The sequence below is a fragment of the Canis lupus genome, chromosome 22, assembly GCF_003254725.2.
Source record: "Canis lupus dingo isolate Sandy chromosome 22, ASM325472v2, whole genome shotgun sequence".
NCBI classification, from domain to species: domain Eukaryota; kingdom Metazoa; phylum Chordata; class Mammalia; order Carnivora; family Canidae; genus Canis; species Canis lupus.
The window spans coordinates 39,495,080-39,567,168 of NC_064264.1; the positions used below are offsets into that span (position 1 = coordinate 39,495,080).

The 72,089-nt window shown below is 35.8% G+C and overlaps 1 protein-coding gene and 1 long non-coding RNA gene across 5 annotated transcripts; both read left to right on the plus strand.

The window, feature by feature from the left end:
* The first annotated feature begins 2,764 nt into the window (after positions 1–2,764).
* Positions 2,765–10,503, plus strand: SLITRK5 (SLIT and NTRK like family member 5). Of its 3 annotated transcripts, none has more exons than XM_025441087.3 (2): positions 2,765–3,084; positions 6,264–10,503. In XM_025441087.3, the coding sequence occupies exon 2, from the start codon at positions 6,272–6,274 to the stop codon at positions 9,146–9,148; it is 2,877 nt and encodes a 958-aa protein (XP_025296872.3). In that variant the 5' UTR covers positions 2,765–3,084; positions 6,264–6,271; the 3' UTR covers positions 9,149–10,503. The 3 variants fall into 3 exon arrangements, with proteins under 3 accessions (XP_025296872.3, XP_025296874.3, XP_025296875.3); XM_025441089.3 differs by lacking the exon at positions 2,765–3,084 and adding an exon at positions 3,473–3,690; XM_025441090.3 differs by lacking the exon at positions 2,765–3,084 and adding an exon at positions 3,843–4,441.
* A 5,245-nt stretch (positions 10,504–15,748) lies between these two features.
* LOC112655883 (uncharacterized) lies at positions 15,749–57,074 on the plus strand. Of its 2 annotated transcripts, XR_007404874.1 has the most exons (4): positions 15,749–17,747; positions 45,004–45,172; positions 53,087–53,228; positions 56,400–57,074. It is a non-coding gene; the product is annotated as an uncharacterized LOC112655883 (long non-coding RNA). The 2 variants fall into 2 exon arrangements; XR_003133935.3 differs by lacking the exon at positions 15,749–17,747 and having other exon boundaries at positions 42,558–45,172.
* The last annotated feature ends 15,015 nt before the right edge of the window (positions 57,075–72,089 follow it).

Sequence of the window (72,089 nt, forward strand, 5' to 3'; positions counted from 1 at the left end):
TTATGTAATCCTGTGCATTCATTTGAGTATTGTATAAAAGCAAGTATACATATCATATGACTGTATTTTTTAGTATGGACTGAAACATAGATATGCTTGTTCTTGTAGCTAAAAGTCTTGCCTTAGATTTGACCACTGTTACATGATTCATTTATTCTTTTCTAGGATATAGTCAATATTTAAAGCAAATAGGAGGCCAAAGACTGACAAACAAGGATTTTCCTTATTTCTATGATGTTTTTCCTCCTGAGTTCTTCTGTTTGGTCTTTGCATGTCACAGGGTTTTCTCAAAATTCACTTTCCTGCCGAGCAGCTTATAGAGACACCTAGCGGTAAGCCGTAATGGTGGCTTCTCAGGCAATCCTTAAGATTGAGTCAACGATAGAAAGTTGTCATCAGGTATTCATTTGAGCCACAAGAAATAAATTAGACTATTTTTGTGTCTGTGTTTCTCACAAGACTGGCACCTAAAATAATTGCAAATATATTTAATACTTTTAGCATGACAAAATTTATTTTAATTAGGATAATAAATCTTTAAAATGAAAATAATACAAAATCAAAAATTAAACCAAATGCTGATAATTAAGTACAATTGTGATGATTTAAGAAAGTAATGAAGTAATGAACTAAAAATAGCTATTATATAGCTATTTTGAAAAGTCCAATAATTGATTAAACCACTTTATACCTTTTCAGAACTTCTATGGAATTTGTCCACATCGAAAATTATTTCTGTGATAGAATGCCAAAAGTTTCCAACTGTAAATAATATGTAATTTTAAGTTATCACATCTTAACACATTCATTTAAAATATAAAAGCAATATTATATTTTAAAAATAAATTTTCTAAAATATTTGTATCATGGTAGAAGACTATGGACTAAATAAAACAGACACTAACAAGACTTGAAGTTTAAGTTGCCTGTTTATTATATAAGGTACCTGCAGCAAGTGGCTGTCATTCCCCAGCCAAATGTTTCTAAATTTACAGGAAGTTCTTTTTTTTATAGGATCTTACTGTCATTATTCAATATTACAGATTACTTCTTTTCTCCCTCTCTTGTACATGCCCTGAATCGAAACAAAATAAAACTGTTTTCAAACAAAGTATGTATAGGTTACCTGATTTTAGTATATGTGCTGCCGAAGCAAGCACATGTATGGATTATCTGAAAAAAATATTTGCCAAACAGACTGAGAAGAAATTTCAAGAAACGTTGCAAACTTCAAAAGACTGGAATATTTACCACCTCTAGAGAACTTTTAATTTCAATACAGAGAGAGGATGTGGGAAGATATGTTTGTATAGTTTGTGTATATATATAAATATATATATATATATCAGAATCTTTATAAACCTATAATTAATCAAAACATTATAACCATAATAGTATCCTAGGTATTACCAAGGAGACAATATCAATTATGTTTAGAATGATTCCAAAACATAAATCATAATTAAATCATAAAATAAAGTAGATAAATATACTTAAGTGGCAAAACTACCCAGTTATCATAGAACAGGCACAGGTGCACTCAGCCTCCTTTGGGCCACTTACTATGACTAACTTTTTTCCTATACCTGGGAAGGACTGCAGGGCTAATACCACAAACACTGGAAATGAATGAATGTAAAGACCCCCCCTCTGGGGAGGGAGGTGCCTGGTTTCATGGAAAGAGACAGGAATACTTACTGCAAAGATGACGCTAGTGGAGTTTAGCAGGTGACTCTTCAAGAAACTCCCTTCCTATGGATACTGCGTTTACTTAGGGGCTTCCAGCTTTTTAGTACATACCAAATGTATTCACATTCTCTCTGAAAAGTCGTTCGCATGCCCTTGCATCGCTCAGACATACCTATAAAACGCAATTCTTAAAAAAAAAAAAAAAGAAAAATTAGCGCCCCTGTTTGCAGCTAGGATGAACCACTCCCTCTTCCAGGGTCCTTTAGAGTGAGTACAGGAGACAGAAGCAGGGGCTGGAGGAAGGCAGGCGACCAGCCCAGGGCTGTTATCGTCTGTCCCCGACCACCAAGAAGCCTGGCACTGTCGGGGTTATTTCCACTCCTCCCTTTTTCCATCCAAGGATTGCACAGTCCCACGCTTGTGTTACGCACATGGTCCAAGACTCCTCTGCCTCCCACGAATGTGACATCCAAGGAGGGCTCCGATCGCGCCGCCCGAATCCAGGGACGCCTTCGCCCTCGGCTGCCATCTATCGGCCACCGAGCGGCCGCTTCGCCCCGGGCCCATCATGTCTGCTGCAGCTTGGCTCGCACCCGCGGCGCGACAATAAACAAGTGCACTGGACGGGGCCCTGTGCCCGAGCTGGAGCAGATGTCTCAGAGCCCCCGGTGATGCTTACCGTGTTGCCACATCTTCAGCGCCCGGGAGGGAAGACGCGATTCTCTCTGAGTGTTTTGGAGCCGCCAGGCTGCCGGGACACGCCACGGGCGTAGAACAACGCTGCTCCTGCCCCCCCCCCCCGCCTCCCCCCCGCCCCAGGCCCCCTAAAGGATGTCGGAGATAGAGAGTTCCAAATAATGACGATCGTGCGCCGCATCTGGGGAAGGGATGAGAAAAACCCCTGCAAACACTGGGAGCGATGAAACCGCCAAGAGGATGCGGGAACCGTACAAATACTAATTAGGGGCCGCGGCGGCGGCGGCGGCGGCGGCGGCGGACTCGGCGCGGGGACAGCGGCGGCGGGATCCCAGCGCGGTGGTCGCCGCTGCGCGGGGGGTGGAGGACGGCGCAGGAGCCGCAGCCGCCGCGGGGGTGGCCGAGGGGCCGGTGCCGCCTTCGCTCGCCCCCTCACTACCATGTACAGCGTGCGCTGCAAGAAGAAGGCGGGCGATGCATGCACACCCCCGCGCCCCGCTCCCTCTGGCTAGTCCCCGGGCGTGCGCCACTGACCAGGGGGGAATGTGGTGAAGACCGCGAGGAGGAAAGCCGAGGGGGGAGGGGAGGGGCGGCCAGCGCGAACCCAGGCCGAAGGGTGCGTGGAGCTGGAGGCTGCTGGAGGGGGCGGCGGCTGCTGCTGGCTTGGAGAGAAAGTTGCCCCTTATGCAGATGGCAACTGTAAGTACCCGCCTGGGGAGTGCGGCGGAGGGTGCCCGGGACCCTGCGATCGCGCGCTGGCGCGGGTGGGAACGAGTGTGCGAGCGAGCGTGAGTGTGAGCGGGTGCGATCGCTCGGCGGGGCTGACCGTCACGTTGGAGGGGCCGGCGGTGCCAGGCAGCCTTCACGTCCCCTCCTCGGCTCCGCGCCTCCCCCCTCCTCGGCTCCCTCCCCGCCCCGCCCGGCTCCGGCTCCGGCTCCGGCTCCGGCTCCCGGCCCCTGCCGCGAGGCGCCCTGACCGCCGGTCCTCCGCCGCCCCCTCCTCCTCCCTTCCCTACCGGCCGCTCGCGATCGCCCCCTCCCACCCCGCCCCCACCCCGCTGCCCGCTCCGACTACCGCCGAGAGCGCCGGGGAGAGCCGTTTGGGGAGCCCCAGGACCCGCGGTGCCCACCGCGGCGGCGGCCCCGGGCTGGCGGCGTCCGGGCGCCTCTGTCCTCCGGCCGCTCGGACCGCACCGCTCGCCGCCTTCCTGCCCTGCCTGGGCTCGGGAAACCCAGTGCACACCCCAAAGAGGTATTTTTTATAGGGGCGGCTAGGATGAGTGGGCCCTGGAGATGTGAGACGGGGTAAGTCGACCGTTTACTTTGCAAAAGAGGCTCGCGTGTGTGTGTGTGTGTGTGTGTGTGTGTGTGTGTGTGCGGCAGCAGGGTGGCTTTCTTTCCCTCTCCTCCCTCCCCTCCTTCCTTCCCTTTCTCTTCCTTGGCTTTGGGGCGGAGTGGGGGAGGGGAGCCTCGCGTCCTGGAACTCCGGGTGCTTCAGCCTGGGCCGCTGTGGGAGCAGCTGCGCCCGGAGCAGCGGGTCCGGCCTGGGTGCTGGGCTCCAGCCCGCGCAGCCCCACTCTGCCTAATGCGGGATGGGCAGGGCGATGGTCTAGGGTCCAAATTCTTTGGGGCAAACAAATACAGTTCCTCCGCCCCCGCCCTCCAAAAAATAATAATAATCATAATCTGAGATGTGATCATCTGACAATGTGCAACGCACCCACGAATTTACATCGGAGGTGCGTTTCCCAGTCCGAATGTCAGCCTTCCCCGGCTCATTCAACTTTATTTTCTCAAATTTTCGGGCTCCTTTGATGGCAAGGGGGAGGAGAAAGAGAATGGGGTTGAGAGGAAGCTCTTCGACCCCGGCTAACCAGAACTGAATTAAAGTTGTAAACCCTCCAGTTTAATACCGGCTGGACACAATTTGCAATGGGCTGTCAGAAAGGGTGGGAGGTGAATGGGGGCGGGGAAGCAGAGGGAAGGAGGGGGAGGGGACCCAGCCCCCGCCGAATGGATGTGCAGATTTGATCCAGTGGAGAACTGAAATTTCAAGGTAAACGTTTTGCTTTCCATAGGGGGTGTTTTTGCCGCTTTTAAGCCGGGAGGCGTTTGCGGTTGCGTCGGGAGGTCGGCGGTACTTGTGAGGTTTATACACTGTGATTCCGATTCGCCTCGACACGTCTGGGTGGCCACACGTGAAGGTTTCGCAGGCACACTTGCACATGTGCGTGCGGATGCAGGGGCTCTTAATAACGCGGGCCGGATTCAGCTAGGGGAGCAAGATCGAGGTCTCCAGGCTTGAACCCGTGACTCAGAAATGTCTTGGCTTTAGTTTTGGTTGCAATTCGACATCAGACTTCGGTGGTGGTGAGGCAAAGGCAAGGCTGACTGGAGAAAAGGCATGGGTTCCCAGAGCCCGGCGTCTCTATCAAATCCACCACCCCCCCCACCAGCCCCGCCGCAACCAACCCAACACGCACTCACACACTCACACGCTCTCCATTTATGTCCTTTCCCTTTTGAGTACCGCTGTCGACCCGAAGTGGGAAGTGGAAGGAAGCCTTTAAGAGGACAAAAAAAGAAATCGAGAAAGAAAAGGGGGAGGGGGTCCGGTTGATTCCTCGAGGAGATGAAATTAGGATATTAAAGCACAGACCACTGTCACTTGTCTCCCTCCCTTCACCCTTTCTATTTTGCCTACTAATCAGTCCGGGTGCCCCCTCTCATAAAAGGAGGAGGAAGGGGGAGTGAAACATTGACTATTAAATGTAATAAACAACTCCAGAGATGATGGGGATGCTGGCGAGGTGGTAGTTCAGTCCAAATCTTGCTAATTCAGTAGGGTTAGTTTTGCATACCGTGGCACACAGACGCCGAGCGGGAGGTAAGGGAAGCGTTGGCGCTGGTCCTTGGTTTACTTTTAGCTGATTCCGGGTGAGCGGTAGGAACGTCCTCTTTAAACTCCAGGTATCGGGAGGTGTTCCGGGATTGCGGATGCCTTCGCCGAGTTCTTTGTAATCCACCGTGCAGAACTATTTCTGTGGCTTAAAGATGCGGTTGGGTAGCGTCGCTGACATGATCAATGAGGAGAAGTGGACGCAGGGCGCGCTCAGAGAAGCGCTGCTAAGTGGCTCCGTGCATGCAATTAGGACGCTGATGTGCTTTAAAGCGCGGTAGTGAAGTCCACCATCAAAGCGAACGCGCTCTCCTTGTTCTCCACACTCAAAGCTCCTGAAGACAATTGGTGATTTAAAAGCTTCTTCTGGGTCCTTTTGATGCATTATCTTACATCTTTTCTGCCTCTGGAAAGTGTTCTTTAGGTTCCCACCCTGGCATTTCCAGCATTGGTTTAAAATAGCCCAAGTATTGTGACTCCTTGCTTTTCTGTGAAAACGGGAGACCTTCACGGTGAACTGTTAACTGAGGAGGTTCTAAAAGGAAGGCAGAGGAGTTTGGTATAGGTGAGGTGGGGAACCTTGTAAAATGGTGCTTCTTTTCTCTTAAGTTAGAACCATGAAACTGAACTGACAGCCATTTTATGTATATTTATGGATTGGTTTTGAAAAGGGGGGGGTAAGCAAGGAAAAACACTAAAATGGGATTTTTATCTAACCTGCCCTTATCTTGTAAAGGGCAGCATGTTCCTGTTGTATTCATTAGGAAATGAAATCAACCTTTAAATCAAAATGAATATGAGACATTAATAAAGTCTGAAGAATGTCGGTGTTCCACTGGAGTGGGGGGCTGTCATTCATATTCCCTCCTTCTGGATTTCAGAGAAATAGTATTAGGGAACAGAGAGACTTTCTTACCGATCCCTTAAATTTTTGTCATACTCTGTTGTTTCCTTTTTTTTTTCCCTCTCTCCCTTGCAGGAGGTAAAATGCACACTTGCTGCCCCCCAGTAACTTTGGAACAGGACCTTCACAGAAAAATGCATAGCTGGATGCTGCAGACTCTAGCGTTTGCTCTAACATCTCTCGTCCTTTCGTGTGCAGAAACCATCGATTATTATGGGGAAATCTGTGACAATGCATGTCCTTGTGAGGAAAAGGATGGCATTTTAACTGTGAGCTGTGAAAACCGGGGGATCATCAGCCTCTCTGAAATTAGCCCTCCCCGGTTCCCAATCTACCACCTCTTGTTGTCTGGAAACCTTTTGAACCGCCTTTATCCCAATGAATTTGTCAATTACACTGGGGCTTCGATTTTGCATCTGGGTAGCAACGTTATCCAGGACATTGAGACTGGGGCTTTCCACGGGCTGCGGGGTTTAAGGAGATTGCATCTGAACAATAATAAGCTGGAACTTCTGCGCGATGATACCTTCCTTGGCCTGGAGAGCCTGGAGTACCTACAGGTCGATTACAATTACATCAGTGTCATTGAACCCAATGCTTTTGGGAAACTGCATTTATTGCAGGTGCTTATCCTCAATGACAATCTCTTGTCTAGTTTACCCAACAACCTTTTCCGTTTTGTGCCCTTAACGCACTTGGACCTGCGGGGGAACCGGCTGAAGCTTCTGCCCTATGTAGGGCTGTTGCAGCACATGGATAAAGTTGTGGAGTTACAGCTGGAAGAAAACCCCTGGAATTGCTCCTGTGAGCTGATCTCTCTCAAGGATTGGCTGGACAGCATCTCCTACTCGGCCCTGGTGGGGGATGTGGTTTGTGAGACCCCCTTCCGCTTACACGGCCGAGATTTGGACGAGGTGTCCAAGCAGGAACTTTGCCCAAGGAAACTTATTTCAGATTATGAGATGAGGCCACAGACGCCTTTGAGCACCACGGGGTATTTACACACTACCCCAGCCTCGGTGAATTCCGTGGCCACTTCTTCCTCTGCTGTTTACAAACCCCCCTTAAAGCCCCCTAAGGGGACCCGCCAACCCAACAAGCCCCGAGTGCGCCCCACCTCTCGGCAGCCCTCCAAGGATTTGGGCTACAGCAACTACGGCCCCAGCATCGCCTACCAGACCAAATCTCCGGTGCCTTTGGAGTGTCCCACCGCGTGCACTTGCAATCTACAAATCTCCGATCTGGGCCTCAACGTCAACTGCCAGGAGCGCAAAATCGAGAGCATCGCAGAGCTGCAGCCCAAGCCCTACAACCCCAAGAAAATGTATCTGACGGAGAATTACATTGCTGTTGTGCGCAGAAGCGACTTCCTGGAGGCCACGGGGCTGGACCTCCTACACCTGGGCAACAACCGCATCTCAATGATCCAGGACCGCGCCTTCGGGGATCTCACCAACCTGAGGCGCCTCTACCTGAATGGCAACAGGATTGAGAGGCTGAGCCCGGAGTTGTTCTACGGCCTGCAAAGCCTGCAGTATCTCTTCCTCCAGTACAATCTCATACGTGAGATTCAGTCTGGGACTTTCGATCCGGTCCCCAACCTCCAGCTGCTATTCCTGAATAACAACCTCCTGCAGACCATGCCCTCAGGCGTCTTCTCGGGCCTGACCCTTCTCAGGCTGAACCTAAGGAGTAACCACTTCACCTCCTTGCCCGTGAGTGGAGTTCTGGACCAGCTGAAATCCCTCATCCAAATCGACCTGCATGACAACCCCTGGGATTGTACCTGCGACGTGGTGGGCATGAAGCTGTGGGTCGAGCAGCTCAAAGTGGGTGTCTTGGTGGACGAGGTCATCTGCAAGGCGCCCAAGAAGTTTGCGGAGACGGACATGCGCTCCATTAAGTCGGAGCTGCTGTGTCCAGACTACTCCGACGTGGTGGTTTCCACGCCCACGCCCTCCTCCATCCAGGTCCCGGCGAGGACCAGCGCGGTGACCCCGGCCGTCCGGATGAACAGCACCGGGGCCCCCGCGGGCTTGGGCGCGGGCGGAGGTGCGTCGTCGGTGCCCTTGTCGGTGTTAATCCTCAGCCTGCTGCTGGTTTTCATCATGTCCGTCTTCGTGGCCGCCGGGCTCTTCGTGCTGGTGATGAAGCGCAGGAAGAAGAACCAGAGCGACCACACCAGCACCAACAATTCCGACGTGAGCTCCTTCAACATGCAGTACAGCGTGTACAGCGGCGGCGGCGGCGCGGGAGGGCACCCGCACGCGCACGTGCACCACCGCGGGCCCGCGCTGCCCAAGGTGAAGACGCCCGCGGGCCACGTGTACGAGTACATCCCCCATCCCCTGGGCCACATGTGCAAAAACCCCATCTACCGCTCCCGAGAGGGCAACTCCGTGGAGGATTACAAAGACCTGCACGAGCTCAAGGTCACCTACAGCAGCAACCACCACCTGCAGCAGCAGCCGCCGCCGCCGCCGCCGCCGCCGCAGCCACAGCCGCCGCCCCCGCCGCAGTTGCAGCTGCAGCCGGGGGAGGAGGAGAGGCGGGAAAGCCACCACTTGCGGAGTCCCGCCTACAGCGTCAGCACCATCGAGCCCCGGGAGGACCTACTGTCGCCGGTGCAGGACGCCGACCGCTTTTACAGGGGCATTTTAGAACCAGACAAACACTGCTCCACCACCCCCGCCGGCAACAGCCTCCCGGAATATCCCAAATTCCCGTGCAGCCCAGCTGCTTACACTTTCTCCCCCAACTATGACCTGAGACGCCCCCATCAGTATTTGCACCCGGGGGCAGGGGACAGCAGGCTGCGGGAACCGGTGCTCTACAGCCCCCCCAGTGCTGTCTTTGTAGAACCCAACCGGAACGAGTATCTGGAGTTAAAAGCAAAACTAAACGTTGAGCCGGACTACCTCGAAGTGCTGGAAAAACAGACCACATTTAGCCAGTTCTAAAAGCAGAGAAACTCCCTTGGAGCTTTTGCGTTTCAAACAAACAAGCAAGCAGACACACACGGTGAACACATTCGATTAATTGTGTTGTTGCAACGTTTAGGGTGAAGTGCCTTGGCACGAGATTCTCAGCTTCGGCAGAAGATACTGAAAGGGTGTGCAGTTTCCTTTAGATTTTTACACACGGGGCAAACATTTGTGTAAACTGGGCACATCGCTTTCTCTTCCTGCGTGTGGGGGAGGAGAGGAGAAGGGTTTACGGAGGGCAGTTTGCTGCGCAGGTGACTTGTTAAAAAAAGGTCGCAGTTATTTTTGTAGTGGTCGGAAGTGCTCTGAATGGTGGAAGATGGCAGCGCATAGATTCTACTCTTCTTCTTTTGTTCCCTTTCCCTCCCCTCCTCCCCCCCCCCCCCTTTAAGCCATGGGTGGGTCTAGATGGCTTTGGTGGAGAGATTAGCACACCCCAACTTTACTAGAAAGTTTGTTCTCTCTCTTTCCCTCCCCGCCCAGCCTTCTCTCTTTCTCTGCCTCCCTTCTTCCTCTCATTACTTTTCCTTTCTTTTTAAAGGATGTGTTTGTATGCATTCTGGACATTTGAATTAAACACAAAAATATTGTGATCTGGAAAAGGATCACCATAGATGTGGACAAGTCATTAAAATAACAGAGCTATATGATCCATAATTGATTAGTCAAAATAACTTATTGATGAAATATACAAATATTTTATTGTAGCACCTATTTTTATATACACATTTAGCATTTCTCTTTCCTTCACTATTTAGCCTATGATTTTCACAGAGGTGTCTCACTGTATTAGGAGCTGCATTTCCAAAACCGAAGTGGTATCAGGAAAGCATTTTAAATCGTTAAAAATATGGAGAACTTAATGGGAAAATCATAAAGCCAATGCAACCCACCCAATTGGATCTGTAATTAATTTTTAAAAACCTGATTGTATCCCAGTGTATAAAAGACAAAAATTAGGGCAATTAATTGGGTCATTTGAGTAAGAATCGTGTGCAAGTTTCTGGTTTATTAGAGAAGATTTAAAAGTATTTTTATTAGTCAACCAAAATGATGTATTGATTTGACTACTATTGTAGCCGATTTTTGATTGTTTAACCAAACCCAGTTGCATTTGTACAGATCCACATGTACTGGCACCTCAGAAGACCAAATGATGGACTGTACAAATCTCTATACAATGTCTTTATCCCTCTGGGCAGCAAGCAATGATGATAACCACAAACAGGATCTCTGTAAGATGGGGCTACTGTTGTTACAGTCTCATATGTATCCCAGCACATGTAATTTTTTAAATAGTTTCTGAATAAACACTTGATAACTATGTCAAATATGAGGGACTGAAGTAATGATTGCTTAAGGTACAGAAAAAAATAGCTATGTGTGATTGACTGAATCCTCATTATTAACAATTAGGACATAGTAGCTAACTCTTACTCTTGTTATAAAAAAAAATTCCCCTAATTATCAAATTTGAATATATATGTATATATATATATGTAAAATTTGCCTTTGCAAATTCAGGGAATTATGTTTTTCTAAATGTGGCATTTAATGTTTATTAATGAAATTTCAATTGTATACTTTCTTTCCTTACTCAAGTATCCCTCTAATATATGGACCGTGGTAAGTAATAGATTGCCTGTTCATTTTTCTCCCAATGTTATGTATTTTGTTATGTCAGTATTATTTATTCAGTCTACAATTCCCATGGTTTCCTAATCTTCCCATATTCCCATGGTTTTCCTGATTTTATTTTGTGTAAGACTACCTTCAATAATTATGATGGATACTTTACCTGAAGTTGATCTATATCCTAAATGTTCAAAAGTTAGTGGGTATAAGCTGTTCACCTCTGAGTAAGGTTTGCCAGTGAAATTAGGTTAGTTTTTAAGGGTAGGAAATGTTTGAATTAATCTGAAACTTAAAGAGCCATGTGCTTCATTGCTATTGGTGGATCTTCCCAAAATCTCACCTGAAATGTGTACAATATCAAGGGCTGTTCATGAGCTTTATGTTTAAAGAACACTTTCCATGGCATTCTGCCACAAAGAGGCAGCATTCACCCATGAGTAAATTGACAGTAACTGCTTGAATTCAGATTGAACAGGTGGTAACAGTTTCCCTGAGGAATTAAAAAAAAAAAAATTAGTAATCATACATCGGTCAAGTGAAATAGACTAACCCCATTCTGTGCAACATTTTCCCTTCAAAAATTTTCTTTCAAAGTGCAAAGTAACAAGCTTAATAATGCCATGATATTATCATGAAAAGAAAAAAAAAAGTATCTCTTACTCTTCATCTACCTCCTCCATATTAGATCCAGGATTAGAAAAGAAAAATAAGTAATAGCATTTGACTTCACAGTTGGGGTTGTTATTAATTTTTCTTCACAATGGGAGTCATTTTTTCAATGTCAAAATCACTTCCTCAATATTATATGTAGATACGACAGTATTGTATAAATTATAAAAATATTAATACAAAGTGGAATCTTCCATGTAACTAGGTTTCAGTTCTTAATCGATGCATAAAAAGTAAGAGATAAGAATTACATGAAACTAAAGATGTAGTTCTGAACAAAATACATAGCTTCCAAAGAAAGTCTGTTGATGGTTTTTTCAAAGATTAACAAAATAATGTTATTATTTCAAACCAGCACTATTGCACATAATTTTGTCACATACGCTTTCTTCGGGTAAGCTCATTTGTACTTCTCCTCTTCCTAAGGTGTCCAACTCTCTTTTTTAAATCTCAAAAATAACAATTGTCTGATTTATGAAGAGATGACTTATAATTTTTAAATTATATTTTTCCCAATTGTATTAAGAGGATAAAAGTAAACTTGTTCCTGCTCTAATAAACTTGAAAATTTTTAACATGTAGAGTTATAAAACTGTGTAGAATTAAAAAAAAAATGAATTCTCTTTCTCCTTATACATGGTTTCCAGCCAATCCATTAACATATACAATAGAACATGAATTATGTGGTTTTGAATATTTGATTTTTGGGTTTTCAGGTTGTTCACTGAGGAAACAATTAAATCGGTTATATCAGTGGTATATGATTGGATTAAGGAACCCTGCAAATTCTCTCCGTAGAATTTTGGAGAACAATATGTAATGTTTCAGGCATCAATTAAAATTTGGATGCAGACTAAGCTTACTCTTTGTGCTTGTTCCATTTGCTATGTTGCATAATCTCATACAAATATATTTCCAGGTAGACATTATAAAATCTTATTTTTCTCTATATATGAATAGAGTGTAAATATTTAAATTATCTCAGAGAAAGTAAATATATTCTATGTAAATGTGATTATTGGTATGCTACTATTCAAAATTACCTACACCAAAACAATTGATTAAAGTTGTTACATTTTAATCAACTTTAGCATAAATATACTCGGAACACATATCTTTCATTTAGGCAAAATTATCACCTTTCCACGTGTGAAATAAACTTTGGGTAAATGTTCTTTATACCCATGTCTGTCCCCCACCACTGTTATCCCACCTGCAAGAAGAAAGTCAAACTATGTACAATGAAAACATCCACACATCATGCGGAAAAGGTTAGGACTTAAGAACCTAAATCAAGATACCAGTTTCTTGCCCTATAGCATTAAATCCATTCTTATTACTAAGTTATGGTGTTAGCAAATTATTCAAATTAAATATGTATCATTTCTTTCCCTATTCTATTTTTCCTTTCTTCCTTTTTTCTTCTATCTCCCTCTTGCCTCTCCCCTTGTCTTATTCTTTCTCTTCATTATTTTTCAGTTGGGCAAGAGAGAGAGGGAGAATAGTCCAATCCCTGTTTGAAATGCCAAAAAACTAGCTATTTAAGATCAAAACTAGCTACTCAATGATTGTTCCCAGCCACACAACTCAACTAATGAAAATAGAACAGACCACAAATATGCTTCTGATTCATTCAGGAATATGCTCTTGTTGAACTTTTCAGGTAGCTCCAAATTAAGGTATTTGCAGAGATGGCAAAATACTTAGTTAAGCAGTTTTAAGACCAAATTTTACACTGAGAAAGAAGAACCTAAAAACAATGAAAGAACCGATTTAAATGCTAAAAGATGGAAGCATTGAATTCATTGATTTTCAAAGGGAATAAAATGTTAAAAGGTAAAATTATACTGTTACCAAATTAACTATTTTACTTATGAATAATGTTTCTGAAAGTCCTCCAATGTTTTCTACCTTTTTGCTACTACAAATATATGTATTTTTGCAGGTACAAAATTAAAGAAAATGGGTGGACGTTAGTCATGTACATAGAATAATTATCTAACATCTATATCCAACAGCTTATGTCATTTTATACTGCATTTAACAGCTGTACATTTTATCATTAATTTTATTTTAATTCAATTTAGTGCCTTTCTATAATTATCCATATATATTTCCATGAGTTTGTGTAGCATGTATATGGCATGCAAAAATACATATTATCAAAGAGAGCACTGAATACTAAATTTTCATCTGGAGTCCTTTATATTTCAAATTGTTAAAATTATAAATTCTACTTTCTTCATGGTCTATGCTGTAGGCATATTAGACTGAGGGAAAGAAAATAATGTCATGCAGTATTATGTTTGCGTGTGACAGTATTATAATACTCTTTTCTTCCTCTGTTTATAGCAGATTTCTTGGCTTACAAGACACAGGTCAAATATTTCTCATGGTAATTGTACCAATATTATAAATGAATAACTTTTATACTCATTTTTTAAAAAGACAACATTTACCCTTACTTAAGTTTAAGAGTGACTTAGATTACTTCTTATAAAAAAAATCTGAAGATCAAAACAAATATTTCATAAAGAATTGATGTAATGCAAGTATGAAATAAGTTTACTTTCTCACTTTCTATTTACTGTCGAAATGAAAATGTAATGGTGCATTGTGTAATGCTAAGTATATCGGATGCATTTTTACTAGAGATTAGAAAATTCCTTTTATAGAAGAGTATTGTTCATAGTGATATGTTGAATGGAAGTCTTCCAGAGAGTCCTTTTCCTTAATTAAGTACCTTCTTCAGAACATGAAAGAATATTGTATATTTCTACTACAAAATGAACACATACATGTTTAAATATTACATGTATTTCTAAAAGTGGAAATTGTGAAACATTGTGTCAAGGACACATTGTTTTCTTTTTTAGATTTCACCTATGCAGAAATGGAACTGTGGCTTTATTGAATCGAAGGCTCATTAATATCATGATCCATTTTAACAAACTCATTACAGATCATTAGGTTTTAAGAAATACTTTCAATATATCATGATAGAAATTCAATTTAACTTTGATTGTTCAATATCAAATCTTATATATGCAAGTAGGAAAATTCGGTGACTTTTCAGTCTTCTGGAATATGCATTTTAGATTTTGTTACAAATTTATTTCTACCACCAATAATAATTTCTAGTGGTGCCAGTGAATACCTGTTTGAAGGATTTTATTCTATGCTTCCTTAAAAACAAGACTTAATATTGAAACCAAATTTGCTATGGATTTTCAATTTGTAATTAGATATGTGCCTATTTAAATAAAATATAAAGAATAGCAGTAAACCCATGTTAAGCGATTAGCAAAATTCTTTGTCAGATACCTCAATAAGTTTTTTGACCAGCAAGTTTTATCCATGGAGAGGTGCATCCGGCTCATATAAACAAAAAATTAAATATTAAATATAAAATTAATATGTAAAATGAATAGCTGATCAATAAAACATTTTACTTGTAATGATTTATCTAAATTATCTGTACAAAGTGATGTTTTTTAACATTACAACAATAGAATATTTTTACTATATTTAAGTCCAAAGTCAAAAGGATATTTGACTTCTGAAAATACCATTAATAATGGGGAACATATACATATCAAATTTATTTAAACTCTGAGTTTTAACACCAACTTTAAACCTCCACTCCCATGTATAAAGTTCATATTACGTGTTTTTCATTATATTACTGAAGTCCACTCTTAATAAAGTTTCCTTAAACTATACAAACTCCCATAGTATTTTGCCTTTGTGCTTTTATTTTTGTTTCACTTTTAGGTAACAGATATTAAGCTGTTATGAATTAGCACCATTAAATTGTAAATTAAATTTCATTTCACTCAAATAGTATCCTTCAATTTTATAATTATCTTCAAATTTTTAACTAGTGAATAGTATATTTACATAGATACTTACAAATGTGGCCATTCAGATCCAGAAACTACTCATATATGTCAGAGAATATCTGAAATCTTTTCCTATACTGCCATCTAAATTAACTCAATCAGTACAAGGATATTTTTGTTACCTTGTTATGATTAAAGATCCCCCCAAGTCTTAGATGAAAATTAAGTATCTCTTAAGAAATTTTAACAAGAAAAAAAGGTAAAAGATACATATTGAGTATTTGGATTCCAATCTTAAAACATCTTCTGCAAAGCTAACAAAATTGTATATACAGAAAACCATTTAGAAAGGATCTTTGTAAAAAAAAAAAAAAAAAAGAAAAAAAAAGAAAAGATCTTTGTATACAATTGCTAACCCCATATGGTTTACATGACTTTTAAATTAACAATGGACTCTGTCTTCATTTAAGAATTTTTATCTGAGAGAAGATATCTTTTTCATAGGATACACTTGAGTCATCTTGTTGTCACATTATGGTTTTGATCTATTCTTTCTTTTTAAAGTTTGGTTTGAAACATATTGAAAATGGTCTCTATTATTATGTTTAATTGTTGCAACTCAAATCATTTACCTCTCAACATTTTTTAAAAGGAAAAAGTTGTTATATTTCTTCAATTTGCTTACATAAATTTTAAAGGTATCTTCATATTAAAGACATCTCCTCAAAATGCTAAATTAAGAATATGATTACCTCACATTTTTCCTAGTATAACAATCAAGAGCTCTGTAAACATGACTTAATGTGAGTGGGAAGATGTGAAAATAAATTATCACTATGGACTTGTCAGTCATCAATAATCATCTTTGATACAAAACATCTAAATATGAGGTCAAATTTTTCTTTGAATGCTAACGCACTTAAAGTTACACACATTAACTGGGTAGCACATAGAGTTTACAAAATGCTATTTTTGTGTGCTTATAAATACTAAAGCAGTGTTTTCCAAGTGGTAATCCACAGGCTAAATCCTGAAATATCTGCCCTTTATTTGATTAGACACTTTTATTTCCATTTAAGAAGTAAATTTGAATTTAAATGTCTTTATGCTGGATAAGCACCCTCCATAATGTCTTAACCCAGCAGTTTCATATAATATCATATATCTTCTGGACCATGAGGGCATTTGAGTTTTTAGCAATGTTTAAAATGTTAAATTTGTTCCCACAAAATTACAATTTATGTATCACAATCATGGATTTTCAGGCAATGTTCCCTAGGAGCTCGCTCTGTGTGTGTGTGTGTGTGTGTGTGTATGTGTGTGTATATATATATACACACACACACAAACTATATATATATATGTATATATATATACACACACACAAACATATGTGAAGTAGCAAATGTTGTGTAGGTTTATACTATAATTAAAATTATACTTAATATACTTAACAGAATGAAATTTTTACAATCAGAGGAAACAGGTTTACTATATATGAATGTTCTATTAGAAATGTAAATGTGATTTACAGTGACTTGGAGTCTCCAGAGCCAATTTTGCAAACTGCCCTGACTCTGACAAGACCTTGGGACATCCTAAAGGTAGCTTCAATAGTAACTTAAGAAGTATGTTATTACAGAGGGAAAATTATAATCACAGTTCACAACAAAGGTTTTTCCCCAAATGTCTAACTGCTGATGTACTTGAAAACAGTGCAAAAGGTCGATTCAATGAAAATATGTCAAACATCAAATATTAGGAGAATCGCTTCAAGGATGGAAGACACAACTTGGAAAATCTGATCCAATAGATTTAGGAGCAAAATTTTTTTAAAAGAGGGAGACAGAATTGCCAATGCTATTTTTTTATTGTAAGAATGAAATAATGATTAGAAGAAAGGTACTCTTCAGTATTGATGAGTATGCTAGTGATAACTTGTTTGTAATTTGATGTTTATCTAATGGAAGCAAATTGATGTATACTTGCAGGCCATAAGAGATAATATAACGAGATTCCCAAACCTTCCAAATCTGTTTTTCGTTAAGACTTTTTATTTTTTAAGACTAAAGACTGACATACTTAGTAAAGAAATTTCAGATTTCATCTTCTCTGATGTTTTTCTAACACAACATGAATTAGCTTTTATATATTAACATATCGTCAGTTGGATTTTTATTTTTACTGTTGGTTTAATAATCATGTAATCTTAACTTTTTCCTTTATTGAAAATTTGATAAGCTGTGCCTGAAATAACAAAATAATAATTGCTTGTTGTTCTTTTATACCAAATGGTAGCCAATGGCGACAAGGCAGAAAGATGATTCTAAATTCCGAAATATGTTCCTTTTTCCATTACAGATGGTTTGTCCTTTGGCAACTTTCTTCGTGTCTCTGACTTATTTTCAACTTGTGAAAATTAATATAATGTGCGTGGTTTATGAAGAGCTTAAAAATTCAGATTTCCATTGTCTTTACTAGATATATGTCAACTGTGATTCTTTCTAAAAACTAACAACATGGTAATTAAGTATCACTGCTATTTATGCTATATATCTATGAATAGTATGATTAGAACTTTCAGATAAAATCATCTTTTTTCTCTTTCTAATATCTTTTGTTTGAAATATATATATATATTTTTATTTCTCCATTAGCTGTGTTTATAGTTTTGTTTAAATAACGTTAGTGGTCATTTGTGGATACTTTACAGTAAATTTAAAGGTATGACTTCTTTGAAAAGGAAAGAACTTGGTAGTTTTATTGACTTCATGACAATATTCTTACACTTTGAAATTGTAACATTGAACTTACAGTATATTTCAAAAAGATATTATTTATTTATTTCTCAAAAAATTGAGTCCTGTTTCTAAATTAGGTGGTAATATTTTCTTACATAGGCTTGTTTGAATTTAACACATTTTGAAATTATATGTGAGATAATTTATGTTATTTTTATTTCAATTCAAACAACCTTGGGCATACTTATTTTTTATTAGGTAACATTCTATAATAAATATCATAGAAAGATAAATCAATAATATGAGCCATGTGTAACATTTAAGGATCTTTGGCTTTTTTTGCAGTTAATTATAAAAGGTGGAATAAATATGTGATACGGCATTCATCATTTTAATATTCTAAATTTAACAACTGCTCTTCTACATAATGATTAATAATATAGATAGTACTAATTTTCTTTGATTTATTGAGGTATAAATTTGGCTTTTAACCCAATTATGAAATTGTTTCCATTCTCACTCTCAATATTTTAATATACTATTACAGTGGATATTTACTAGTCTCAGTAGCATTCTGAGTTCTTCCTCAAATACTTCAAGTTTTTATTCACTATTATAAACTGAGAGCTCTAATGTTTAGAATTAAGATGGTAGTAATGACATATCTAGTATAAACAAATCCACTAAAAACATAATCATTATCTTCTATATTAAGAGAACAGAAGTTCAAGTACATTAAAATAATGTCTTGAAAGATATTGGAAATGTGGCAAGCTGACGTGGATACCCAATAAAAAGGCCATATTAATATCATCTTATGACATTTATATTGTTCTTTTTTTTTTATATTGTTCTTTACAAATATTATGCTTCTCTTCAATGCAACAGAGAATTAATCCAGAATTATTTTGATCACAACTTGTCTCTCTAATTTGCTTGCAAAATTCAACTAAACAAAGATATAGTAGAAAAATGGATACTTGTCATAACATCTGTATCTATCACCAGATCATAGAACTATAGGTTGCACTCAGTGGGCATTCCATTAATGAATAAATGAATATGTATTTATAGATGTCTACAGACTAATGTGAATTCAGTAAACACTATAAACTTCCTAAATTGTTTATCATAACACCATTTACCTTGGTATAAACTTCACAGATGGCTAAAATATTTTTAAAAATTTATTAGGGGACTGCTTAGTCCCTTGGTATGCAAATATTTATTAGTAAACCACTGGAGAATGCTAGTGAATTTAAATATATTTATAATAATAAGCATTGGAAATATTTTCCAATAGCTCCACTTTTACTCTCCTTTTCTAGTAAAGATATCATAGTTAAGGAAAAATGGAAATATATCTTGAGCACTTAGACATAAAACTTATCCCAATTTTAATTTTTAATTTTGTTTTGTTGGTATAATTAGCTAAGTTTTTCAAATAATTAGGAGAAGAAATTATTGCTGTTCTACGTGAAAATTACTGTTCAGAGTGTGCTTTAATGGAGGAACTGGTGAAATTTACAGGGATTTCACAGATATGCTCCTGGTGTTTTAAGCTGGTGAAGAGTTTATCTATTTAGAAAGCTTTTCTGGGCACTATGTGTTTTCCCTGGGTGTGAGAAAATCAGTTCATCCTTTTAATGAGAATGTTACCTCCAGGGAATAAGTAATCCAGAAGGAATAATACATTCCTCAGGGCAGTTGCCTACACAGGGCTACTTTTTTCTCTGGGGCTGCCTGCATATATATTTTAGTTGGAAAGTTTTAATATTTTAAAATATCATTGCATTTAGTCATAAGGCACCACAACTATAGGATAAAGTATTTTTTACATAGTTTCCTGAGCTGTTTTAGACATCAATTATAATTTCGGGTATTTTATTCATTGCTAAAATGTTAGCTGTCTTCGTATTTGAGGTACAATAAAGTAGATAATTATTAATATGTACTTCACATATTTTGTTAAACTTAAACACAGAGAGCAAGAGGCTTAAATGAAATGGTTTTAGAATTTCACTTACAAACCCCAAACAGCACAATTTTAGAAGTCTTCAAGCTGTTTTGATGCCAAAGTATAAATTCTTTCTCACCATCCATACTTACTTTATTTTAACTATGATGAACTCTTGTATGATAAACTATATACTTCTTGTGGTTACTTCAGTCTTGGAGAATTTATGACTTAAGAATGTGAAGCTATTTGACTCTGTAGCCACATGTTTTAATTACTCAACATGATATTGAGAATTCATACATTTCAAAATTATTTTCAGTTCCTATTTTTGTCCATTAAAGACTATTGGAATAGAACTACATAATGTTTTGGATTTTAAACACTTAGCTATTTTTTTTTTTTTTACAAATTCTTACAATTTTCTTTCCAAATAAGAATCAATAAGATATAAAAGCATATAATATTAAAACATTAAGATATGTTGATATCTTGCTTTTGTTTGTAAACACTTTCATAACCACCAACTACAGCAAATTACTCTACTCTATAAGACATAACAATATTATCCAAATATTCAATGGAAATCCAATGTTAAATATGAAGATTAATTTCATTTTAAGAGTATTAGCCTCATGGGAAAATGAGGAATAAAAAGTTGAATCTTGGTATTTAAGAACTTTCTTTTTCTCTGAGAGTATCTCTCATTTCATGATACCAAATCAGTTTCCTGTTACTAATGTTCATTAAAAATTGCTTAATTTATAAAAGTGCTATTTGCTATATAAAAATAAAATCACTATTTGTTGTTCAAGATAAAAATAGTAGGTAAATTTATTCAAATAAATAAGTTTGATGTAACTATTTCTTTGTGCATTCAAATAGCATTTAAAATTAAGGTCAGTTATTTTTGAATGAATTTCATTAATTAGAAATGTAAAATCTATTATATATGTTATATATTAAAGTTGTTTTATCATATGCTTGAATAGTAAATACTTTTAAAAAGAAAAAAATCATTTTTTAATAATTTGAATATTAACATTTGAACGTACTTCTTTAAACAATACTGATATGCAGATTTCTGTGTACTGGTCTTCTTTAAATAGGAATGTAGTTATTCATATGCATGATTTAAATACTATCTTAATAGCTTAAATTACATTTTTGTTCATTGAATTGGAAAAAATAGCATAACATCTAAACAACTAACACAAAATTTAAGATCATAATACTGGGAAAATATTATATCATCTCATATTATGCACATTTTTGTAAGGTAACTTGAAAAATACAATCACATACGTATTGGTCAAAATTGAATATTTATATTAAAGTTAAACCATGTGTAAATATTTTATTCAATTTTTATGGTGAAATTTCTATTTGTGAATATTTATAAAATAAAACTACATTAAAAGTCTATTATATGTGGTACAAATGATACTAAAGGCATTACTTGCATTGCCAGAGAATGAAGATGGTATAAAGAAAACAAGTAATTGTTATTTTAAAATAATTAGAAAAAATACAGTATGTGGCAAATTTTAACTGACATCTGATTTCTAGGTGTCTTGCATGGTGGTTCAGTGTGTATTTTCACATACTCTTTGTATTCATTTATTTAAAATAATGCAAATATTGATATACATGCCAAAGATAATCCTTTAAAATGTTATTTCAAAATAGCAAAAAAATAAATAAGGCAATTATTTATGTCAAATCTGTACCACAGCTATGACAAATTTGTAAATACTGCAATGGAAAGAGTGATGCTTGGTTTAGTCTTGCTCCCAATTTATTTATTTATTTATTTATTTTTTGCACATAAAGGGTTTATTTTAAATGTTTTAAGGATAGGCTCCCAATTTATTATTATATTTACTGCTCTAGATATTCTCTTCATTTGAAAATCTTTCTACAAAACAGGAAATTTCCTACACAGATAAAGTGGGGTGACAATGAAAGAAAGGAAAATAAGAATTTGGTTATGATAAAACTAAGATGATTTCCAAAATAATTAAGCTTAAATTAGTTTTAAGAAGTTCTGAATTAATGGTCTATCAGGTAACAAATAAATAAGTACATAAATTCAATAATCACATAAGAATTTTTGATAAATAATTTTAAACTATCTCTTAATCCCACTACATCATAATTGTTGCAACTTTGCTATTAGATTCATATTAGACAAAATTCCATTTGATGTGATTTTATTCTAATGAATTGTGTTGTTATTACTGCTGCTTTCTCTTCAGAATCATTTTACAATTGAAACCCTATGTGGGTCTTATCATCTGGAACTATTGCACTGAATCTACAGGTGCTGTGAAGAAAATCTCCATAAAATAAATATAAATGTCTATACCAAATATTTATTCAGTCATTAACTCTGAATATCAATGTATTTTGTTATGTATATATTCTGTAAATATATATATATATATATATAAAGCATATATATCTTCTCATATTTGGATAATACCATTGTTTTATAGCGGGAATGATACCATGTATTAACTAGGATTTGGGATTTGGGGGGTCTTACCTTTTTCCCCTTTAATTTTTTATTTCTCCAATTGATATAGAATTTTGATGTAAAATTTTCTATATAATGAATTATTCACATGAACCAGATTCATGCTTGTACATTATTGTTAGACTTCATTTCATGATACATTATTATGGTTATGCTGTTTAATTGAATGTAATTCATGGATCTTTTAAAAATTTACCTCGTTGTCAAGATTACCATATTCCTTTTATGGACTGTATATAAAATAGCATTGTCGGATAATTTTTTTGTAATGTAATGAGCCAGATAGCGTTGCTAACCTAATCAAATAATGTAAGAGTATGGCATTTGTCTATACAGAAATCAAAACTATTATAAAGTGATTACTGATCTTTTTACATGTTAAAAATATTCAATTCAGTGAAAACACTGCACACTGTGATCACTCCTTAAATGGTTAACTTAAATGACTTTGAGTTTTGAAAAATATTTATTTTGTTTGTTTGTTTGAAAAATATTTAAATTTACATTATTCTAGTTGTTCTTAACTTCAAGAATTTACTCAATTTGGTTGGATTAAACCTAAGAAAACTGTGAAGTAGATAAATGACATCTCTCTTTCAGCCTTGTACTCTATTTTGGCTTGCCTTTTAACCTGCAGTTCACAAAGCACGTTACAATCATTTCACTTTCAACTTATTTTTTTTTCTGAAATGTTAATTCGTTTCTGACCTGTGCTTCATGAGAGTGATATTATGATGAGGGTAACTCAGAGATCGAAAGGACTTACAAGGCTGTTACTCATACTTTTACCTAGAAACCCAAGTTTGTTGATAGTAATAAGAGAGTATGGTGGGACAGAAAATCAAACTTGGCACCAAAAACAGAAACTATGCAGATTAGCCCACTCAGCTTACAGGGGTGGCAAGCCTGCCAATTATATAGAAAATGTAGCCATTTAAGTGTATAACTCACCACACTTTTTGTGGTTTATATTTTCCATCTTAGGTTTGAAAAAATTGGAGGAGGGTATAGATAGGACTTAAACCAAGAAAATACTTTTTTTTTTTTTTTTAAGATTTTATTTATTCATGAAAGACACACAGAGAGAGCGCTGAGCCATCCAGGCTACCCAAAGAAAAGACATTTTAATCAACAAATCTATTATATAACAATGCCTTTTAAAAAAAACCCTTTGTTTTAAGCTGTTTTTTGATCACATTGGGATAGTAATGGGAAAATAGAATGCATCTAAAACAGTTATTAACAATTTTTCCAAAAAAAAATTAAAAAAAAACAATTTTTTCCATATATGCAACCAAATTTATTCTGACAACCTGCAGTTTCAAAAATTGTCAGAGGAAATATGCATAGTTGTTTTTTTCATTAATTGGCTGATATAACAATTATGTATATTTACTTAATAAATTACAAACAGTTGAAATATATTTGAGTATTATCCTATTTAGTTATTATTTACTGGTATGATTAAATATATTATTTATATCTCCACACATATAATGCAATGTTTCAATGAGCAAGGGCTTTTTTCCTTTAAAATTTCCCTTTTAATTCTAATTTAAATAGTTTCTTCAGTAAAAACATAGCTCAATAGTAATACAATCCTGTGATTCTTTCCTGAATAAAAGAGATTTTGTGCATATCCGTTTTAAGTATGATCTAAACCACGGAAGTGCTTTTAGTCTTCAGTTGGGATTTTTCAAAAGAAAACCTACGCTCAGGGTATTAAATATTTTTCCTATAAAATTATTTAACAAGTATGATAAAATAATTAAGTACTGCTCATATTTTTTTTATTTTAACAGTTCAAGACCTTTAGTATTTTTATCCTATGTTAAAATACTCCAGTGAAAAACTGCTAAAGAAGAATTTCCATGGTCAGCAATTTTAAACTGGTGCAATAACATCTTTTGTGTTTATAAAAATAAGAGAACTAAAGCAGCAAGCAATGTATCCCTTCAGCATGTTTCTTTAGATTATGATATGTGTATGTGTGTTTGTGTTATGTAGGTTCTACAGGAAGGGTCGCTGGTTTCATCAGCTTTTTTTTTTTTCTTTTATATTTTCTAAGCCATTGTGATTGTTTTCATCATAAGCTATACACACAAGAGCATGCTGACGATTTGAAGGAAGGAGTAGCATTATCTTTTAGCAATCCTTTTATCCCATTAATCACCAGCAGAAAATAATGCCAAGAAGACCTGCGAGCTATAATCTTCATTGGTCAAGTCCTCAAGACGGAGTGGGGCTTGCAAATGTTGTGGTGGTAGGTTATGCCATATTGACTGCATATATGTTTGTTATCATCTGATTTGGGGGTTGATAAGCAGGATGATAGCAATATCCACTCATCTTGAACTTTCACTGTCAAATAGATCACTATTTCAAATGACAGTTTTGGTCCAGAAAAAATCTTAGTAAGATTTTGAGTGAGTAAACATAGTCACATCTGCCTTAGAGATTGTTTTTTTTTTTCTTTTTAATCTCTCCATTTCTATGCTTTTTTGCAAATAATGTAAAATATAATGGAGATAAGATAAAAGGTCAAGGCCATTGACCTATTGATTTCTTACTGTGAATTAGTCTCCCTAATCTGTTTTCTTGCCTTTTTTGATACAATACATTTCTAGTGTGTCACCTGAGGATTATTTTGGGCACTCTTTCTTAAATAGTTATTTATTTCACATTTTGTCTATCTAAAAAAACTTTAATGTATAAATTATTGAGGTATAGAAAAATACTCCTTATTATATAATTCCAGATCATTATCATTATTCATTTTACTCTATACAAACTATGCAAAAGTGGGTAATGATTCAGTGTATAAAATATAGGTCTCCTTTCTTTCTTCCTGTTTTGCATTTTGGTGCCCTACTTGCTATGTACTATTTTAGTTTTCCTTTTCCTTGATATTTTGCTTAATGTAGGGTTCATTTTTATTATAAGATTTACATGAAGATCTGAAATTCCTTAGTAAGCTAAAGAAGTACAAAAATATTACTTTGGAACCATGTATTTTTTTAACATCTTACTTTATTTGTTCCTTGATTGTATATGTGTGTGTGTGTGTGTGTTTGTGTAAAACTGAAATTTTAAAAATTGGGAAATTTTATTCTTCATCTAATTTTATTTATTTGACTCTTCTTGAAGCCTGAAATAATACTTAGGGAAATAATATAAAAGATGTCATGTGCCAGTAAAAGTGCATTATATATTATGCAAGGAAACTTCATTTGTGTATCCCCCTCCCCCGGTGTTTTTCTGTTATTTTATTCCACTCACCTCCTAAAATTAGTTAAATTTGAATTATTTATGATTATTCATTTGGAAGACTGATTTTTAAAACTACACTAAACTATGAACTACCTAAGATTGTATACCCTGACAATTTGAATAATTTGAGTCAAAGATCTTGCTCTGGAATAGTTACCTAAGAAGTGTCACCATAGTTAGGTGTTTCTTGAACCCAAGCATTTTCTGCTGCTGCACTTGAAATTGCCTGCTCCTCTCACTCCATCCTCAAGAATGCTGCCCAGGATTTTTCCTTCACCTTCTAAGCAAGCACTCACAGATTCCTTAGCCTGGTGCAAGGTGGAGCCGCTGGTAGCATAGTAGCAAAATGTAGTTAACAGGAACGAGAGAGCAAGAGCGAGAAGGAAGGAAGGAAGGAAGGAAGGAAGGAAGGAAGGAAGGAAGGAAGGAAGGAAGGAAGGAAGGAAGGAGGGAGGGAGGGAAGGAGAAAGGGAAGGAAAGGAATTGAGAATGGGAACTCTTTCCACCACTAGTTTCGGCAGCCAGGAGCCTGAGCTAGTCTGCTACCCAATGCTTGCTCCATTTCTTCACTTAGAAGTGCCAAAGTGCCCTGAGCGTGGTGAATGCAAAGCTCTGGGCCTAGTTTCTGTGATACTTTCTTGATATTTCCTTCTGATATGTAGATGGTTTTTGTCTTTCTGTTTGTTTTTAGTTCATTCATTAGGAACTTTGTGTGAATGGATATGTTTGTTTTCACTACTCTCTCTATACAAAGAGAGACTGGCAAATGAAGAAGAAAGCTGAAATTTAGCTCTCTATTTTCCAAACACTACCAGTGATGGTATATAGGTAGGTAGATAAATTGATTTACTGTGGATTTGTTTTAGGGAGGCGAGACACTGTGTAGTTGTAGCTATATTCTATTACAGATCTTCCTGGACTTGCAAGGGGGCTATGTCTCAATAAGCTCATTATAAATTGAAAGTATAAGATGAAAATGCATTTAATACACCTAACCTAGTGATCATTTTTGCTTAGCTTCACCTATTTAAATGTGCTCAGAACACTTACATTAGCCTACAATTGTGAAAAGTCATCCAACACAAAGCTTATATTACAATAAAGTGTTGAATATCTCGTGTCATGTATTGAGTACAGTACTGAAAGTGGAAAACAGAATGACTGTAGTGGTACAGAAATGGTTGTCAGTGTATTGGTTGTTTACCTTCGTGATCATGTAGCTGCTGCTGTCTAGCATCGCCAGAGAATATCCACCAAAAGAGAGGTAGCCTAGAAATAGAGCAAAAGGTGAAATTCTAAGTATGGTTTCCACCAAATGCATTATGATGTTGGCACTATCATAGAGTCAAAAAAATATAAGTCACACCATCATACATCAGGATGGTTTCTGTTTGGTGAGCTATGGCAGAAAAAAACTCTCAGCAGAAATACAGAACAGTGGCATTAGTAAATGGAAAGAAATTGAACAAATATTAGCTAACCTAGGATATGTTGTCTTTTTGAGTTTCATTTTATTCTCTACTCCCTTGGGCTGCTGATCTGATCCTAGTCATTGAGCTGAATATCCATCTCCAGGATTTTCATGTCTACTCCTCCAATTTCACCCACTCCTACCTACCATGAATTCCTTCTGCAGACCTTGAAAGGCATAACTACTTTGTTTGGATTGGAGAAGCCTCCAGTGCCTTTACCTTTAGAAGGCAGAACTTAACAAGCTGCAATCTGACTAGAAAAATGTTCCTGGTAACTTAGATCTTTCAATGATTTTGAACATTGTCACATACAGTTCATTGTAAAATTCACACGGTGTAATAAGTATGTAAGGGGCGTTATAGATTAGATTGATTACCTGTTAATAGTATAAAGGCGCATTTTATAGTTTGATTTATAGCAGAAAAAATATCAACTTCAAAAACAGACCAAAGGCCATAATGTTTAAAATATCCCATTTGTAAATTCATTTTTGTGTATTTCTTGATCAATTCACAACTTTGCATTCAATCCAGTGTATGAGCCACAAAAGTAATAAGAATATATGTATGTAGAATTTAAATTGATAATGCTTTTAATTTCTTATTGAAATGCTGAGGATTTTGTTCTGTTGTGTTTTGTTTTGTTTTTGTAATCATTGGTGGCCTGGTAAAGCCAATAATACGTTTAAAAATGAACAACCTTGAGGACACTCTATCATTGTAAAAAGACATGGCTACATTTTATGCAGCTATATGTAGATTCCAATAGAGGGATTTGGACACTTGCATTGGGTTTGTCTTTTTAAAACACACTAAGAACAACCTGTGTGAATTTCTGTTCAGACTAACACATAAAAATCTAAAGAATACTGAATCTCTGAGAATGGCTTTTAAAATATTAATTTGATTCTAAAAATGAAGGTGATGTTATTAAGCATTCATTAAAACAAGCATATACCTCATTAATCCTTGAGAAACTATCATGGCCTTGGACATTTCTAGCTAGGAGACAGTAACTTCATTTGGACATCCTTACTATCGAATGACTTAACTGGATTGTGAATGTGTTTCTTACTAATTACCTAATAATACTGTGAGGTTATGTTGTTTCTATAATGTGAATAAGGCAGATAAAGTTTATGTGAACATTTTTCAGCTGATTTGAAGCAGAATATTTATGCCTATGAAATGACAGAAGCAGACAGATTTTGCTGACAAGAAAGAATAGTTGCATTTGTTAAAAATCACTGTATTAAGACCACAGGGCAAAGAAGAAAAATTGCAGATAGTGAAATGCTTTCTGAAATTGAGAAGACAGTCACCAAACATCAGCCATCCATGTAAGGCAATAAAACATATACGTGACAAGTCAGATGACTGTCATTCTGACCACTTTCAAAAAAAGCAACAAAATAAGGCAACTAGAAGGTATGTGATATTCAATATTTGCCCATTACTCTGACTGTTCAAAATATGCAGGCCTTCATAATTGGGAAGTGAGGTCTCTGTGGGGTAAAGTAACCAGGAACATGACATTTGTCACTTCTTGACAAGTGACAGTAGTCCTTAGAAATTGGCCAATAGTGAGCAGATTTTTAACACAGTGAGCAGATTTCATATTCTTTTATATTGAATAAGCACATGAATGAACAGGTCCTGACTTACTAGGTTAATACTCATTCACTGAACATCAAAGAAGCACCCTACAGCCATGCATATTAAAATCACAATAACATAGAACCAGTCATTACTTTCAACACACTAGCTAACTGGACAGACAAATCTATCAAAAAAAATAGATAATTTCAATATACCAGGATATAAATTTATAATTTCTTTTAATCACTTCAAGTTGGAAATCTAGTCAGAAGATTTACCTCTAAAACAGTAACCAAATATTGATTTAAATATTGATCATTTTGGATAATTCTTATTTTAAGGATTTAGTTTATTAGTACCTAATCACTGAAACCATGCTATATTTATTTACCAGTTTTCTGCTCATTCTCTGAATTCATCTTTACTAAAAATTTAGTAAAAATTCATCTTTACTCAAATTTATAGAAAACCCTGTTTTTATTTATTTAACTAATTTATCTATCTTAAGAATCACAGTTTCTATGCACATTTTAATTTTCTTTCATTTATTCATAATTAAGTATATTTGGACTGTGGTGGTCACAGAAAAGTGATTACCAGACATGACAATGATCGCAGAAATTGTGGCCTGGACCTCATGTTAAGTAACTAATATCTGGGAGGCAAATAATCATCTAGGCAGAGACAGGATAAAGGTGTTCTGACAGAGACAAGAAAGGGTTTATTCTTTTTCTTCCCTTCCTTCTTCTTCACCTGAGTCACTGCAAATAGTTAATTGATTATTAAAAGAACAGTTTGCAATCAGTTAAGACTTCATCAATTGGTGTACCAGGCTTAAAAATGATTAGGTGGGACTTTGTTTTTGTTTTTGTTTTTGTTTTTTATAGCTAAACTATTCAGACTAAAGATATTCTAGATTCTTTGGAATGTTTCATTTGTAATTTCAGATCTCTCTCTGGCTTGAGCTGCATGAGTATAGCAGATACATTTTTTTTTAAATAAAATTTACCAGAAGTGTTTGGTTGGGCAAATATTTATGATTATACTATTCAATTCAATGAACATTCAGATATTAAGAAATTGTTAATTCCCTCCAAACTTGAGAAAAACTTCAAATTTCAGTTCTATTAATTCATATGGATTTGGCCTGAATCTATATCAAAATTCATGATGATTAAAATCCAGAAATATTGAAAATTTTATTTAATAATAGAAGATGAACTGTTGAAAATATATCAACACAATTGTCAGAATCTTAGAATTGTCCTTTAAATGTCTTTGATATTCTAGAGAGATGAACTTCATGTATAAAATATTCAATATTACATTTTTTGACTAAACTCTTTTAAGTTAAAATAAACCCTTTTTTTTAAAGAATCATGAGTTACCAGGAATTTAACTATTTTTTAATAGTTTGTATCCAGTCACATGTGTTTATAACAAGTGTAGACTACCATATATTTGCAGATATAATTAGAACACTTTACTATGTTTTGCCAAAAAAAAAAAAATGTTCATTTTCTTAATTCCCCCTGAAGATACTATATATTAATGCACTGGCTGGCAGTGAAAATCAGTAAAGTAACATAATGTGGTATTGCACTAAGTTGCATTTTTATATTTATTAACATTCATCTATCCTCAAAGTCTTATTTCCTTTGGATTTGGACAATTTATTTTTATGAGATAAAAGAAAATGTGTCATAAAGTTAATTTCCACATCTAAAGTGCAGGATTGTTGGTCCCTGAAAAATAAGATTCTTTTAATAGGAAATTTACCTATAGTAATAAAGCCTTAAGGCTTTCTTTGCAACTAATTTTTAGAAAGTCAGCAATAAGGAAAATGATTATGGTACAGCAAAAATAAAATATACTGTATAGTTTTAGTCAATATATGATGCAATATAATATAGCTTACTTATTTTTTATGGATTAATATAATACCTCCCTTCCTAGGAAAGAGAAACCAGAGGAAGAAATAGAGAAAAAAATAATCAAAACAAAAATCTGTTCATAAACATCTGGATTCCAAATTGTATATAGTTTTGTGCTTGGAATCTTCAGGTTTTATTTTAATACTGAACATTTAGTCGTCATGATGTATCCTGGAAGTAAACTTTGGTATATTTCAATATATTTTATAAAGATGTATGTATTACATTCTTAACATGAGTCAGGCATGGTGAATACAGTCAAGAAAAATCCTGGATTTGTCGCTATCATCTAGTGTTTTCAACCCTTATTTCTCAAAGTGTACTCTCCATGTGAACCCTAATGCCTTGTAGATTTCCACAAACATGATCTCTCTTCATTTTACGAGTAATCTATTCTCATTTAGTGGTGGCAGAATGAGTGATAGAGAAGTTATATTTTTCAAGGTCACCTAGCAAGTGATGAAGTCAGGATTAAGAGTTGATCCCTTCTGCCTCTTAATTCTTTCATTTTTTTAAATTCCATGAATGCTAAAATCTGAAATATGTAGAAAAGTAAGTAGGTAAAAAGATAACTGTAAGATCTCCTACAGAAATGAAAAAGTAGTTTGTGAGAATACCAGGGGGGAAGGTAATCTACATGGGGATTGGAAGAGATATTCTAGAAGAGGGGGTATCCTCAAATACTTCAAAAAATAAGTTAAGATTCTGACAGGAGAGAGTGGGAGATTCTGATGTACAGTAACAGCCGAAGCACGGAAAATCCCAGGGGCAGACCTGAGACAGGCTTTTCAACGTTACTATTAGTATTAGTATTAGTGTAGTGGTATGATTTGCAGAAAATCCAGGATTCCAAATTATTTTTTTTTTAAATGAAGAGCCTTGAAGCAATGTTGGGGAATTTCCAGACAATGAGGAACATTTAAAAGATTTTAATCACGGTTCTGACATAATTCAGATTTTTATTTAGGAAAATGAATTTTGTAGAAAAGGGCAATCTGGCTGAGAACGGAGAAGCATTGGAGAAAAGAACACTGCTTGGGTAGGCATTTCAGTAACCCAAGTGTGAAACAAAGAGAGAGAGAGTGAGAGAGAGAGAGAGAGGAAATGGGAAGGCAATTCACAAAGATAGTATATGGAAAAGATTGGACAATGAGCACACTTACCAGAACTTAAACTCCACAAACAGAAAGCAGTTGTTGGTCTCTCCTATATCCCCAGCCCTCAGATAAAAACCTGGCACAAAGAACAAGATAATCAGGAATTTTTGTGTGTGTGTGTGTGTGTGTGTGTGTGCTTTGTTTTGTTTTATGATTTTATTTATTTGAGAGAGAGATGGACAGAGCATGAGCAAAGGGAGAGGCAGAAGGAGAAGAGGGACAAGCAGAGACCAATGTGTGGGGCTCAATCTCAGGACCCTGAGATCATGACCTGAGCTGAAGGCAGACACTTAACCCATTGAACCTCCCAGGTGCCCCAGGAAATACTTTTAAGTTAATAAATGTAGTGGGCGTAGGAAAGAGACTAGTAAAATATAAATGACTTTGGATGGCAATTTTTGACACAAAGGGGTAAGATGTTTTTGCACTATATATTTAGGATTCCAAATTTTGACCTTAGTAATACTCTTCTGAACACTCCTATTTGCTGATCAGTTTTTAAAACTGCCTTTGAATCTTGTGGGGCTTGTATAATTCTACCAAAAATAGAGAATAAAGAATGGTGAATATTTTATGTGTTATTTTCGTAGTTTTTAAGTAGTTAACTATTAACTAAAAAAAAAAAATCCATCATTGTGAATTGCAGATCAGGACATGGGTTGTAAAAATACCCATCGGATATCTGATGCCGTCTTAGCGGCTGGGAAACAATAGCTAATTTTTGCATGTATTTTCCTTATAACGGAGAAAAGCAGTTTAAAAGATAAGCATTTTCCAATGAGTAGAAAATATACTAAACATGTTCAATAGCCCCTCTATTGCCACTTTGATAAACCACTCTGTTGCTTTGGGGTGTGTGTGCATGGGTGTCCTTAAAGAAAATGTATATTCTATTTTTCTCCTCAGAGTAATTATCTTAATTACCTGAACCGATCGACCAGTACTCCAGTTATATTAGCCTGAACAGGATTCCCATGTTTCATATGGGAGAAATTATTTCTAAATTTCTCTAAGGTTATCAAAAAAGTCAACATACAACCTTGAGACAGCAGGATTCCTTCAGTGTTCTTTTGGGACTAAACAGATTTAATGTTTTCACTCCACAGAACAGTTCATGTAACATAATCCGTGTGTTTCTAGCTATATGAGACTATCTGTATCAAATTTTCAAAAACGAATTTCCTAGAACATAGTTTAGAATCCTAGTTGGATCGGTCTTTAGTTTAACTGCTTATATTCCTGAAGAGGATGGACAGACCCAGTGGCAGAATTTGTCTCGAGAGCTAGAGATGAGCTTCTCCTTGCAAGGCATTTGCCCTTTCACATTTCTATTACCCCTGAAGCATTGCTTAATCTCTTGTTCAATGTGTTAGTGTTAGTGTCACAAACAAAATGACAGGAGAACCCAGGATTCAGCACCTGAAAATGAAGCTATCCCTACAAAGACCTTGTGATTTCTTGTGGAAATACAGATCACTGTGCTCCGGCTAGCTGCCCCATTTTAACTCCCCAATTGGAACACAGCCACATATGCAACATTTCCTTTCTTAGTGCGTGTATAGATGTGCCCCTAGGCACACATCCTGAGAGAGGAAGCAAAATTAAAAATGGAATATAAATTTTCCCAGGTTTGTATTTGAGCTTCAAACTGAGGCAGCAAAGACAGCAAACTCTGGAACGATTAGCGACGTTTAGATTTTGAATTTCTGGAACACCTACCTAAAATTTGAAGCACACCTTATGTGTTGTTATAGTTTCTTGGGAAAGGAAATGATTATGAGCTGAAATGGTTTCATTTCAGCCTGAAGAAATTCATGATCTGGTGCTCACACTGTCCAGGAATTGGAAATCCAGGAGAGGCATTTGTTTAACCTCCAGGTCAAGTTTCAGGGTGCTGTGTTCCTTGGCCGTAACACTAATGTTTCCTCTTCTCCTTTCTCTTCTATGTATCTTTTCACTCTTTCTATTGAATTTCTACTTTCAGTCTCTAAACATGCTCACATCCTATTTATATGAATTTTTAAAGCTTTATTTTATCTAAGTATTCCTCTAGATATTGTCTTTTTTCTTCTTCAGACTAAACCTTATTGTTAAACCATGATCTGCCTTTTACTACTTAATTCTTGTCAGTTGATTTGGTCTTTCCCTCAAACCAGGTCATTTGGATTTATGATTCTATAGCTATTTTGACAATGCACTTGCTAATGTGACTAGTAATAGCCTATTTTTTTAAAACCCATTATACATAATTTTTATCTTGTGGAATTCCCTGCTGCATTTGACACAGTTAATTGCTCCCTTGTTTCACAAATATGTTTGGTGAGTTTCCAGCTACCTCTTATGATTCATCGTACATCTGCTTGGTCACTTTTTCTATCTCCATGTTGAATATCACTTGTCCCTCTTCCCCTTAATGTTGGTATACTCCAGATGTCTAAATTCATTCTTCTAATCTTACTTTTCTCTCCAGTTTTATTGTTCTGAAGGTTTTGAGTCATTTAGGGACCTTATTAAAACTTGAGACACTTTGGAGAACCCTCATTCCACCGCCATCATTCTGATCCATCTGGTCAGCGGTTCTTGACATGTGAAAGAGAACCCTATGTACTTCCTCTGGGATATGTAGTCTGTCACTGCTGAAAATGTAGAAGGAGGCCAGGAAAGTAGAATCAACCCATACTAGGTGCTTTTTGTTTACCCTTATCTTTCTTCATATGCTGCCATTTTATTTTTTATATATCACTATTTTATCTTTGATAATAATGTTCAAATTTATAGCATATATTAGCTTGCTAGCTTGCATTCTTCCTTCCTTCCTTCCTTCCTTCCTTCCTTCCTTTTCAAGATTTTGTGTATTTGAGAGAGAGATACAGAGAGAGAGAGAGTACACACAAGCAGGAAGGAGGAGCAGACTCTTCACTAAGCAGGGAGCTCAATGTGGGGCTCCATCCCAGGACCCTAGGATCATGACCTGAGCTGAAGATGGATGCTTAACCGACTAAGCCACTCAGGTGCCCCATATTTGCTCTTTTTAAATTGTGACAAAATGTCCATATAATAAAGCTTACCATTTAACCACTTTTACGTATACAATTCACTGGCATTAAGTATAGTCACACTGCTGTACAACCACACCACCATGCATCTCCAGAACACTTTTAATCTTCCTAAACTTAAACTCTAGATCCATTAAAACAGTAACCCTCTGCTGTAATTCCTTTTCTCCCTTAGCTCCCTATAACCACCATTCTACTTTCTATCTTTATGAATCTGACTACTCTGGGTACTTCGTTTAAGTAGAATCATGTAGTATTTGTCCTTTTGTGACCAGTTCATCTCATTAGACTAAGCTCTTCATGGTCTATTTATGCTGTAGTGTCTGTCAGAATTCCCTTCCTTTTTAGGGCTAAATAATATTCCTGTGTGTGTGTGTGTGTGTGTCTGTGTGTCTGTGTGTGTCTGTGTGTGTGACATTTTGTTTATCCATTCACTTCTTGGTAGATACTTGGTTTATTTCTACTTCTTGGTATGGTGAATAATGCTGGTATGAACATAGATGTACAAATATTTGTTTGAGGCCCTGCTTTCTATTATTTCATGCACATGCCCAGAAGTGGGATCATATGTAGTTCTATATATGCTGGATCATATGTAGTTCTACTTTCAATTTCTTGAAGAAATGCTGTTCTATTTTCTATACCAGCTACATCATTTTCCAACCCAACCAGAAGTGCACAAAGCTTCCAATTTATCTACATCTTCACTGACATTTGTTATATTTTATTTTTGCTTCTGTTTTGAATGGTGACCATCTTAATAGGTATATAGGAGTATATGATTATGATTTTGATTTGCATTTCCCTAATGCTACTGATGTTGGACATATTTTCACATGTTTATTGGTCATATTTATATTTTCTTTACAGAAACGTCTATTCAAGTGCTTTATCCATTTTAACTAGTTTTGTTTTTTTTTTAAGATTTCATTTATCTATTCACGAGAGACACAGAGAGAGAGAGGGGCAGAGACATAGGCAGAGAGAGAAGCAGGCTCCATGCAGGGAGCCCGATGTGGGACTTCCTGGGTCTCCAGGATCATGCCCTGGGCTGAAGACAACGCTGAACTGTTGAGCCACCAGGGCTGCCCTTAACTAGGTTTTTTAAATTGTTGAATTGCAGAAGTTCTTTTTTTTATTTTTTAAAGACTTTTATTCATTTATTTATGAGACACACAGAGAGAGAGAGAGAGAGAGAGAGAGAGGCAGAGACACAGGCAGAGAGAGAAGAGGCTCCATGCAGAGAGCCTGATGTGGGACTCCATCCTGGGACTCTGGCATCACTCCCTGAGCAGAAGGCAGATGTTCAACTGCTGAGCCACCCAGGCGTCCCAAATTGCAGAAGTTCTTAATACATTCTAGATAATAATCTCTCACTAGATAGATGTTTTGTAAGTATTTTCTCCCATTTTTGTGTTATCATTTTATCTTGTTGAGAGTGTCCTAAGATGTCCTAAAATGTTTAATTTAGATGCAGTCCCCTTTATTTATATTTTCTTTTGTTGTCTATGCTTTTGGTAGCATACCTAAGAAATCATTGCCATATCCAATACCTATGAAGATTTCCCTCTATGTTTTCTTCTGCGAGTTTTATAGTTTTAGCTCTTACCTTTTGGTCTGTAAGCGATTTTGAGGTTTTTTTGCTTGTTTCTGTTTTTGGTATATGGCAGAAGACAAGGGTTCAACTTCATCAATTATTATTTTGTTTGACATTTTACTATAAAATTGTCTACCTCCATTCACTCTTCCACACTTTTATCAGAGTAACTTGTACAAATTGCAAATCTGATTGTGTCATTCCCATGATTAAAAACTCTCTGACATATCCTTCAGGGGAAAAGGCCAAAGCTTTTAAGATGGTAAATAAGATTATTATCATTCAAGCTCTTGCCTCACTTCTCCACACACTCTCCCAACAGCATAAACGTCTTGCCTCCCTGTCTTTGGGTGATAGTGCTCCTTTCCCAGAATGTCTTCTTTCTCTTCCTGTTCAAACCTTAAGCAGGAAGGCCTTCCTTATGATTCACCACTTTCTAAGCATCATATTCAAATAAGGTCCATTTCTTGTGCGCCATTAAATCTGATGTCTATCTCTTATAATGATCTCATCAGTCCTATATAATAATAATGGATTTCTGTCATTTTCTCATGCTGGAACATGACCTTTCCCAGGAGAGGATGAGGTTTTATTCACCTTTCTATCCTCTATGCCTTAGTATAATGTCAGGCTGAATCCTATTAGTGGGCGATTAAATGGAAACTGGAAGAGCATGTAGTTTTGAGATAAGTTGAAGTGGAAGAGGTTAGGAAAGGGGGAGTGGAGGAAGTAATGCAGGGCAAGAATCTCTTAGGATGGACGAAGTTTAACAGTGCAGGATGCATTTGAAAGTAGTTCAGAGCCTGTGAGTGATGAAACTGGAGAAAGACAAGAGAACAGATGTATATGTAGGATCAGAGGAATTTTGAGGAGGGTCATTTGATTTGGGAGGTCAAGAACACCTAGGAAAATAAAGTATTTCTCTCTGGGCTAAGTGCCATGCAGAAAAAAAAAAAAAAAAAACATTCAAAAATAGGCATAGCTACATCCCTATTAGGAAACAAAAATTGATGTCAGCAGCAGTTGGTCAGAAGCAGCAGCCGTGGATGTATCACCTGTAAGACAATGAAATTATGACCATAGAGAAAAAATAAGTCCTGACTCAGCCTTGAAAGTACCTAGAAGAAAGGACACACTAGCATTAGGCTACTTAGAGCCCATTTGATTTGGGACTCATTTCTTATTATAACAACATACACATTAGGATTAAAATAACAGAGGAGGAGAAATACTATGACGGAGATTCTTAGTTTTCAGATGCTTTAATCCAATACTAATCTCAGGCTGCATTTATTCCGTATAAAATCTTCTAATTTTGGAAACTCTGAACAGAGCATTCTTCTGATAAACTAAACATAATACCACCGTTCAGATTTTTGTTTCTGATTTTTTTAAATGGCAGTTATTCTCTGTTGCTTTGCTTATACTGATACTTGAAATAACTTTCATTTCAGATGTTTTATAATGCAAGATAACCAGCTTTGTTTTGATTTGTTCTTTTAGTTATGACTTTGAAATTATATGGTTATATCCAGGAATATCATGTCCTCCCATATCCTTCGTAGCTGGTAAAAGTATACTTTTTTTCCCTTATAGTTGGATCAAGGACTATATTGAACTTATAATTGTTTATTAAACTACATATAATCCTAATTTCAATCTGAGGTATTTATTTTAGTTATAAAATACAATGTCATTTAAAAAAAACAAATTTTATTTCAAATGTTTTAACACTCCAAAATATAAGATCCAAAACAAACTATTTAGAAGAGTGTAATCAGAGCGCATGGGTGACTTAGTCAATTAAGCATCCAACTCTTGGTTTCAACTCAGGTCATGATCTCAGGGTCATAAGCCTGCTTAAGATTCTCTTTCTGTCTCCCCTGGCGTATAATGGACTCTCAAAAATAAATAAATAAATAAATAAATAAATAAATAAATAAATAAATAAACAAACAAACTAAAGAGAAGGGTGTAACCCATTAGTCAGACTAATTAGTCTATTGTAGCCAAGGGCTATTCCAGGATATTATCTGGTTGGTTGTCTGTGCCATCCCTATCGCTGCTTTTGACTACTTCTGATATAGCAGCTTTTTTTTTTTCCTTCAATTTTTTATTTAAATTACAGTTAGTTAACATACAGTGTAAATACGAGTTTCAGGTGTAGAGATTAGTGATTCATCACTTACATACAATACCCAGTGCTCATCACAAGTGCCCTCCTGAATACCCATCATCAATTTAACTAGTCCCCCTGCCCACCTCGCCTCCAGTAACCCTCATTTTTTTTCTCTATATTTAAGAGTCTGTTTTTATGGTTTGCCTATCTCCACAACCCCCACCCCACCCCTGCCATGTTATCTGTTTAGTTTCCTACATTCCACATATGAGGGAAATCATAAAATATTTGTCTTTCTCTGACTGACTTATTTCGCTTAGCATAATACTCTCTAGCTCCATCCACATCATTGCAAGTACCAGGATTTCATTCTTTTTAATGGCTATGTAATATTTCAGTGTGTGTGTGTGTGTGTGTGTGTGTGTGTCACTTCTTTAGCCATTAATGGACATTTAGGCTCTTTACATAATTTAGCTATTCTTAATAATGGTGCTACAAACATTGAGGTGCATGTATCCCTTTGAATTAGAATTTTTGTATCATTTCAGTAAATACCTGGTAGTGCAATTGCTGAGTCATAGGGCAGTTCTATTTTTAACCTACTGAGGAAGCTCCATAGTGTTTTCCAGAGTGTCTGCACCAGTTTGCATTCCCATCAACAATATAAGGGTTCTTCTTTCTCTGCATCCTCATCAACACTTGTTGTTCTTGTGTTGTTAATTTTAGCCATTCTGACAGATATGAGGTGATATCTCGTTGTTGTTTAGATTTGTATTTCATTTATGATGAGTGATGCTGAGCATATTTTCATGTACCTATTTGTCAATTCTATGTCTTTGAAAAAGTGACTATTCATGTCTTCTATTTTTTAACTAGAATATTCACTTTTTGAGTGTTGAGTTTCATGAGTTCTTTACCTGTTTTGGATACCTACCCTTTACTAGATATGTCATTTGCAAATACCTTCTCACATTTTGAAGGTTGCCTTTTAGTTTTGTAGATTTTGTCCTTCACTATGCAGAAGCTTTTTATCTTGAAGTCAAGTCCTTTTAATCCCCTTGCCTCAGGAGACACATCTAGTAAGAAGTTGTTATGGCCAATATGAAAGAGGTTATTGCCTATGTTATCCTCTAGGATTATAATGGCTTCCTGTCTCACATTTAGGTCTTTCATCCATTTTGAAATTATTTTTGTGTATGGTATAAAAGGATTGTCCAGTTTCATTTTCTGCATGTTGCTAATTTTCCAATACCATTTGTTGAATAGACTCTTTTTTCCACTGGATATTCTTTCCTGCTTTGTCGAAGAGAAGTTAATCATATAGTGTGGATCCATTTCTGGGTTTTCTTTATTTTGTAAGTAGGTTCCATACCCATTGTGAAGCCCAATGTGGGTCTTGATCTCATGAACCTGAGATCAAGACCTAAGCTGAGATCAAGAGCTGTATGCTTAATCAACTGAGCCACCCAGGCACCCCCATTTCTGAGTTTTCTATTCTATTCTACTGATTCATGTGTTTGTTTTTGTGCCAGTACCACACTGGCTTGATCACTACAGCTTTATAATATAACTTGAAGTCAGGAATTATGATGCCTCCAGTTTTTTTTTTTTTTTTTTCTCCCAAGTTTGCTTTGGTTATTTAGGGTCTTTTGTGATTCCATACAAATTTTATAATTGTTTGTTCTGGCTCTATGAAAAATGCTGGTGGTATTTTGATAAAGATTGCATTAAATGTATAGATTGCTGTGGATAGTATTGATATGTTAACAGTATTTTTTCTTCCAATCCATGAGCATGGGATGTCTTTCTGTTTTTTTGTTTGTTTGTTTGTTTGTTTGTTTTGTGTGTGTGTATGTGATCTTGAATTTCTTCATAAGTGTTCTCTAGTTTTCAGAGTACAGATCTTTTACCTCTTTGATTAGGTTTAGTCCTAAGAATCTTATAATTTTTGGTACAATTGTAAATGGGATGGTTTCCTTGATTTCTCTTTCTGCTGTTTCAATATCGGTGTACATAAATGCAACAAATTTCTGTGTGTGTGGATTTTGTATCCTATGACTTGACTGAATTCATGTATCATTTTTAGCAATTTTTTGTTCAAGTGTTTCAAGTTTTCTATATACTCTAGAAATAGTGAAATTTTTATTTCTTCCTTGACAATTTGGATGACTTTATTTCTTTTTGTTTTCTGAAGGATTGCTCATGCATTATGAACATTATTTGGTTCATGCAATGTGTCAGATAGTATATAGAAATTAGGAAAAAGAAATCAATAGCAATTTCAGACCTTAGAAGCTTGCATAGTAATACTAGGATGGACGTAAGCTAAAACCTTTTTTTTTTTTTTTTTTTTTTGGTTAATAACATGGGAACCTATCTACTAGATATAAAGGGAAAAGGAAGGAGAGAGAAGAAGACAAAAGGAATTTTGCGGAATAGTTGTCTTCTGATTTACATGCATCTTGAATAAATAGCAAATATATTAATAGTTTTGGACTTTTATAATAACTTACTACTATTTATGACTATATTCTAGCTTTCTTTCAGTCTCTCTGTCCCTGTTTCTATTTTTCTCTCTCTCTTCCTTTTTTTTTTTTTAATTTTAGAAACATCAGTGATATTCTATTAGCTCCTTTATTTCCAGGCCAAAAAGAATATATATATATATAATCATTTTAGTGTCTCTTTTTTTTTTGAAGATTTTATTTATTTATTCATGAGAGACACAGAAAGAGGCAGAGACAGAGGCAAAGGGAGAGGCAGGCTCCGTGCAAGGAGCCAGATGTGGGACTAGATCCCAGATCCTGGGATCACACCCTGACCCAAAGTCAGATGCTCCACCACCAAGCCACCCAGGCCTCCCACATTTTAGTGTCTTATTACTGAGTACTCCACCTAATGAATTAATTTCTTTTTAAAAATTTCCTTAAGTGTCTTTTTTAGTTTCTTCTTGTACTATATTGTTAAAAAATTCAAATTTTAAAATATTGTTGCAGAAATAGATGTCACAATCACAAAGTACAGTGAAAAAATAGAGTTTGTTATGAGCTGCCTGACCTCTACATGGTCCTGGAAGGTCTAAGCTAACTGTAATTGTCACACCCATATATCTGTGCTCACTTACTAATTTCCATACTCAGTTTTTCAACATAAATTCCATTTTGAATTTTCCCATATGATATTCTGAAATTTAAAAATGTAAACAATTCAAAGTTGTTTATTTTTTTATTTTTTTAAGATTTTATTTATTTATTCATGAGAGACAGAGAGAGAGAGAGGGAGGTAGAGACACAGGCAGAGGGGGAAGCAGGCTCCATGCAGGGAGCCAGATGTGGGACTCGATCCCTGGTCTCCAGGATCATGCCCTGAGAGGAAGGCGGCTCTAAACCACTCAGCCACCCAGGCTGCCCCAAAGTTATTTTTATATTATATGTTGATAGCATATCATCCATGTATAACACAGAACATTGAATGATGTTATGCGAAACTAACATACATTACATGTCAAGATACTTGAATTTAGTTTCACTTGCAGATGACAGAGTGGTAGAAGAGTATCTCAGCAATTTTAAGAATGCAATTTTCTTTAAAAATTAGGCAAATTTGGGGCAGCCCAGGTGGCTCAGTGGTTTAGCGCCGCCTTCAGCCCGGGCCTAATCCTGAAGACCCTGGATCGAGTCCCATGTCAGGCTCCCTGCATGGAGCCTGCTTCTCCCTCTGCCTGTGTCTCTGCCTGCCTCTCTCTCTCTCTGTCTTTCATGAATAAATAAATAAAATCTTTAAAAAAAATTAGGCAAATTTATTATAAACTGTTCTTATCATACAGGTAAGTGGTCTAACAAGTATTGGACATTTCTCATACACCATAAAACAAGCTAGGTGCTTTGAAAAATTATTTTACTTTATTCTTACAAAAACGTCTGGACATTTATCTACTATCTCTGTTTTGTAAAAAAGAATTGAGAGTTTGCGAAGCTAGCCAGAAAAACAAGGCCAGGGAGCAAACTAAAACTATTTGGCTGTTAATCTCATAATGATCCTACCATATCATATATCACCCACTTAAAATTCACTTTTCTAATTAATGTGGAACGACTAAACAAACTATGCATAAATGAGGAATATTTAGATTTAAATTTTTAGATTTAAGTAAATAGGCAATAATCCTGAAACTGTAGTAAATATCATGGGATCTTTCACTTTGGCCTGCAAAACTGTATTGTATCTTGCAGTATCTAGCAACACAATGCACACTCAATAAATATTGATGCAGAATCCTAATTCTAACTGGTAGATATTTTCACTGAATGCTAGTTTATTTTTTATGGTAGTGATATTTCTCATGCTTTATACTTTAATATTGACTGTGATGAAGTAATTAAGGCTCCCTCCAGTCCCACCAAAAATATCTACTTCCTAATTCCTGGAATTTGGAAACTGCGAATGAACTATTTTACCTGGTTGAAGGGTCATCAAGTTAAAATGTTTGAGGTGGACAGATTATCCTTGGTTATCAAGATGGACCCTAAATGTAAAAGGTTCTTATAAGCAGGAGGTAAGAAAAGTAAAAGGAGATGGGACACCTGGGTGGCTAAGTGGTTGAGCGTTAAGTGTTTGAGCTTCTCTCTTTGGCTCAGGTCTTGATCCCGGGGTCCTGGAATCCAGTCCCACATCAGGCTCCCCGTAGGAAACCCGCTTCTCCCTCTGCCTGTGTCTCTGCCTCTCTCTCTGTGTGTCTCTCATGAACAAATAAATACAATCTTAAAAAGAGAAAAAGAAAAGGAGGGATAAGAGAATGGAAAGAGAGATGGGTTGAAGTGGTACATCCACGCAACGCTGGCAGTCTCCAGAACCTGAAATAGGTAAGAATTTTACCCTAAAAACTGAAGTAGGAACTGGACCTATCAACAACTTGATTTTAACTCATAAAGACGCCTTCTGGACTTTTTTTTTTTTTTAAGATTTTATTTGTTTATTTGAGAGAGAGAAAGAAAACACACATGCACAAGTGGGAGAAGGGGCAGAGGGAGAGGGAGAAAAAGATCTCAAGCAGAGATTCTACACCAAGCAAGGAGCCTGTCTTGGGACTCAATCTCAGGACCCTGAGATCCTGACCTGAGCAGAAATCAAGAGTTGGACTCTCAATTGACTGAGCCACCCCGGCGCCCCAAGACTCCTTTTGGACTTCTGATACCTAGAACTGTAAGAGATTAAGTTCCTAAATTTGTGTTGGTTTGTTACAGCAGCTATAGGAAATAAATACATATAGAAATATTATTTAACTTCTATTTTCTGATATTATATATTAATCTTTTTTTAAAAGATTTTATTTATTTATTCATAGAGACAGAGAGAGAGAGAAGCGCAGAGACACAGGCTCCATGCAGGGAGCCCGACGTGGGACTCGATCCAGTATCCCCAGGATCACGCCCTGGGCTGCAGGCGGCGCTAAACCACTGCGCCGGGGCTGCCCTATATTAGATAGCCTTAAGTTAATTCAAGGTCCAATTATTTTATTATCATTTAAAGGAGATGGGTTTGAGAACTAAAGCAAGCTGTAAAAAATAAGGAGGAGCATTTATATTTAACTGGTACTATTGTCCAACACCAATATGCTGCTGCAAGTACCAAAATTTGGAGGTAACTTAATGGAACTATTTGTTAGAACAGTTACCCAGTGCATTGAAGAATTAGTCGAGATTTTATTTTTTTAAGATTTTATTTATTTATTCATGAGAGATACAGAGAGAAAGAGGCAGAGACATGGGCAGAAGGAGAAGCAGGTTCCATGTAGGAAGCCCAATGCGGGACTCTATCTGGGGACCCCAAGGTCATGCCCTGAGACAAGGGCAGGTGCTCAACTGCTGAGCCACCCAGGCATCCAGAATTAGTTGAGATCTTAAAATAAAACTTGTACTTACTAGAAGAGATCCAAAAAGGATCCTAGAAACTACAGACCATATATGTAAATTTTGGCTGGGATAACTTCAAGAATATATAAAATAATTTAATAGAAACAATATTTGGTAGAAGTTCAACATAACTTCATAAAAATAAATTTGTTTTAATAAAATAGAGTCACTTTAAAAGGTTAACATGTATACATTTGAATTCCGGGGTGATAATATAATTTCAATTCAAAATCCTGTTTTTGCAATGTTTCTAAAACCTAGCTCACTAGTAGAGAGTGACTCTATAAGTGAGAAAATGGCATTTCCTTTAATGTATTTTCTTTCCAAAATAGAAATCTCACAGTAAGGAATCAAATAGAGGTTTTTGGAAGATATGGAGTAGTCTACTTTTTGTGGAGTTGGTGAGAACACTATTTGAAAGACTACTAGAGCATCTATAATAAGAGATACAAAGGATCTTCACATTGGAAGACAAATACTCTGTGGTGAAACACCAAATCAGTAAGTGAAAATGAAGAAAAAAATAAAAAGCAGAGTAAAATTCTACCAGGCAATACCTGAAGTGTCAGGAACAACATAAATTTAAAAAAAATATTTTTTTTATTTTATTTATTCATGATAGGCACACAGTGAGAGAGAGAGAGAGAGAGGCAGAGACACAGGCTCCATGCACCGGGAGTCCGACGTGGGACTCGATCCCGGGTTTCCGGGATCACGCCCTGGGCCAAAGGCAGGCGCTAAACTGCTGCGCCACCCAGGGATCCCCAGGAGCAACTTAAATATAAGTAAACTCTTTTTACTGTAACTGAATTATTAATTAAACTGATTTGAGAAACATATAAGGAAAACAGTGTCTCAGATATATAAAACCCATTTATAAGTGGAAAGAAATTTTTAAAAAAATTAGAGAAGTTAAATGTCCAAAACAAACAGAATCAACAGAATCAAACCAGTCAAATCTGAAGATAGTGCCTTATCATCATGCATACGTACACAAAATAAGTCAGAAAAAAAAGGGTCCGTGTTTATTAGGAAGAATAGATGTATTTCAATTTACAATCTATACCCCATTACCTTCTTATTTAATTTACTGTGGTTTGTCGTTACATTTCTGCCTTATTGGTAAGTGATTTTGAGATATATATGTCCTTTACATGTCAAATTCATATCATTATATAGTGAGAGTTGCTTCTTGAAAAGATTACATGACAAAATACCTCATCAATCCTCTTTAAAAATTAGGCATTAACTCAAACTTGAAAGGGTTAAAAAAAGAAGGAAGAAAATTAGAAAAGTTTGTGCCAGAGGAGCTTCTTGACAAGCCTCTCAATCATCTTCAATTTCTCTGTGGAATCATATTAAAAATAAGATCTCCAAAAATCAAGAAGGGTGATTTGTATTAGGTAAAAGTTTTGTTAATAAGGTTGTCATCTATTTAATACCTTCAAACAATTGTCAGAAATTGGTGCAAATTATTCTGGGGTATGAAGGCGCAATTTAGGAATTTAACATCATCCTTAGTGCACCATAAAATCCTAGCAGTAGTGCCTTCTTTAATTTTTAAAGTATATTTGTAACATATAATGAAAAGGTATATTTTTAATTACTCTGCGTGGTTTAGAGAATAGCAACTAAACAGAGATTCTAATCTCAAAATCTCTAGTGAGGATCTTAAGAGTCTATCAATACATCAACACAACTTATAATAATAATAATTATTGTTTCAATATCTATATTTCTTGTCTTTATTAAATAGTATTGTGTTTTTATGAAAGTGCAAGCAAATAAATTTGAAAACATTTAAACTACTTTTGAACATAAGTACTAATTTAGTTAATAATTATTGAGTGTTTGCCAAGTGCCAAACACCATTCTAAGCATTTAAATTCACTATACAGATGTAACTACTAAATAAGAATACAACCCAATAACAAAAAGAGCTATTATTATCCTCATTTACCATTAAACAACTTGGAGACAGTAAATCATTCAAATTCACAAAGAAATTAATTGGCAAAGCCAATGCTGAAACCCACATCTGCCTGTCCCAAATGTTCTGTTTTTAAATACTTCATTATATTGATGTCAAATTTTATCTTACATTTTTATCATCTTGCCTAAATGACTGTTTACTTTAAATTGCTACCTTTCTGAAACATAAAATTCCATTTTATATAGATGAAAGCAATAGAATTGATGAATTGCCAATGAAGATTATGCCAAAAAATATTTTCTCCCCCAAGAGGGTATAAATTTATACTTCTCTTCCCTGTGTCATCAGAGTTTTCTTTGTGATCAAGGGCATAAAGTAGAAGTAGTCTGTCTCATGCTATATTGAAGTTGTACTTCTATGTATGGCCATCAAACAATGGAAATTTAACTACAATGGAGATGAAACCCAAGATTTTAATTATTTAACATTATGCGTTAGTCTATAGGGACATTTTTTAGTACAGATATTCACTATAAATGAAGAGATAAAAAGTTCTTTCCAAGATAGTCTAATCTGATTGTACTTGAATTAATCATAAAATGCATGCATTTTAAGATACTCAAAAAGTTATCTGATTACTTATTATAACAAGGACAAGGTGCATGAGGTATACACAGAGCACCATCATTCATGTGTCCTCATCTTCTATATGGTACCACTATATTCCTTGATAATATTTTTGAAATGCCAGAAAGAAAACTACTGAGAAGTTGCATATTTTCTATTCAGATAGCTTTATGGTGGAAAGTTTCATACAGTTCAAAGCTCTTAAAATCTGAACTTCTTCAAATAAGCATATTTTATTCAAGACTATAAGGTTGGCTGAAAACATAAAAAAGTCAGATATTTTTAGTGATTTAAATATTCATGATTTAAAATTAAATGTTCAGCTTAATTGCTTTTTACTCCATAGGGATTTTAGTAATCTGTACATTGCTTAGTACATTTCTGCATCACATAAGACAGTCATAAAAACAAGAACATGAATACATCTTGGTCTTATATACCCAAATAATTCCCAATCTTGCTAGAAAGTATTTGTGTCTCTAAACAGGCAATGAATTGTCAAAAAAAAAAAAAAATGAAGTTTCCCTGAATCTGTTAGAGAACCATAATACCGAAGGTTTCCAAACGTTTACATTTTATCTTGAATGTTTGATTTGAACCACATTCTGAAAGAAAGAAGTTTCATAATTTACTACCTGCTGTTAGGTAATTGTGGTTTTCTTTTTTTTTTTTTTAAACTTCAAGAGATTTTCTTTGTTTTAAATATCATTGTCTACTTCGTGTGGCTTTCCTCTTAGCCAGTTTTTAAGCTACGGGAATTTACATGAAGTATTTATATATTCTGTCATTACTCGTCTGTCTCTTCCCACACCTGTCACTTGTCTGATTAGGTGAACAGATGACTTTGTCTTCTTCATTACCTTCTAGAACACCGTCAAACTCTCCTAGAATAACCGAGTGGGCTTGCATCAGGCTGAACCGTGTACTGTTCTGCACTTAGCTGCTCTCCGGGAGTTTTATCTTTTACCACCCATTTTCATTTTCTGGTTCTCTGTATAGTGTCTATTCTTTCTATGAAGACATTACTAACTCTCTGCAAGTGTCTCTGGTCTTAATAATTTAAAACCCTTATTCTTTTCTTCTAAAATTGAAATGTTGAAACAGAAAAAAGTAAGACTCTCTTGGAAAACAATATCCTATCTTTAATTCACATGAGAAAAGGAAAGAGAAAGAGAGAATGCAGGGCAGAGAAATTTTTTCTAGGGTTTGAAACAAGAACAAAGGAACAAAGACCTCATTTATATCTATATCCATGTATTACGGATCCTTGTTACATATATATATATATATATATATATATATATATATATATAATATACAGCTTCTTAAAAATAATGCAAGTTAAAACATCAAAACATAAGCAATACACTATCTGCTCTAATTAGAAGCAAATTTATATCTACTCATACTCTTTTGTTTTTCAGATATATCTTCCCACTCATCTCTTCTAATGATTGTTTTTCATTTTACAATGTGATAGTTTCTGTCTTCCTGGTATATTTTATTTTACCATAAACTGAGTTTCATTTAAAAACTACTTTTCCAAACCTTAACAATGTAGTTAAATAACATTTCAAACAGAGTCACAAGAGCAGACCAACCAGAATTTAGAATTTATCATAAATCTCTGGCACAATTTCATATCTAACTTTGCTGCTATCATTACAAGTAATAACTTGTAAATCACAGTAAAAAAAGTTTAACAAGTAATATTCTTCAAATAGATTTCTAGATCAAATACAAATATATAAAATTTTAATATGTACTTAGCAATATGTAATATGTATACATTGAGATAAGTACATATACATATATATGTACTTAGAAATACATATATTTGTTATACAACAAAATTATTTCAAAACTAGAAATCTTTTTTTTTTTAATTTTTATTTATTTATGATAGTCACAGAGAGAGAGAGGCAGAGACACAGGCAGAGGAAGAAGCAGGCTCCATGCACCGAGAGCCCAATGTGGGACTCGATCCCGGGTCTCCAGGATCACGCACTGGGCCAAAGGCAGGCGCCAAACCGCTGAGCCACCAGGGATCCCGAAAACTAGAAATCTTTTTAATGATTTTATCATTTTATTGAATTAAGTGATCAAAACTATAAATCTGTATTTAAATATTTTATTAATTTTATATGTAATATGAGATTATGAAAAATAATTTATGTAACTAAAATTTATAATCTTATGAATATTCTCCATAGAAATAGATTATAGAAATAATCATTCCATTATAGAGATAATTATACCATAATTAATATTTGACAAACTTTATTGAATTCCTGTATGAGAGAAATCAGTATTTGACCAGATTTAGAAATACATGTGCTTTAAAATTTATGTCATATTCAGGGCACCTGGAGGGCTCAATTAGGCTAAACCTTTAACTCTGGATTTTGGCTCAGGTCATGACCTAAGGATTCTGTCTCCCTCTCCCTGTGCCCTCTCCACCTCCCCCAATCTCAGCTTGCACAAGCACTCTCTCTCAAAAAAAAATTAAAATTTATATCATATTCATATGTGTACCAAGAGCTTTCCTAGAGCAGTTAACTAAACTATCATTATTAGTCATGCTTTGCAGTTAAACAAACATGACTTTCACCTTGAAGGCTTGCAATCAACTGGAGAAATACTTTTATATTAATTCTTTCATAGCCCTGACTCTCTTCCCTGAGCTTCCATGACATACATCACCAGATTATGCATGAACTAAATGTTTTTTGGCATAAGGTCAATTGCCAAGGGATTTGGCAATGATTATATTTTTTCCTTCCAAAGAAAGAAGAAATAGAATACAAATAAGAAGGGAAAGAAGATGGAATGCTGATAAGTTTCAGTAGTATGAGAACACATGATTGATACGGCCATCGGTATAGTAACAGATGGCTAAAGTGCATATTAGAAATCTATGGGAATCAGCAATACATGATGCTGAGCACGCTTAAGCTAACGATGTTTGGCATTGGGGTCAATTGCTTCTATGGATTCCTTAGTTTAATATGTTGCTATTTCATCCTCAGAGTTATGGATGTTTATGTCAGAAGCCCAACTGATGTGGGAGAGACCAGAACTATCAGGTGCTGGAGTGGCCAATTAATGCAACAATGTAGAACAGTTAAGACTTTTAATTCTACAGGGGTATAAACAGCAACCTAAACCCAGAGGTAGCCCCAACTCCCCATGTTCCGTTTTTCAACACAGAATGGCATCTAGGTTGACGGTCACGTGGATCAGCATGAACGGAGGGATCATCCCACTGTTGAGGTAGTCCTGAACAGAAGGCTTCAGCAGTTTTATGGATTTTGGAGTGGGGGAAGTGGTGTGGTCAAGGGAAGAGCTAGGAGTAGAAGAGTACTGAGGCAGAGTGAAGGAGAGTGTCTTCAAGAATTTCCCCTTTCTTCCACAAGGAGGCAACAACAGAGGTTCCTGAAGAGGACCTCTCCCCAAGGCCTTAGATAAAGAAACCTAGAAATGAAGGCCCAGGGGCTGGGAAGGCAAAGCCACCCTGAGCCCAAGTCCTTGGTTACAGGACCCCTCAGCAACTGCAGGGCATCCTACTCTAGTCTGGTGTGGGCAGGGTAGCTTTCTTCCTTATAAGTACCAGTAGCTGGCCCTGAGGACCTGAGGAATCAACACAGTTTTTTTTTTTTTTAATTATTATTATTATTCATGAAAGACGCAGAGAGAGAGAGAGACAGAGACAGAGACAGAGACACAGGCAGAGGGAGAAGCAGGCTCCATGCAGGGAGCTCGACATGGGACTTGATCCCGGGACTCCAGAACTACGCCCTGGGGCGGAAGGCAGGCGCTAAACCGCTGAGCTACCCAGGGATCCCCACAACACAGGTTTTATCCAGTAGCCTGACTCCTCAGTTTGCATTATGATACCCACTTCAGTGGTTATGAAAATCATGTGCGGAGTGATTGTTAGTGCTATAGAAGGCTGTGGTTGACAACCTGCTCCAGAGGCTTCTACAAATAACACTTAAGAAGAATGGGCAGGGGGCACTTGGGTGGCTCAGTCGTTTAGCATCTGCCTTTGGCTCAGGTCGTGATCCCATATCCTGGGATCAAATCCCGCCTCAGGCTCCGCACAGAGAGCCTGCTTCTCCCTCTGTCTCTCTCTCTCTCTCTCATGAATAAATAAAATAAAATATTTTTTTAAAGAAGTATGGGTCAGGATTCAATCCTTACAGATAAAAGAGGGCAACTGAATAGAAAGATAAAGGTATCAACCAACTGGCATATTTTTATGTTCCTGGATGCATGGGCCTGTCTTTAAATATACTTGAAAATCTAGGACCATCAGGAATTACTACATATTGCCTATCATTCTTGAAAAAAAAAGATGAGAGAAGGAGGAGGGAAGGGAAACACATCAAGGGGAGTGAAAACAGAAGGTAATATTAAAATAGGAAGGTAATATTAAGATTGTGTAATAAATTACTATATATTAAGAGAGGACAAAAACAAAAAGCCAGGATACACTGCTATATTAGGTCATAATTTAAGGATTGATAATAGTGTGAAGAGTCTATTATACTAATAAAAATAAATTTCAAGCAAGTGTCCCCGAATGCATGGAAAGGAGTATAGAATTGTTTTTCTTCTCCCTTTTATAGTAACTTTGTGAGATCCATGGGAAATTCATTAAATAACAAGTTCAATTGTTTATCTCTCCTGCTCAGGCTCTTGGTCATCATATAGTTGAGTGGTAGTTGGAGGATCATTCATCCAGACATAAGAATCCCACAGAATGAGAACAATTGTAAATGCTTATTATATATATGTTTATAAATATGTATCCTGGTTCCTGTAGCCCCACTCATGGGATGACTTAAAAAAAAAAGAAACAGGGGAGCTTCTGGTGGCTGCTGGAGGGATGTGGATTCTAGGAAAAAGGAGCCAACAAGGCTTCCAGGACATCCTTTGAGTTCATCCAATGCAAATTTGGATAAAATGATAAATTCTATTTTGAGGGGGTGGGGGTTTATGGAAATCATGTATAACAGTGAGTGGAATTGAATCCTGCTTTGGAGGACATTGCCCACCTGCATCCCACTGTTGCCTAACTGAATGACTCAAGATTGGAAAGTGGCTTGCCATCCCCCAGGGGAATCTCTACCAACAGGTGTTATTAAGTTACAGAAGAAAACACAATTAGAAATGAAATGAGCCTGAGGGATTGTTTTCAAATGTTTCCACAGAATACAGGGTAAAATATGAATTAATTTATATCATGTTTATATTAATCAGAACAATACATTTAGCCTCATCTTGACTCTAACATAAATACTTAAAAATATTTAAAATAATCTTTTATGAGATCATTTAAATGGTTTTAAAAGATTACTGTATATCATATTTAGTTTGACAGGTGTTTCATGCCATGAAAGTGTATCTCTATGTAATGGTCTGAAAGGTGACTATTCCATCATTTTTACTTTTTGTCAGATCAGCATTATGAATAACTTCAAGAGATGAATGCTGAGATTTCATAAACTTATATACTTAGACACCCTTAAGTACTCTTTCCAAGAGTCTCAATCCTGTTCACCATCTCCATGGAAATGAGTATCTGCTTGCATGCAGACATTCCCTAGGTTTAGTTCAAAACAGAGCGTGTAATATAGTTTTGTATTTTCTCCTTCTGTGTTGCTTTCTTTTTGTATTCTATATGAAGCAAAGCTCGAGTACATCAGCTGTGATGTAAAAATGTGAAACAGGTTATATATACTAGTCAGTGGCTTGAATGTTTTTGAAAAAATTACTTGTACAATATATAGAGAGCTTTCTAAAGTGTAAGATATATAAAATATGGAAAATTATCTGCAATTATATTACAGAAATTAGCAGTTTGTGGACTCAAAAAATCCAGGAGTAGTTCTAAATCTGAGTAAAACAGATGCAGCAGCTATACCAGAATAAATTTCAAATTGGTGAATGACCTAAGTTTTAAACGTAAAATCACTAAAATAACAGAGAGAAGTAAGTATTGCTTTAATTTTTCTAAGCATAACTCGTAAAGCAAATAGCATGAAGATAAGCTATACACAAATAAAATATATTTCTATGTATCTGAGAAGTGGTAAACTAAATTTAAAACTGGCTCATAAGGGGCAGCCTGGGTGGCTCAGCGGTTTAGCGCCGCCTTCGGCCCAGGGTGTGATCCTGGAGACCCAGGATCGAGTCCCACGTCAGGCTCCTTGTATGGAGCCTGCTTTCTCCCTCTGCCTCTCTCTCTCTCTGTCTCTTTGTCTCTCTCTCTGTCTCTATGAATAAAAAAAAAAAAGAGCGGCTCATAAAACATTTGATTGAAGGGGCACCCAAGTGTCTCAACTGGTTGAGCATCTGACTTGGTTTTGGCTCAGTCATGATCTCATGGTCATGGGATCAAGCCCTGCTTGAGACTCCCTCCATCTGCCCTTTTCCCTGCCTCTGTGTGTGCTCTCTCTCTCTCATAAATAAAGTCAAAACCCCGCTTGATTACAACATATATTAAAGATAAAATATGTGTTTCCTTGATGCAAAGAATTTCTTCAAATCAGTGAAAAGTGAGCCTACCAGTAAAAAACACATAAATTATATGAATAAGCTATTCCTAAAAAATAGCTGAAACAATTTTAAACTTAATTCTTTAAAAAAAGTAAAATAAACAATATAGACATTATTTCTTCTTTCTATTACAGTACCAGATATTAAATGCTGGGTGCAGTTCAGTAAAGGACTATGTTCATGTACAGGCATTGAAACATGAATACCAATATGAACAAAGTAGTCTGCAGTCATATACGTATAACTTTAAGAACATATGTGAAAATATAAAGTGTTGAGAAAAGCTTAATTTTAAAGAGCTTCTAATCTTTAAGTTAATTACTATAGCAAAGAAATACAAGTATCTTGAACAAATTTGAAGTAATTTGTTAAATAATGGTATTTCAGAATAATGAGACTTTAAAAGTGATGTAGCAGGTTAATTCTCTTTACATGGGGTACATTAAGTTATTTTACATGTATTTTGAGTGATAAACATTACAAGACATTATGACACATTTTAATCAATAAATATGATTCACACCAAATGTTATTAGTATTTTTATGCATAGTAAATTTATACTATTTTGATTTTTCAATTTGTTTTAGTTTGTCTACATGTTTTCCTTTTAAAACAAAATGTATTTAATTTCAAACAACAGCAAAAGTAATTAGTGTATTTTTATAAATATTTTCAAATGTGTTAAATAAAAAGTAATTGAACTGCTGTTTTAAAATCAAATAGTATCAGAGAGCTAATTGTTCAAAGTATGTGACAGAAGAAACATTACACTTATATTTTACTTTTTACTGTAGTCATTTGATAATCATTAAATATGATGGGAAATGGATAACACATAAAAACTCAATGCACTAATTACAATCAGCATATGTATGCAACTATTACAAAGAACACACATGCTATTACTCTTAAATTGGAAAATGTTGAAGATGAGTCTACCATAAGCATTGATCTTGTAGCTAGGACAATTTTCCTCACATAAATAATTATGGATATTGGCTGTTCTTGAAAGCTAGTTATCAAAGTGACACAGGCTTTGAGGATACAAGCGAGAGGGAAAAATAAAATGCCTGTTAAGAAAATTATAATCACATATAATTAAAGAAGATAGATTATTGAGTTTACTGAAATACATAAAATGGAATAGTGTGATTTCAATACATTTTATTGAAATTCAACTATTCTCCATTAGTGCAAGATAAACATTGAGACATTGTAACAACATCAGTTTTTAGGTCACTTACTATTTCTTGAATTTTGATTAGGAAATTGTGTGCAACTGTCTTTTAAAAGAATCAAAAAAGTAGAATAATTTAAATGTTCATTTAAGAAAAACACCACCTTGCATACTAAAACCTTAAATTATGTCTTTATGTACAGTACTTCTGGTCTACTTGTCATGATTAGAAATATTTCAAATAAAATATTTACTCATTCATTTACTCACTTATAACAAATCTTTGTGCTTTAGAAAATATAAAAATTTCTTCTCTGGCTATATACCCTGATGCAAATGCATCATTCTCTATCTGATTGCTGAGTGCACACAAATCTAAGCTGGCCAGGAGAATTCCCATTTTACACCTGTTGAAATATTCTGGACCTTATAATTTATCAGTCACATATTTTCTTTTTTTTAATTGTATCAGTATCAATGGTGCATTGAAATAAGCCATGCTGGTTTGATAGAATTCCACCTTGTAAAACTAGTTTCTTCCATGGTCTTTTCCAGTAGTCCTACTTTAAAACTTAGTTACATCCGTAAAATTACTTGAGGCATCAATTCTCTTCCTACATGACCCATTTTTAACATGTGGCCAATACTTGTCTTTGACATATGTCCTGTTGGGTCGCTCACTGGTCAAAGTGTGGACATGTGGAAAGAAAAATACATTTTTGGTAATAGTTTTATTTATTAAATGTATTATTAGTAATCAATATAAAATGAAGCCATTTTAGACATAAATGTTTTATAATATTTTCTTTTTAAAACCTGTTAGATTTTTTAAACTTCCTGGTTGATAATAAATCACACAGATAACACAGCTCTTACCATCATCATAAAAACATTGACTTCTTATTATAAACTAAACTTCTTAAAGTTTGGTGTTAATAAAAATTTCTCATAAATTGGTAACTACTCCTCAAAAATTAAATATCAAAATTTCCTTAACTGTATTATCAAGCTATGTAAAGTTATTGGCATAATGTGATATGTAATTAAAACTAAAAAAAATATTTATGCAAATATTTCTAATCTTTAAACATTTAAAACAAAACTTGTTTTATCATAACTTTTTATATTACTGAGCAAATACACTAAATATTTTGTGTTGTATTTTCTTTTGTGTGATGTTTGAAAATGTACTAAGCTTGCTATCTATTTAAATGTAAAGACACTTATGTACAGGAATTGAGTTAAGAGATCTGATTCTTTCAATTGAGTTGTTATATAAAAATGTATTTACTAAACTTGTTTTCCTTAATTTATCCTTTCATCATTTGTTGCAAATGAGCAGTGAGGTGATTAAAAGATTGGTAGCAAAGACAAGAAAGAAGACAGGTTCTGATTATAACAAAAGAATCTTTTTTTACATTTTCAGGGGGACTTTGCTATAAATATCAAATTCCTTCTAGAAGTAAATGATAGAGCAATGTAGAAAAGCAACTTGGATGAGTTCTTATGACCTCTAACTAGCTGTAGACAGCTAATTCAAACTGGAAAGAATTAAAGAGAAGCAAGATATAACCTTCAAATCTTGAAACTAGAAAACCGATGCCTGGGAAAATCTGGAATTGATGATAATCCGATACGTGGGATGCATACCTAATATATTTGTCAGAGATTAATCTAGGATATTTAGAAAAAAGTGCAAAAGCCTGACTGTGAGTGCGGAAGTAACAAGAGATGGAAAACGATAGCATCATTTTGCAAGAATTTAAACTTCTGGAATGACTTCAAGGAAAGCAAAATTAGCACAGTTTTACAGCAATCAGGCATAGTTTAGCAAAAGAAAATTTTCCCATGGCAAGATCTGCATCTGAGTAAAATGAATATTAGTAAGATATTACATTTCCTATTATTTTTGTTACTAAGTTGCTATTGTCATCTTCCTCCTTTTGGAAAAGCATTGAAAGTAGAACATCTGCTTTTGATTAAATTGGTGTACCAGTATTTCTGTACAAATCCCAATCATAATTAAAGGTTGCTATTCCTATCTTCTCAAAAGATGTTTTGAAAATTACATCTCACTTAGAAAAATTACTTTCCTTTTTATCTAATAGTTATACTTCTTTCTGTTTCTCAAAAATAAAATAAAATAAAATAAAATGACCCATTCTGCAAAGGTTAAAGCCATTGTTCTGAATACTCTTTAGCACATGACAGATTTTTTTTTTTTTTGTGATAGTTGTCTTGGTAAATTTAGCTAATAAATGAGTCTTCTAGACAACTTTTATATGCTTTCCTTATATGCTTTCCTTCGTGAAATTTATCAAACTGCAACCTAATTCAAGAGCTCAGTTCTTTGATTTGTGTTTAATAGTACAAGGCAGGACTCTGTTTAATTTAAAAGAAAATGAGATTAAAAATTAAAAAGCTTTTTGCATTTTTAGATGTTTCAAATGTAAGTATGGATACAACTAAATGCCTTTCTACTTTTTTCTCAAACTTGTGCATTTTCTATGACCTCGTCCCCCTCTTCTGTACCTGTACTTAACAATGCTGAGAAATATTCTAAAAGAATCTGATTACTTGTCACACATCTGAAACAAATGGCTTGATCTCCCCACCTCTGATTCTCACTGTCATCTGAAACTCAAAGTGTACGAGATGAAATACAAGTTCAAACCTTTTCTTCCTACATTCCCCATTTCAGAAATCAACTCCTCTACTGTCTAGTCATTAAACAAGAACCTCATGAGTCACTCTTAATAAATCAAATCCTCATTGTCTCTAGGCCTTCTTTAGTTAAGAAGCTCATCAATTCTTGGCTAGTCTATTTCAATAATCAGCTAACTATTCTCAAGATAATATATCTAGAAAACAAACTTAATTATCTCTTTACTCAGATTAAAGATCTTCAGTGGAAAATTATATTAATTTTTCTCCTTATATATACTAGACAATTTCCATTAATGCTTCATACTTAGCTCAAATAGTACCATTCAATTAAATGATTCCTGAGTCATCCTTAAAAACCAATCACTACCTCATCAGGGAATGTGCATACATTACTGTCATTATACTTAAAATGTAGTTATACAGTTGCATTTTCCCTACTAATATATAGAACACTGTTGCATAACTACCTACCCTACCAGCATATGAGGACGGGTCTAAAATATAAGCACTTGTGAAATCAGATGGCAGTTAGGAAGCACCATTGATCTGTGGAAAACATACAATATAGTTTCAGGTCTGTTAATAACTTAAAGCAAAGTGTAAGCATCAGAGAATTTCCTTGGAAATTTCAAGGAGAAGCAACTCCTATTACCAAAACTCAGGCAGAGTTGAAGAAAATGAATCAAACTTAACTGTAAAAGAAGAAAACCAGAGAAGGGACAATTTCATCCTAGGGAAATTTGTGATGCTGGAATAGGGTCCTGGTAGGGAAAGAGAAGGGCTTTGAGATTTAGAATGGAGATCTGTGTATATGTACTCAAAAACTTTGACTCCATAGTTGCTCTTAATCTCTGGTTCTTCAGAAATGGCCCATTGCACCTTTCTTCACTTGAAGACTATGGAGAGGCTTCAAATGAGACAGCTACTTTAAAAGACAATATGTTTTCTCTTCATGATATGTCCCCATTTTCTCTGTCATAATTAAGGTCACATTGCAATATTATCAGACTTAGTAGGTTCTAGGCCTACTAATGGAGGAAAGGAATTATATACAAAATGGCTTTAATACCCTCCAAATAATAGCAATAACGACAACAGTGACAACAAAGAGAGGGGATTGCTTTGGGAAGCTTGCAAAAGCAACCGTTCCAATTAAATGAAGCAGAGATGCAAGACCTTCAGTCACACATCCTGAAGAAAGGGATCAGAAAGCTGACAGAACTGAGTGTGCTAGAATTAGTTCCCTATAGAAGACAAGAAACACACAGTGACCACATTTACCAAGGGCAAAGAGACTATTCCATTTACCAAGGCAATAGGGAAACCACTGTTGAAAGATCAGTAATGAATATCCTCTGTAGACCTGTACAGGTGGTAGGAGAATTTAGACAACCAGGCTCCTGTTAACAAAGATGGTAACCCTTTACTTCCATAAGAAATGTGAATGTAATTAACTGGACAGCAAGCTCAGAAGGGTACCCAGGGTACCATTGCTAAAGAAATATAGAGATGGTTCAGGGCAAGATAGCCATCAAATAACTAGACTGAATAGATACATATGCATATGTAGGGATAGATAGATAGATAGATAGATAGATAGATAGATAGATAGATAGTAGATAGATACCCATTGCCATTAACCTGTATAACCATACTCTAGGGAAATCAGAATACTCAGACTTTTCCAGACCTTTCAAGAGCTTATGAATATAGTGAAAATTGACATTGATACCTAAGAATATAAAGCACCATCAAATCCATTAGAATAAGGGATACATGGAAGTTAAATAATAAATTGTAAATAAGTCACAGGAATAAGAGGCAGAGCACAAAGAATATAGTCAATGATATTGTAATAGTGATGTAATGGGATGGATAGTGGCTACACTTGTGGGGTACATAGCATAATGTGTGAACTTGTCGAATCACTATTTTATACACCTGAAACTAATGTAACATTGCATGTCAACTATACTGAAATTAAAAAATAAATAAATAAATCGTGTCCTGGACCAAGTCTAGGTTTCAAAAAATTATCCAGTGATAATTTCTCTACTTCTAAAATGTAAAATTGGAATGGATATACTTAGCAGCTGACAGAACCCTCACATTGTCTCCTTGATCTGTATCATAGGAGCTATTATAGTAGGTAAGGCAATGTAGAGGCCTCTGAAATTATCCACATCTTCCCATTCTGCAAGGTAAAAACTTATAAAGACTTAAGGTCTTGCCACATGGATGAAGTTCTTAGGATCCAATTGTCTGGAGCATGCTAAGACATCCCATTCCAAAGTAAAAGGCAAGTTATTGTGCCTTGAGCCTCCTTCAACTAAGAAAAAATGCAAAGATTGAAAGGCACCTTTAGGTTTTGGCATAAGCATATTCCACACTGTGGAATACTGCCATAACCCATTTATTGGTGCATAAGCCTGATAGATTTGAATGAGAGGACAATAAGAAATGGGTTTATAGCAGTACTAGGCTATGAAATAAGAAGTTCCACCATTTAGGACATTATAATCTTACACATCCAATGGTATATGAGGTATCTGTGGTGGAAAAATATGTCATGTGGATTTACTAAGTAATTCTGACAAGTCTTAATAAAACACAGTACAGACAGACACTGAAGCTCTGAAGGAAGGCAATGTCTTCCACAGCAGAAAACTATACTACATTTTAAAATCAGCTCCTGGCATGCTCCTGGGCCCTAGTACAAAGTGTCTGACAATGAGAAAGCAAGCGATCATGTGCCCCAAACTTTCCATTATGAAGTAGATACTGTCAGATTCACAAACTCATAAGTGTGGGTGGGCTTAAGAGCAATCCATCATAAAACAGAAGTCTGCTTAAGCATATTCAAAGAGCATAAGTAAGCTGCCCAGCACCTAATGTCACCTCCCAACATTGCACCCAGTGCCTTTCTTAGTTGTTAACTAGAGCCTAATGGCTACCCAGTGAGTAGGTGATGAAGGATAACAACACCTGAATTTGGTTCATGGCTAGTGTGGTATAAAAGTGTAAGCCAAATATTATCTTCATTTTTAATAAGCTCTTCTCAAAAGTGGCCCTGGAAGAGAACAGTGAAGAAAATTCTCCCAATGGGCATGTGTTACGGTTGTGGAGAGATAAAAGACCTAAGGAAGAGTATGCAGACTCATGCAAAACTCAGAGATCTTTGTATCCTAAATAAGTGCCCGCTAGAAGCATCACTAAATAAGCAATTTGACAACAGATTTTTAGCAAGTAAATTTCAGTCATTTCTGTTCTATGCCAATCCAGTTACTTGTTCCATTATGCAATGGAATCCTGAATGTTAATACCATAGGGCCAGAGGTATTTGATGTATATGGGACCAATAGCATGGGTTTCTTCAAACCAAGTACTACTCACTGGTGTGGCGGAATAAATAATGCACTGCAAGCAATGCAGACCAAACCTGAGCCCCTAGTATGAAACCCTCTTGAAAGAAAGCAATCAGCCACTTATTAGGAAGCTGATTGGCTCAGGTCCCTTCTACTTGAGCGGGCAATTCTCCTTATTGATTGAGACTGACTCATATTCTTGGATGAATTTAGCCCTTGTTTTGCCTGTAGTGCCTGTACCATTATTACCCCAGGGCTTCCAGAGAATCTATCTACCAACATGGGATCCCATATAACATCTCTTCACACAAGGAATCCACTTTACAGCAAAAGAATTGTGATAGTGGGCATATGATAATAAATCAAGTTGCTCTCTACTACAGTAATGTAATAATGGCCTTTTAAAAACACAGTTGAGATCCAGAGAGGAAATGACATTCTGAGAAAATAGGTTCTATTGTTTAAGATAGAATATATGGCTATTAAATAGTGTTATCCCCCCTCACACACAAATACAATCATGGGTTTGGGAAACAATATGTATGAGTAAGAGTGACCTCATGGCACCATTTCCAGTGAACTGCTTGAGAAATCTGCAGTTCTCTTCCTGGTCTCCAGACAGGGTGCGCTTCCACAGGGTAAAGCACAATGGAAGTCCCACTGAACCTTATGCTAAAGGTATCATCTAGCCAAATTGAGCTTCTGTGCTAATAGAAAAGAAAAGAAAAAAAAAAAAAGAGTTAATGTTCTAGTACAGGTAATTGACCATGAGAGCCATGAGGAAAGAAACCTGACACCTCATAAGAAGAAGGAAAAATTGCTTTGCCTTCAGGTAACCCCCCAGAGCATCTCTTAATGCTCTCATCTCTAGCTCTAACTGTAAATAGGTAAGTACCATAATCACAGCTTGATGAGGGCATGGTTTCCAGTGACTGACCCTTCATTAAGATCAGAGTCAGCTCACCACACACGCCATCTAACCAAACAGATGGATTATAATCCCAAAAGGGCAACCTAAATTCGAAGGGGAATCCAAGATTGGTGGTGGAGGATGGCAATAAAGAGCAGCAGGAAAGACCTGAAGAACAATTGCAACAACAAAGGCTGTTGATCTCACTTTTCTCCTCCTTGTAAGTTTTCCTAGACATTGTGATAGATCTAATTCTTTTTTAAAGGCATTGTCAGAATGGACAAATTCAAGGTAAGAAACAAATGGAGCAAAAAAAAAAAAATAAATAAAAAAAAAAAAAAAAAAAGAAACAAATGGAGCAGTGAAACGAGTGTATCACTGCAGGCTGTTTGATGTCCCATCCCCACCCGGATCCTTTATATGGCTGCTGGTCCCCCCCTCCAGCTGTTGGGATTACTGGCTAAGAACAACTCACAATGGCCCCCTTCCCTAAAGACTTGTCCCCACTACACAGGAGCCAACATATCTGAGAATCTCCATCCCCCTTCTGAGGTAAGACCTCAGGCAGGAGGCAGTGAATAATGGTCTGAAGGTGGGTCTGAGTCTTGCACTTTGGTCCTCAAAGCCTCTCTGTATAATACACTCTAGAGAGTTTCTTTGTAAAGACTACACGCTTGTTTTTGTTTGTTTGTTTTTTCCCCCTTTCCCTGTCCCACTTTCCTTCTCCCTTTACTATTGAGAACATATCCTAGATAAAACACTTGAATTAATATCCTCAATTCAGGCTTCACTTCTAGACAACTCAACCTAAGATCTGATCATGCTTTTTAAAATCTCAGTATAATTAGATATACTCTTTTTTATCCATGAGATGCATATTCCTTTTATTTATCTAATAAATGTCTACCTTTGCCACATGTCAAATTGCCTCAATTCAGGGAAGATTTCCTAGATATTCCATCAGAGACTCATTTTCTTTTATCCTTATAAGCCTGACGCCATGTTAGCACTGTCTCATTGTATTGCAATTGTTTGCTTTTTTTCTTTTGCAGTGAAACAAGTATTAATAGAAACTCATTTAAAGATTTACTTTTAATTACATTTTTTCTTTTATTCAATTAATGATGGGTTTGTGAAAAGTGGAAATTTTGATTCTTAAAAATTAAATTGAGGGATCCCTGGGTGGTGCAGTGGTTTAGCGCCTGCCTTTGGCCCAGGGTGCGATCCTGTAAACCCAGGATCGAGTCCCACATCGGGCTCTGCTTCTCCCTCTGCCTGTCTCTCTGCCTCTCTCTCTCTCTCTCTGTGACTATCATAAATAAATAAAAATAAAATAAAATATTAAAAAAATTAAATTGAGTTCTTATTTTAATATATGCATATATAATACACACACTCATATATATATATATGTATGTCAAATTATGTGACACAAAAATTATGTGTCATAAATATACATATATTTTCATAGTGTATATTGGATATGTTAAGGAAATGTTTCTTCCAGGAGACATTCATTGTGACACATAATTTTTTTTTTTAAGATTTTATTTACTTATTCATGAAAGACACAGAGAGAGAGAAAGAGAGGCAGAGACATAGGCAGAGAGAGAATCAGGCTCCCTGTGGGGAACCTGATGTGGGACTCAATCTCAAAATCCTGGGATCACGACATGAGCCAAAGGCAGTCACTCAACCACTGAGCCACCCAGGTGCTCCTTGTGACATATAGTTTTATTTAATGAATTATACCTTCCTTTTGACTCTCATTATATATTTCAATTAAAAAAAATAATAATCCCTGGGCACAGAAATATTGAAACTTAAAATATAAAACAAATGAATTTTCAATGGAAGACAGTCACCAAAATATTAACTGTACATCTCAAAATATTAAATGATGATAGAACATTAACATTGACTTATACTGAACTATGTTAAAATAATATAGGTGTGTTAGTGGTTCTTCAGTGAGGAAATATATATTTATACAGTTATATTATACAGTTTATATAGTTATATATATTTATACAGAAATATATATATATAAAATACATTTCTTAGGTAAGTTAACCAGTATTTTTCTCCATTATATTTTGCTTGATAATCCACAGGCAATGTGACAGTAATTGTAAGTACAACTTAACTGTAGTTTTTTTAAAACACTTTTCTCTTCATAATATTTTAAACTACTTAGAGACAACTTCATTGGTAAAGTATCCAGATTATCTCTGCCCACACAATCCCCATTCACATACTCAAAGAAAGGGTAATTGGTACAGAAAATGCTAATAATTTCCATGCACACACTTTTTTGGCAGTGGGTGAATTTCCTCCCGATATGAAGAACATGTGGTTCAGCATTTTTCTATCTGAACTCAATCCATAAATTAAGAGAGTAGCTTGCGCTGACTATCCAAATTTTAATCTAACAACGTGAGCAATGAAGAATGGCATGAGGTATTTCTCATACATTCAGGTGTTGTTATCTTAAATCCACCTGTAACAGAATCTAATTAAACATTTTCATGGAGTTAGAAGATATTAAATATTTTTCATAAAATAAAAACTTCTTAGCCATATTAATGAAAAAGATGCTAACTTCTATCATGTTTAAGCAATAAAAAGCTACCCAGATTAACGGATAATAACAAAATCTATATGAAAATACAAATGCATGAGCTTTGTCTATATAAAGTAGCAAAATAATGTAGAAGTTTTAAGATACAGAGTTTCTCAAACAAACAAGCAAATAAGAATAATCTAGGGAAAAATGGAAAAGAAATAATTAAAAATTTCCCCAAAGGCTCTGAGGCTAGATTATTTTTTAAGGTAAGTTCTTATAATTTTGAAGAGACAGGCAACTTATATAGAGGCTACATAGATTAATCTATAGCATGAAAATGGTTGGAGTGATCACAAATAATTGTAAAATATTGCTAGAACTGTATCACACTAATATTATATGTATACAGGCATATATGTATATTTAGTGTGTTTTATATAAGAAGAAATTTAATGGTGTCTACATTTTAGAAATATTATTTGCTTTAGTGTAATAAAAATATATTCTACCAAACTCTTATCCATAAATTCATCTGTTGTTATAATATTAATAAAATATTCAATATGACTGTTAGAAAAAAGTAAAATATCATCTGCACTGCCGAATGGAAAGTAATTGAACAATTTTGGAGAGTTATTTGTTCAAATTCATCAAATTTTAAAATGTGAATATGCTTTAAACTATCAATTCAGTCTAAGAATTGCTAAAAAGATCTATATGCAGAGTGTTATACATAAAATGTATTAATTGTAGTAAGATTTGTAAAAAAAAATAATGAAACACATTAAGTCACCAATACAAAGTTGATTAATTTTTATCTTCATAAATTGAAGTGCATGCAGCTGCTTTAAAATTCAGGTCAATATTATTCATATATATTGGAACATATATAAGTATATATACACAGGTATCCATTATATATAAATATATAGAGAGAAACACTTGAAGATACTTACTTATCTATATAGGCAATTTTTCCAAGTTAGAGTTTATCCAAATAAGCTGTAAATCATTATGAATTGCATAATATTCATTTTACAAATCATTAAAATAACACATTATAGTGTTTATAGTAGGAATGACTGATTACTTTTATAATTATTAAAAATGCAATAACATATTTTATCATTTTGATCTAGAATTCCCTTGTTAGATATCAGTTATAAGAAAATAGCCAAAAGTCACTGGAAGATCTTTGTTCAAACATTCTCCTACCAGTGTAATTTTCAATTGCAAAAAATGGGATCTGCAGGAAAGTAGTTAATAAGCCATAGAGCATTCAACTAATGTAATATTTTAGGCATTGCAAATATTTTAGAATGTAATTAATGATCCTATGACATGCTTATCACATAATTCTAGTAAGCAAAGAGAAGCTAAAATTAATAAAACATGGGATTAAAATTCTGTTTTTAAAATATTGCATACATAAGCACATAAAAATTAGTGATAAATTAAGAGGTAAGAGTGAGGAGGACCAATTGGCTTATTGGGAAAATCCTCTGAAAGAGATAAATAGCTTCAGACAATAGAGAATTGAGGAGGAGGATAGGGGTTATGCAAATCAAAGAGAATCATCTTCCTGGAGCTTGAACATCAGAAAGATGTTGAGAGGTTGTGTTTCTGGAAGAATGACTGGTGTTCTTAGGGTCTGCAGTATGATGACATTATCACAGTTTGAAGCCACCATTTTGGTATGAGGTTTCTTGAACATTCACTTCTCCATGAAAAAAAAAAAAACAAAACTTCAGTAAACTACACATATAATGATATATCTAGTGCGACTGAGTTTAGCGACAGTAAGATTAGGTTCTGAACTGCAGTGTGTATGTGTTGGTGGGATAGGGGAAGTAATCAGATTCCCTAGGTAGATGCAGAACAGTGAGGTAGCTCTGTCAGAATTAAAAACAAAACAAAACAAAAATATGAAACAGGAGCTATGAAATTTGAGAGAGAGCCCTGAATTTTCTCTGCTGGTGAAATTGGGAGTTTGAGTCAAAGTGTACTAAGCCTCCCAAAGTATAGAAATCCCAGAGCAACATTTGAACGGAGGAATAAACATAATATATACATTTGCTAAGTATCAAATCTTTTTTTAAATAATTCTTTACATCTTGACATACTGGACTATGGTGATTAATACAGTTGTAAGTAGAATGTATGCTTTGAGGCAAGTAGCTAATGGTTCAGATTAGGTACTAGATGAAACTTGATCTACTGATTTATTTAGAGACAGCTAGTAGCATATAAGGGTTTACTGAAATCTTATAAAATGTCAATGTGTTTTCCTATACTAGGTAGCCATCAGTATTTATCTATTGTATTAGTTTGCTAGGGTTACCATAACAAAATATCACACACATGGGTGGCTTGAACAACAGAAATTTATTTACTCATGGTTCTGAGGTCTACAAGTCCAAGATCGATGGGCTGGCAGGTCTGGTTTCTCCTGAGACCTATCTCTTTGGTTCACTGATGACCATCTTCTCATTGTTCTCACATGGCCTTTCTCCTACCTGTACATGCACATGTCTAGTGTCTTCCTTTTCTTATAAACTCATTGATCATTTTAGATTAGGGCCCCCTTTTTATATCCTCATTTAACCTAAAAGCTAAAGTTCCTATTTCCAAATGCATTCACACTATAAGGCATTGGGGGATGGGACTTCAACTTAAAAATTTGGAGGGAATTTGGAGGAATTTTATTCAGTAAGAACAGAAAGATTAGAGATGATGACTTCAGGGGCACTTGTAGCTCAGTTGGTTAAGAGGAGTCCTGGAATCAAGCCCCCAGGTCCTGCTGTGGGGATCCTGTTTATTTGCTTCCCCCTCTGCACCTCCTCCCTTTGTGGTCTCTCACTCTCTTTCAAATAAATAAAATCTTAAAAAAAAAAAAAAAAAGATGTTGCAAACAGGCATCAAAATGAAGTTACTCAAATCCTTAATTTGCAAGTTTGATGGGTGCTTTTCCACTGGATTAATTTATGCTTCCATTAATTCCTTACAGCCAAAATCTGTTTGCTGAAGTTCCATCAAATAAAGAGTAAGTATGCATTGTTTAATAATCTCCATTAAAAATATAGTAAAAGTAAATCTGCTAAATTAATTCTTTTTCATTAAGACAGTAAGAAGAAGGAAAAAAAAACTAAAAGGAATAGGTACTATATTCCTCTGGAAAAGTTTCTTAAGTAGATTGAGTTTGATTTCAATCAGCCTGGAACCTAAAAATGTATGAAGCACTACCAGGAAGAAAGAGGTGAATTATTCCAAAAAAGACACAACTAACTTGGGGAATAAAGATCAGGTCCCATGTGGCATAACCTAATGTGAAGAGGGATTCTCTGAATAGGTAACTTTCCAAATGAGGCCTGAAAGAAAAATAGGAATTAGCAAAGAATGAAGGACATTCCTAAAAAGACAATCCAACTACCTTAAAATTGACAATGTTTTTTTTTTTTTTAATCCTCTTCATTAAGGTAAAATAGAATAGCGTCTTCACTTTCCCTTGTTTTACTTTATGAAAAACCTACAGTTTGGAGTCCACGTTGCTTCAGTTATGGCCTAATTATTTGATTCTAACTGTCTGTGCTTTTTTATAATATTTTCCTTAAATAAATTGAACTGATACATAAAATTGTATCAGGCTCTCATGTTTCTATAATGATATTATCATTGAACTTTTAATATTGATATAAAATGGATTAAAATATCTAAAATTAAGGCAAAATTGCTGCAGATTCCATGAATTCAAACATGAATAGCTCATTAGTTTGGTAGCATGTTACACTGGAGAACATCTGGCATGTGTCAAGGCTATGAGCATACACATGGTAATGGTTTCTTTTTGAATAATATGTCAAGGGTAGTTAACTATTAAGTTTAGCATATGTGTGCAAGTTAACCAATTCACTGGACAATTTGACCTTCAATAATATTAATAAGGTCATAGAGCATAGAACAGGACTAACGACGTGGCTGGTAGTGGTGGAGGGCAGGGGAAATGGTGGGTCATTCAAGTGGAACTGGAGTTGCAGTAATTGTTTTCATCTTTTTTTTCCCCCCGCCAAAGGCAGAGAGAGCTTCTTTTGCCTCATTTCTTCAATATAAATACACTTAGAAGTGGATTTAATAAAAAAAAAAATGTTTGATCCCATATCAACTGACACATTTATAAAAGCAACTGAATCATTCTCAATAAATCAACTGCCTCAAATATTTTTAACATATACAGCAAAGACAAATACTGGACTAAAAAATGGATTAGGATTTGCTCATTTGTCCAACATCTCTTAAGAAGTAGTCCTTGGTTTGTCTTTGGGTAATAATCTCTGTTTGCTGCTTCATATAGCCCTTGGTAGACTTTTGCTGTCCGCACCAAAGACAGAAATTTTTTTCCTGCCTCTCATTTTCAGTCTATACCTGAATTGGCAAGCTCAAAGATTCAATTTGATATCAGATTTGGTGTGTGATGGCAGTACAATCTCCTGGAGCTGTAAATATACCTGTAAAGTCTGGGAAGTTTATTTAGGCTCTTGCACAGAGCTCTAGAGAATACTAGATTTCTGGGTTCAGGTTTTGGGTCCAGGAAGATGGCTTTATATTGACTGTTTAAATTTTGTTACTCTTCTCCTCATTATTGAATGAAATCTTATCTCAAAAAGAAAACTGTGGTTAGAATAAATAGCCTCTAGGAATTCATCTGGATTTCCAGAAATCTGTCTGAGGCATCCTTTCTCCTTTGCTCTCTCAGCCCTCTTTGGCTGGGGCTCATTAAATCAGTGCCAATTGTAACAGTAGATATTACAGACCCAGACTACGGGTGTGCTGTGGACATCATTAATTAAAAGATTTTTATTGTCATCATAATTACATAGGGACTTTTCATATTCTTCAAATAAAGCCTGGAAATTTGCTAAGAAGCTTGCACTTGGAATTATTTGTTTTTAGGAAATCAGAATAACTATTAATGTGCTTGTAACAAAAAAACAATGTAGTCATCTATATGAGTCAAACCAGGAACTGAGGCCCATTTAAAGAATACTGTACAGGGACACAATGGTTGAGCATCTTTCTTTGGCTCAGGGTGTGATCCCAGGGTCTTGGGTTTGAGTTCTGTATTGGGCACCCCACAGGGAGCCTGCTTCTCCCTCTGCCTTTTTCTCTGCCTCTCTCTGTGTGTCTCTCATGAATAAATAAATAAAATCTTTAAAAAAAGAATACCAAAAAATAAAATAAAATAAATAAAAAATAAAAAAAGAATACCCTGTAATCAGGGAGCTAACTAATAAATAAACACTTGTTAAAATATATATATATATACTTTTTACTCCAGTCTCTTACAGGAGAGCAAAGGGATTTAATAAATAATACCCTGGAACAGTTTATATCTGGTATCCTCTTCTCCCACACTCTGATATATTTTGCATTCTCTTAAGTCTCTCATTTTCTAGGGCACCTGGGTGGCTCAGTCAGTTAAGCATCTGACTCTTAGTTTCAGCTCAGGTCATGATCTCATGGTTGTGGGATTTAGCCCTGCATGGGGCTCTGCGCTCAGCAGAGAGTCTGCTGGAGATTCTCTCTCTGTCTCTCTGTCTCTCTCTCTTCCCCTCCCTCTTCCCCTTCCTTTCTTTCTCAGATAAATAAATTTTTTAAAGTTTCTCATTTTCCAAACTTTCTCTACCATAAATACTCTACTCTGGTATCCCAGCCCAACCCGCTATGACTCCCTCTTCCTCTTCCTCCTTTCTCTCCACTCCAGGTCCATCTGTTATTCCTTCTTTCATGTCTGAGTATTGTTTTAACTCATTTTCTTATTTGCATTAGAATGGGTAGATATGACAGGCTCTCCTGCATGGAGGTGGTGGGCTTTAGAAAGAGGTCAGAATTTGCATCAACCCTTCTTACACAGTATTTAGCAAATTGAATGAAGAAGACATTTTCTTTTCCTTTTCCAGCTTTATTGAAATCTAATTGACACAGGATCTTGTGTAACTTTATGGTGTACAACAGAATGATTCAATATATGTATATATTGCAAAATTGTTCAGAAGGGTGTTTTTACTTCATCTATTTTTTTCCCTCAGGGGGAAAATGAATATAAAATTTTAAAGGTAGAGAAAACTATCCTATAAAAGAATGTGTGTAGATACTTCAGCCTTGAAAATGGTAGAAAGAATCACTAGTTAAAGTAAAAATGGGACTTATTTGTGAAAAGATTCAAGGTTTTAGAGAATAGGAAATACATATATGAAAGGAAAATGAGAGCTATCCTCAGGGAAAAATAGCAACAATGGAAGATGGTCTAGTCCTTTAAATATAAGTTTGGAAAGAGACAGATACTTACTCATAAATTGTGAGCTTGGTATTGACAGCATATTCAGGGAAGATTCCAGAGAGTAAACTGACTCAGCCAGATGGTTATAGCAACCTATGAAAGTTGAAAAATAGGGCAGCCTGGGGTGGCTCAGCAGTTTAGCGTGGCCTTCAGCCCAGGATGTGATCCTGGAGACCAGGGATGGAGTCCCACATCAGGCTCCCTGCATGAAGCCTGCTTCTCCCTCTGCCTGTGCCTCTGCCTCTCTTTCTGTGTGTCTCCCACGAATAAATAAATAAAATCTTAAAAAAAAATAAATCAATAATGGAATCAACTGGGGAATCTCTTCCAAATGGGGGAAGCCAAGGAGCACTTGGGTGGCTCAGTGGTTGAGCATCTGCCTCTGGCTCAGGTCATGATCTGGAGGTCATGGGATCAAGTCCTACATCAGGCTCACTGTAGGGAGTCTGATTCTCCTTCTGTCTATGTCTCTGCCTCTCTCTGTGTCTCTCATGAATAAATAAATAAAATCTTAAAAAAATAAATAAAAAGAAAACAACAAATGTGTGAAGTCACTACATAATATATTTACACAAATGAGGGAAATTTAAGCAAACAATAAACAGCACTTGTCAGTTTCTACTCAGTGTGTTGCAGGGTGACACAATTAGTGTGTGAAGGTGGAAGAAAGAAGAATGGCACATTTAATGACAAAGCATGACTACAAATATATGGATTTATATTGTAAGGGAACTACTAAGAAGAAACACACAAGAGGAAAGGCAAGGTGTAGTCCAGCTTTGCCCTAGATACTGTATCTACAATAAATAGGGTAACTATAGATTTTATTTTCCAAATGTGCACTCTTGTACTACCAATGACTTATACCTGTATTTATGATATCAGGAAAGGTATGGGTGACAACTGAAATATTTATTTGGGTAGTCAGCCATCCAACACACAGAACATCTGAAAGCCCCAGGACAGGTGAAAACAATATAGATAATTGCTGGAGGTCTATTATTATCCCTATTGTTCACCTCTCATTTCCCTGTAACAAAATTTTATATTCCCTCCCATTACCATCTGACTTGCCATGTCCCTATTCCCTGTAGGAGGAATTTGACTGGATTTGGCCAATGGATTATGAACATAAATGAATGATGTCACTCACAAATAAAAGTTCAGAGCCATTTTCCTTTGCCATGAGAGTGACCTGTTCTAAAAGGAAGTTGCTCCTTCAGCACAGAGCCAAGTTACAGGTGCTAGAAACTGTAATGTGAGTTAGAAATAAT

Bases quoted from the DNA above. Each gene is read 5' to 3' on its own strand.
- SLITRK5 (XM_025441087.3), top strand. From the start codon at position 6,272: ATGCACACTTGCTGCCCCCCAGTAACTTTGGAACAGGACCTTCACAGA.